Source organism: Macaca mulatta, chromosome 14, assembly GCF_049350105.2.
Source record: "Macaca mulatta isolate MMU2019108-1 chromosome 14, T2T-MMU8v2.0, whole genome shotgun sequence".
In the NCBI taxonomy this organism is placed as follows: domain Eukaryota; kingdom Metazoa; phylum Chordata; class Mammalia; order Primates; family Cercopithecidae; genus Macaca; species Macaca mulatta.
This window is the reverse complement of record NC_133419.1, coordinates 131,388,532-131,460,620: the sequence shown is the minus strand read 5'-3', so window position 1 is coordinate 131,460,620 and position 72,089 is coordinate 131,388,532. Positions and strand designations below refer to the sequence as shown.

The 72,089-nt window shown below is 44.3% G+C and overlaps 1 long non-coding RNA gene across 2 annotated transcripts; it reads left to right on the top strand.

Moving 5' to 3' along the window:
- Positions 1-24,745: 24,745 nt before the first annotated feature.
- On the top strand, positions 24,746-48,654 carry LOC144334551 (uncharacterized). Of its 2 annotated transcripts, none has more exons than XR_013404510.1 (6): positions 24,746-24,847; positions 32,955-33,025; positions 33,608-34,518; positions 44,709-44,846; positions 46,004-46,216; positions 48,417-48,654. It is a non-coding gene; the product is annotated as an uncharacterized LOC144334551 (long non-coding RNA). The 2 variants fall into 2 exon arrangements; XR_013404509.1 differs by having other exon boundaries at positions 45,972-46,216.
- The last annotated feature ends 23,435 nt before the right edge of the window (positions 48,655-72,089 follow it).

Genomic DNA, 72,089 nt, shown 5'->3' with positions numbered 1-72,089 from the left:
CATCCATGGGATTGTGTTGGTAACAACCAGTAGCCTTCAGGAGCTATGAGTTAGCCAGTGGGGTCAGAACAGAAGGTTTCCATGAAAGAGAAGTGTGAGATAGGCTGGAAGATTCCTGAACTCAGGCTGGGGAAAACTGTGAATTCCAGGTTAAAGAGCCTAAAATGTACTCAACAACCCATTGAGTGCCTCAGATTTTCAGCTAGTACTCTGAGATAGCCAAAATGTATTTTAGAAATATGAATGTCCTAAATAAGCAATGTTATTTGGGACATTAAGTTTTTTGAGGGTCAGATCTATGACTTCAAGTTAAATCATGTGAGCTTCCTGCTATCACACCAGGAACTCAAAAGTACTTAAAACAATTTAAATCAAATAAATAGATAGCTTTGCTCAGGATCATGCTGCTTTACAAGAATCTTCCATTACCAATGTGGTGTGTTGCCCATATTGGCTGGAAAATTACAGGCTTTTAGGGACTCCTGCTTGATGGATTTGTCTAAATGTGTCTAAAAGGAAGTGTACAATGTAGACCAAATCAGCACTGGGGGCTCGGCATTCATAACGCTTAAGTATCAAGGAAAGATTTTCATTTGTGCTCTCCTGCAGTGCGCCATCTTCAAAGGTCCCAGATTTATTATTTCATCAACAGATCGGAGAGGGGAGTTTGTATGAGATCAAACAAACACGAGTACTATGGGAAGGCTGGCAGGTGATAGTGTATAAATTGCACGATGGAAAATGTCAAAAGTTGACATCAGAGCAGTAGGAGGGTAGGGAACACACAGAACTGAGAACAAATGATCCTGCCTTTCTGGGAGCCAATTCCTTATACAGTCCAGCTAATGCACTGCAAGAAACTCAGGGCTCAAAAACCCACTGAAAATCCACTGTAACCCATTAACTCAAAATACATCCTTTATTTTGAGTTATATATTTTATATTTGTGTTTATTTTTTATTTATTAAATTTTTTAAAAAGCATCTCTTCATTTCTATACCTGTTCCCATCTCATTTCCATTGTTATCTTCGCTTTCTTCCTCATCCTCTCTCTCTCTCTCTCTCTCTCACACACACACACACGCTTTCTTTTTAATCTTCCCTATGTGTATCCCCTTGTTTCTTTTACATCTCATTCTTTGCATTTGCTTGTCCAATCTTTCAAGAGCCATGCCTTGATAGTTAAAGCATCTCCAAGGTAGAAAATTATTATACCTTGCGTTAATGTTAGAGGCGTGTGGACACAGAGACTTAGATACAAGAAAGACAGTTAAAAGTCTGTCCTACCAAACTCCGTGTTCCTGAACAGACACTTTGTCCTGAATCAGATTCTGTATATCCGAGGAACAGGGCAGCAGGCAGTTATGGGACATTCACTTTGTGCCGGAAAGATAGTCTGAGCTTTATGTGTATCAGCTCATTTCCGCACTGCCCCCACCACCCAGTCGCTGCCAAAAGGCCGAGACTTTCTTTTCTTAATTTTATTGTGTTATTTTTATGGGTACACAGTAGATGTGTATATTTATGGGGTACATGAGGTTACTTTTCATTACTTAACACTAGAGTAATATTTCTTTATTGATAGAAATAAATATTTCTTTCCTCCTCTATTAAAATGCAAGTGCCAGCCCGGCGTGGTGGCTCATGCCTGTAATCCCAGCACTTTGGGGGGCCGAGGTGGGCAGGTCACGAGGTCAAGAGATCCAGACCATCCTGGCCAACATGGTGAAACCCCATCTCTACTAAAAATACAAAAATTAGCCGGGCATGGTGGTGCACTCCTGTCGTCCCAGCTAGTTGGGAGGCTGAGGTAGGAGGATCGCTTGAACCCAGGAGGCAGAGGTTACAGTGAGCCAAGATCATGCCACTGTACTGGTGACAGGGGGAGACTCCATCTCAAGAAAAAAGAAAGAAAAAACAAAAGAAAAAAAGCAAGTGCCATCACATCTGGACCCTCCACTGCACTGTGAAGTAAGCACTTCTAAGAACTGCATTTCCCAGGTGGAGACAACGTGAGAGTGCAGAGCTAAGGGACTTCATCAAGATCCTTCAGCTACCAAGGTGCCGAGAAGAGATGGGAACCCAGGCACACGCCTTTCACTCCAGAGCCAGTGCTCTTCACCACAGCACTTGGCCTTCTTCATGGCAGCGAGACATGGATTCTAAGATTAGACTTTTATCTCCAACAAGAGGCAAGCTTGAATGTGGCTTCCACAAAAAAACCAAAATAGACTGAGGATCCCAAATTATGTCTGTATTCTCTCCTTTCCTAGTGAGGAAAGCTAGAGCTCAGCAACAAATTCTAAACCCCCATAAAAGCATGGACTATCACAGTTTCTCAGAGTACAAGTTTTTAGTATTATGTACAGTTGCTGGCATGACATGGAGTTTCATCAACAATCTGTTTATTTTTGCTCCCATGTTTCTATGACGCTCCAAGCCTCTCCGAGAATAAGTAGCTGGTATGCTACCAGAATCCAATAAATGTCACTTTATTTCTCAAAATCAGCCTTAATCTGCTCTAAGCTCCCAGCTACCGATCTCAATAATTCGAGGCCTCCTCTCTCTCCTCCATAGAATCAAATGATCGTCCTGATATTTATTTTTTCCATTTCTGCAGCCATCTGCAGATATCTCTGCCCAGCACTGGCCGTTGGTACTTGTCATCTGCTGTCCGTCTCTCCGGCACTCTGCTTTGGGCATGCTTGTCTATGTTCTTCCCCTCAGTCTGTCTTGTGGAATCCGGCCTTGCACCTGGGGATGCTGAAGAACGGGTATCTCCCTCAGCCGTCTCTGGGAAAGCTCCAATTCTGTCTCTGAATGTACAGCTTTTGCTTCTGCAATGCAAACAATACTATCTAATCCTTCCTCTTCAGGGACAATGCAACACCATCTTCCTCAAAAAGACCTTACAAACATTATCCTGCCCCTTCTCCCTGGACTTAAATAGGGAAAGGGGATACTAAATTCAGTTACTTTTTTTTTTTTAATGAACACAGCCCATTACCTATAGTGTGTGTTTTAGATTCATTTGTGCTACTATAAAGTTTTTATTAATTCCCTTCACATCCTGACCATTTGGACTGCCAAGTTGGTACTACATTTGGCTGACAAATGGATTGACTGTAGCCAAGAGAGAAGAAAACTCCTTTCCTTCTGCAGATGACATCAGACACATGATTTTTTCCAGGATCCCACAGCACAGGACACTTCCCCTAGGCTGTTAGCAGCACCCCCGATAACCCTCACTGACAGCGGGGTCCATGGGCATTGGGCCCAGAGGCAGTGCCCATGCCACCGTCTCTAGCTCAGTGCTCGCTGCTGCTATGCACGCTGACACAACTCACAAGTTATTAACAGCTGAACAGAATTCCGAACCTTCTGTTCCTAACACATTTCTAACACCCTTCATAATCCACAGTTGTTATCAAAAGACATTTGCAGCTGTGAAGAAAGGTGGGTGGGCAGACAAAATAAATTAATAAAGGAAGAGTTCCCATGTAGCATGCTCAGCTCGGCACAGACTGAAATCTTACCACGACCTATCTCAGGATAAGGCAACCTAATCGGGTTTCTTTTCATTCCCTGCCCTCATGCAGAAGAACCTGCTACTGATGTTAGTCAGATAGTAGGTCCACAATTATAAAGCACCTACTGCATGCAAGGAAACATCTTGCTGTCAGGAAAGAGACAAATAGCCAACCAGGAAGACAAAGACCTCATGGTATGATTGAAACCCACTATCAACATCTCTCAATCATTTTGAACCTGTAAAGTAACCATAAATGACGAACAATGCACATGTATCAGAAGCGAACTTCAAAACCAGCAAAGGTGGAAGATGCTCCCTTTTCCTTTAATCCTGAAATCTACTGTGCTTTCCAACTTCAGTCCCTCTGGCTTTTAAGCACCTGAATGGTGGAAGAGGCTGAACATGGAGGCCTAATTGATTAACACTCCACGGAAGGGTAATAAAAATAGCTGATCCTCCCCAAATAGTTTACCAGTTCTGAAGATCTGATTGACAGGGTTTTCAATAGATTTTAAAATCTGAATATTATCTAAGTTAGGGTGTCAAAAGAAGAAGGAAAATGATTGGGCTAAACCACCAATAATGAATGAATACAGCCAGCTAGCCGGCCATCTTGCAAACATTGAATATCTCTTCCATCTCGTTTATGTCAGGCATGTCCTAGGCACTGAGGATAAAATGATGATATATTCCCTGCTCCGGAGAGGCTCATAGGCAAGTGAAGGAGTAATTCTCCTGTGGTAGGACATGGGATCTCACTGTGGCTTGCATGGGGTGCTGTGGAAGGCAAATGGAGTGGACGAGGGAAGAGGGAGTTAGGGAAACTGTCTGGAAGGAAGAGATCCTTGCTAAGTCTTCAAGGACAAGAAGGAGTTAGCCAGATGGAGAAAAATGAGAAAATTATTCCAGGCAGAGTGTATAGCAGGTGCAAAGGTTTACAAAGGAATGAGGAAACCAAACGCATTTGGATAATTTCCATTAGTTCTGTGTGATTGAAATATAAGCTTGATGTGGGAGTAGCAAGGAGTAGGGCTAACCCACATTAAGGAAAGTCTTGTGAGTCATGCCAAGGAATGTGAAATTTATCTCGAGGTTTGAGAGGGAGCCTTCAGAGCATGGAAAGGGGAAAGGCATGGGTGGATTCATAATATGGGAAGCCAGTCTCACATAAATGTGAAGGGCAAAGATTGGAGAAATAGATAGGCTGGAGACTGGAGTCAGGGAGACCTGTTTAGGGACCATTCAAAATTTTCTGGCAGAAATAGATAAAGCCCTCAACTGGTAAATAAAAATACATATCAATGATGAACACTTAGAAGCATTTCAATTCTTTATGCACTGTTTCCTCCATTGAGAATACTACTAGTGATACTAATTCTACAGTAATGATAGTATTTCTGCAAAGATTAGCATAGTGAGTTATCTGGAAACCTAATGAATGCACACAGTATTTTTATTTCTAATGTTTCTAATACCAGCAAGGAGGGATGCCCCATTGTGCTTTTGCTTACAAAGTCTCCTGCTTCAGTATTATTCTGATTGAAGTGGGGGCTGGGAGGAAAGGGCACTTCCAGTTTGGGTCTAGTGAATTTATTCATACTGAGATATGAATCAGCTTAATGGATCATCCCTTCGAGGTTCTTCCCTCTCCCATCCCCTAACCTACCCCAGCAGACTTAGGTTTAACTTAAAGCTAAAATATAGACTCTCTAATCATAGACTATCTGGTGTGGTTGAAGTTAAGATGAGGGAAGAGCCCAGGTGCAGTGGCTCACACGAGTAATCCCAGCACTTTGGGAGGCCGAGGCGGGCAGATCACGAGGTCAAGAGATAAAGAGTATCCTGGCCGACATGGTGAAACCCTGTCTCTACTAAAAATACAAAAATTAGCTGGGCATGGTGGCACGCACCCGCAGTCCTAGCTACTTAGGAAGCTGAGGCAGGAGAATTGCTTGAACCCGGGAGTCAGAGGTTGCAGTGAGCTGAAATCATGCCACTGTATTCCAACCTGGTGACAAGAGCGAGATTGCGTCTTAAAAATAAAATAAAATAAAAAAGAGGAAAAGGAGGCCTTCCATATATTCCTGAAGTCACAGCCGAGGTCAAACTGGACCCAGAAGGGCTTCCCCGTTAGTGACTGTGATGTAGAGGACAGATCAGTCAGGGATAGTGGAGCAGACTCTGCTCCACTGGAGAGGCCCATAACAGAAAGACTCCAGGCCTTGGAATCAGATAGACCTGGAAACTAGTCCCAGGCGGGTTTCTTCTCTGTCAAATAGAAGGGAAAAGTCCGCCTGCAGTGAGAATTGAGCCAGATATCGCATGTCAAGTCCCAGAACAGAGTACACTCTGCTCAGGGTTCCTCAACCAGGGGTAATTCCTCCCCAACAGGGGACATTTGACTTTGGGGGACATCTGGAGGCATTTTTGGTTGCTACACCTGGTGACAGGGAACTACCAGCATCTGGTAGGTAGAGACTTTGGATGCTGCTAAACATCCACCAGTGCTCAGGACCCATAACAAAGAATGATCCAGCCCCAAATTTCCATAGTGCTGTGGTTGGGAAACTCTTGTCTAGTCCAGCAAACATATATATATATATATATATATTTTTTAGTTCCTCACTCTCACTACCCTATGATCCCCCCAGAATACATATTGAAAGGAATATTTTGAAGCAGAGCTATCCAGCCCCAGGACAGCCTCTGGCTGCTGGCTGGAAGGATTAGGCTCCCTCATTCCCTCAGCTGCCTTTTCCATCAGGAGTAGAATGGCTGATTTGCAAGGAGCTGGCTCATTCGGGCTCTAAGCTGTTTATTTTCCCCTTTATTGTATTTTTTAGTGAATTTTATTTTCCACAAAATAAAGCAAGAAGTCTGACAGTTTGCAAGGCTCACCCCTTCTCTGTGCTTTTTGGTCCACCCCAGCCGCCACCCTTGTCATTTCCTGGCTCCATTCCTTCACTGTACTGCGGCCTAAGCCTGAAGAGCAGTATTAACTGACCACGGAGCTGGTGTGTATTCTCAGCAAGTGTTCCCAGGCAGCACTGAGGATTCATGTTCATGCCTCCCAGTCAGCCTGTGGAATGGGCTGCTCTGATTAGGAGTCTGCTCTGCAGATTGCATTTAGGCCCCTCCCTGCCCTTCCTTCTCCATACACACTCAGATTGGCACCAGGAAGCTCCACACCATTCTGAGCCAGGCATCCTCCAATTGACGCTCCCTTCCACGCAAAATGAGGGCAAACATTTGAGAGAGAAGAAAGAAAACAACATGTTTTCTTCTCTATGTTCTTTATCCATATATATGCATGGACCCAGCATAGCACACATCATGCACACACTCGCTCGGAGCCATGTGCCCACAAAAGCAGAAAGGATGCTCAGAAGCGAAACCAGTGCTGACGGAAGCCTGGCTTCCAGCCAGGAGGGCCACCAAGGACTGATTATTTGCTGCATGCTGCCTGCAGGAGGAGGCTGGGAGCTCATGCCATCTCCCTCCAGGACACGAACCCCCTGGGGTGCCCCTTCTGTACAATCTGCTGTGCAGCCTGCATTTCCAACCCTTCCCAATCTAGTTCCCAAATCAAGCAAATGTGGTGATGGACACTGATCAGAGTCCCTAATTATTATCAGCTCAAGATTTTCCGGTCTAAGACCTCCCACCCCCATGTCCAAGGGCTGGCTAAATCATCTGGTGACAATGCAAAAAAACTTCAGGAGACATGAGGGATGAGAAAATGGAAATCACACATAATGGTCTATGGATCCCTCCCTCCTCTTTCTCTGGAGCTTGTTACTCCTTTGAGGGCGTGGGGGTGGGGAGACTTGCCTCTCTGTCTCCCTCCCAGGTTCCAGGACTTGCCCAAAGGGAGCCCAACCTGATTAAACCTCAGTGAAAGGAACGACCCACAGGCCCAAGTAAAGGGAGGAAACTTGATTCCCAAAGTACCAACCTTTCTTGCCGGAAGTCACTTTGGCTAACATCTTATTTCTTCATCTTTCATTTTAAGCTACTGGTATATATTATTCTGTGCTAGCAGCCTGATGGAAGCCAATCCTCGAAGGGCCTCAAATTCATCTCCACCCACTGTGCCCTCCGTGATGTCAAGGGTGGAGGGGCAGGTTTCTCCTGAAGGACTATCTCTGCCTGTCACCAGCCTGTCCTGACGACATCATAGCCTAGTCCAGCAGCCTGGCCCACTGAATGCTAAGCCCACCATGGAGCTGCCATGCAGCTCAACAGCTCTGAGAAGTTGCCATGGGAGGTGAGTCAGGGCCCAGCCCGGGGACTCAGGCAGGGCTTTCCGGGAGAAGTTATGTCTGAGGACAAGAGTTTAAGGTTGATCGGAAGTTGTCCAGGAAACAAGGGGATTGGGAGAGGAGAGCTGTTGTCTGATAAAGGTGAGAGGACACGGAAGGGCACGGGCCTGCTGGGATTGGTAAGTGATTCCGCGAAGGGAACAGAACAGAGAGGCTGGCTAGTGAGGAAGCGGGCTGGGGAGACAGGTGGCTGGGGCTGAGGCCACCCAGGACCCTACTAAGACTTGTGGCCTCAAATGTGCAGACATGCAGAGGCCCTGAAGGTTTAAGTTCGGGAGTGAAATGATGACATGCACTTCCTGGCAACTGTGGGTGAAGGTGGTGCAGGGAGAGGAATGAGGCCCTGCTCCGTTTCAACATGACATCTCAATGCCTCTCAGATTTATTGGTAATACATGGAGCTAGTGTCTGGGAATTGCAGGCCACCAATTTAGATGCATAAGATTGATAGCTTTTTTGAAACTCCCTTTAATTGTAAGTGTTTTGTCTGATCGAGTTGTTAGAAAACTTTAACCACAGATTTTGAGGCGATGCTGCCCCACAGATTCAGCCAAGGATTGGGAAGTGCTCCAGCAATTCCAGGCAATAGGGGAACCGTCTCCCACTCAGGGAACCCTGCATGCCCATAGTGCTGACCAGTGCTTCTGACTTATTGTTTTAAGGAGGAAAGAAAGTGGATAAATAAAAAAGGGGAGAAATCATCATTACTAGCTAAAGTTAGTTACTCCACCACAATGGCCATTAAAAAAACTAAATAATATACACATGGAGGGAAGAGACACCAGTACTTCATGTAAGAAATTATGAGAGCCTGAATGAACTAAGAGAGATGGGGGAATAAGAGAGGAGGATGGACTCCAGATTCAAGAAAAATGTAAGATGCTCAAAAAATTAAAAATAGAACCACCATATGATCCAGCAATCCCACTTCTGGGTATTTATCCAAAATAATTGAAAGCAGGATCTCAAAAATTATCTATTCACCCATGTTCATCACAGCACTAGTCACATGAGCCAAGATACAGAAACAACCAAATGTCCATGGACAGGCGAACGGATAAAGAACATTGACCTGGAACATTATTCAGCCTTTAAAAAGCAGGAAATCCTGCCATATGTGACAACATGAATGAACCTGGAAGATAATGTGTTAAAGGAAATAAGCCAGACACAGAAAGACAAATACTGCACGAGCTCACTTCCATGCAGTATCTAAAGTAGTCACATTCATGGAATCAAAGAGCAGAATGGCAGTCGCCAAGGGATGTGGGGAGGAAAGAAGGGTTCGCTGTTTACTGTGTGTAAGGTTTTGGTCCTACAAGATGAATAAGTTCTAGAAATCTGCCGTGCGGCATTGTCCTTAGAGTTAACAACATGCGGCACACTTAAAACATTTTTATGAGAGTAGAACTCATATTTTCTGTATCACAACCAAAAAAATAAAAAAATAAATACTCCAGATACAGCTCTTGAAGAAAGCAGTTGTGGGACTAATAATTCTTATTAAAGTTGTCTGAAAACTGGAGAGAAAAAGTAAGAGCTGTTGACTGAGGAGACGCGGAAGGGAAGACAGGAGGACACTGGGCTTCTGGACAAGGCGCGAGGCAATGGCGGCCCCACTCAGGAGCAGGAATATGGGGTGCTGGGGTGCAGAGATCCCCTGCGGGATGGAGTGCCACGTGCCAGGGCCATCCCTGATGACGGTGTCCCTAGCAGCTGAGCCACGCTGTGAGCCTGCACCCCATGACTGCTGCTCAGTGCTGGAGATGCCAAACCTGGCATCCCCAGGGCAACTCAACTCCTAGGCCCAGCAGTAACCCAGGCCATATCTTCAGGGTGTCTTTGCTGGCCTCTCCACCTCAGGGTCCCTGAGCATATTCTTGAAGACTGACTGCATCACGTTATCTCCTTCACATGCTTCATGTACATGCCGACACATTTGTTCTACATGTAAAGATTGTTCTCCTTTAGCCTGGAGGTTCCATAACAGCAGAGCTGTTCTGTCTTCAGCATATCATAGGAGCCACCCCAGTGTAGGAGACTGGGATGAAGACATGCTGGGAAAAGTGCTGGGGGTGGCCCTATCAGCTAGAGGGTCTTAATCAAGGTCCAGGCTTCCTTAACCACCATGCCCTGTTTGTAAATGAGGAACTGATACATGTTCCAGCCAGCTCCAGAGGTTGATGATCAAAGGACATAATGTCTGGAAGAGTGTTCTTCCAATGGAAGATATGCTGTTCAAATGGAGATTATGAAGGTGCCTTTCCATGACACATTCTGTTTATCTCCCACTGTTTCTTCTCCTAGCAACCCTTCACCCTGTAAAGCAAAGCTTAGAAAACCATCTTGGGAAAGGGGGACTGTGGGTGGAAATGTTTGGGGCCATGGAGGGGGGTTGGGGAGGAAAAATCAGGATCCTGCTTTCAGGAATGCATGATGCTCATCCTCTGAAGAGCTGCCTTAGGACCCTGAAATTGGCACACACAGCCAGAAGTCCCAGGTCCTGGACTGAGATCTTCACTGGGCAAAAGATTTTTTTTTTTTTTTCATTTTTCTTTTTGACTCTTGGCAATGTGGCAGAAATGGCACTTGCTCATCCCCAATCCAACCCCAGCGAAATACAGCTTTCATTGCTTGATAGTGTACATGTACAGCCCAAGCAGAGGCACAAAAATCAATGTGTATTGATTCCTAAGCTAGGAATTCATAAACTTCTTTAAGGTCATGGATTGATTTTTTACTTTCAGTAAAAAACTGTGAGGCTTCATTTCTGCCACCTTCCTCATCTGCAGGGCCACATGCTCTCTCTCACCTGCGTGTGCCCTGCCTCTCCTTCCCCAGTACCACCAGGAGGGAGAAGCACTTAAGAGGGGGAGAGAGAAATGCTTAAACACTCCTCCTGCCACATCAAAGCTTCTGCACATTGGCTTAATCCCCTGGATTAATCAAATAATGGAACAAATGGATTTGAAGGATGACACCACAAAAATGAGCAGCGATTGGAACAGACTCATCAGCATGTGCCAGGTCAAAACTGGGCAGCAAGGGGCTTGAAAGCAGAACAAAGGCCTGGGATAGATCCGTGCCCATCCCAACACTGATTCTGCCAATGGCTCCAGGTGTCCAGCGGAAAGTACACTTGAGCCAGCATCCAAAGGTGGGGGCAGGCTGTGCGACCAGGGGAGCCTCCTACTCACCTGGACCTTGGGTGTAGGCACACCTAAAAAACCTAGAAAATATGTACCTCATGAAAGTGGTTATGAGGACCAAATATGACGATAGATGTAAAAGCACACTTTACACGTTATCAGGTGAGTACAAGATAACTACTACTCTATGGTCCCCAATATTCCTTATATTTAGAATCAAACTGTTTGAAGGAAATTCATGAATGATATGCTGATGGGGTCACCATGGGTTCTTTCCTTCTTTCCTTTCTTTTTCAAAAAAATTGTATTGTGATAAGAAAATAATATGAGATGTATCCTCTGAACTGAACAGATGTTTTAAGTGGAGAATACATCGTGGTTATCTGGAAGCATGTTGTTGCACAGCAGACCTCTAGAACTTACTCATCTTGCATAACTAACATTTATACCCCCACCCCACAGCCATCATTCTATTCTTGCTTCTAGGAGTAGGACTATTTTAGATGCCTCTGTGGAATCACAGAAGCACCACATGTTTCAGCAACCCCACTTATGCCTGTTTCCCCAACAGAGTTGAGATCAGGATCTGAAGGAGTTATCTGTACCGCCATGGTCGTGGCAGCACTACTCACAACGGCCGCGATGTGGCGACAACCTAAGGGGCCAGCAACACATGAATGGGTTTTAAAATGCGGTGTATGCATACAATAGAATATTATTCAGCCTTAAAAAAGAAGGAATCCTGCCACATGTGACAACATGAATGAACATGTTGGAGGACACCATGCTTACTGAAAGAAGTCAGGCGCAGAAAGGCAAATCCTTCTTTTTTCTTTTTTTAGTCGATACTGTCTTCGAGTCTGTCAAGCATGAACTCTGCAGCCAAGTGCCCCTGTGGTCGCTTCCCAGCCTCACTGCCTGTGAGCTGTTTCCTGGCTGTCTCCCCTTCCTCAGCTCCACCCCCTTGTCCATAAAATGGGGATAACAGCATCCAGCACATGTAGGCATGGAGAGGATTTGAAGCAGGATAATGAGGCTGGGACTTCATCCTTGCTCCATCTCAGGAGACCTGTGTGCAGCCAGCTGCGGGGCTCCGTGGCACCCGAGCTGGGGAGCCAGACCTCCCTTGGCCTCCCTCGGGCCTGCAACCAGGCCCTTGCCCCTTGCTAGCTGGAGGCCCTGCCGGTCAGCTTTGGGACAGGCATGGTCATGGGTTCTGAGGCTCCCGGGGAGCCCGGGGCTGGAGGCTCTGGTCTCAGCTGCTGTGGGCCACATGGTTTGGTGGGTGTCGGCTGCTCAATTAGCAGCAAACCAAGATGTTCAGATGGTGCAGGAGCCAGTCCCTGCCTCTCAGGCGAGGGTGGCAGGCTGCACCCGCGCCCACTACCAACTTCCTGTCAGCCCTGCAGGCCTCTGTGGCATGTGCCAGTCCCTAGGAGCCAGGCTCAGCTGTGCCTGACAACAGGTCCCTCCCATTAGCAGAGGCCCCCTGCGGCTGGGCAGGCAGCATGGGCAGGAGCCCCAGGTCCTGCCCCAGAGCCACCCCATGGACTTCTCTGCCTGAGGCTGGGCCATCTGATCCCCTCTCCTGGCCACCTGCATCACACCCAGGTGTGCAGGAGGGCTTTGACAGTTATGCTGCCCAAGCGGGAGCTAAAGGACTACCTCAGGCATGACCTGAGCCCAGATTCCTAATCAGAAGATAACTCTGGCAGAGAATGGTAACTTGGCAGTGACCCAGGGAGGAGGGAGGAGATAGGCATGTCTCCAGCCAACCAGCTGATGATACTAGCAAAGCCATTGAAAGACGCATGATCATTTCTATGCAATAAGCTCCTTCATCTTTAGAGCACAGAAATAGGACTGCTGTCTTGCTGTGGGAACATCCTGTGGGTGCCCCTGTATCACTTTGTCTTTGATCTATAGACAAATGCTCAGGGTGATGGAGAGGGAGGAGCATACTGGGAAGTCGGGGGCACCAAGGAATGACTTGCCCCACCCCCTTGCTGCTTAGCCCATGTCCCTCCTCAGAGCCCTGTGCTAGCCACATGGGGTGGGGGGAGGAAGGCATGCAAAGCAGGTCCCTGAACCCGGGAGCCTGAGGTGGAGCAAGAAGGCAAGGCTGGTGCACAAAAAGAGTGCCAGACAAGTGGGATGTGTCTAGGTGCAGTGGGGCATGACCTGGTCCTAAAGTTAGGGGACCAGTGTCGGGGCAGAGGCCTCACCTCCGTTAGGCTTTAAAAAACAAGTTTCATCCTAAACTACCTTTTCCTTAGATTGTCTCCCCAAAAGTGAGTGCTCCAGAAATACCAACTTCTTCAAATGTGAGTCCTTGAGAAGGATGATCAGGAAGGGGAAGCGAGGAAATGCATAGATATGCATGACTGGGAGGCGGGGCCACCTGTGCCGTTACTGTCCTCTAGGGGCGTCAGAAATAAACACAGTGATGAAGCAGCCATTCCCCTTCTTCCCCTACTTCTCTCTCTTCATCCAGTTTCAGAGAGACCAACGGACCCAGCAGCAGCACCCACACTGCTGCTGTGTCCTGCGCCTGCGTCCCCGGCCAGCCCATCCTTCCAGGGACAGGGAGAGTCACAGGCAGCTTCATCGCTTTCTTAGTGGTTGGGATGGGACTCTGAGGCTGAAGCACTTGGGAGTAGTCCTCCAAACTCCTCTATGATACCCCGTTACCTCCTCTCTCTTCTCGCCCTTCAGCATCCAGCACAGAACTTGCTGGACCTGCTTCCTGTGAAATATTGCTGGGGTCATGCTCTTCTCTCTACTGTTGCAGTGCAAGCGTAGGTCCATAGAGATGTGATTCCTCAAAAGGTAATTCAAGTTCAGCTTTAGCCTAGAAAGTGCTGATCCCCTCCATTGACCCTATCACAAGGTATCTGGTATCTTCCTAGCTCTGAGTGAAGGCATTGTGCCCCAGCCCTGGCTATGGGCAGCACCTGAGCAACAACTCTGTTTTGGGGAGCTGACTGAAAGTGGAGAGCTGTGGGAAAAAGACCAGGACGGAGAATGTGGGTGCACACAACAAAGACTTGGAGAGTTACTTTACAATGCACAAAAGAGATCCTTCCTTAAAGAGTCGCTGAGGACTCTTTCATATTGACATAAATGTTTTAAACATTATTACCACTGGGATAGCATCTCCACACCCTGTGCATTGCCTGGCTCCCCTCTGGTCTCATCTATCCGTGCAGGTGGGGCAGCACCCACCCAATCAGTTCTTCCTGTATCCAAGGCTGTGAAACAAAGTGCAGACATACACTGCCTCTCTAGCTCCATAAAGTTGGAAGTTTGTTGCTGTTTTATTCAACTGCAATAGCAGCTAATCTCTTTCTACTTCAGTGGATTTTTCCCAGGGAGTAGCCAAGCCCATTGGAAAGTGGGAGAGACACACAGGGCAGTGGACACGAGCCATGCCTCAGGCTTTTGCAGGATCTCAGACCAAAGCAAATGAGCTGAAGTGGTCACTAGGGGCTCCAAGGCCCAGGATGTCCAGAAAGAAACCCCAAGGCATAGAAGTCAGTGAGACCAGAGCCTGGAAAGTTTTCAGAACAGGTAATGTGAAGAGAAAAAAAGGCACTGGTGACTTCTTTATGGAGCAGTGGCTTAAAGCTTTTAAGTGCAATTGTGTCCCATCCTGCATTCACCCCAAATACGTCCAGGTCTTGTTGGACTCCCCTTAAAGAGGCCATGTTGATGAGTGACATTTGACAGCAATAATGAGAATATGGGTGGGGTAAAAACCTCTTTAGCCTTTCTCTGTTTGACTAAGAATGGACAAAGTAGTATAAGCAGATTATAGACCCTTTGAAATTCTAATAAATATTTGGGTCTTCTCATCAGAAAAAAAATGCATATACATAGAACAATTTTATAATTAATTTTGGGTGATTCACTGTCCCCCAAAGGCAAATTCTCTAAAGTGTTAATGTGTGCCAGGCTCAAAATCCTGATGTGAGAAGAGAATCTGGTCTGCTCTAACATTCTGGACTTTATGCTCTTGGGCAGCCAGGGACTGTTCTGTGTATGTGTCTCCTGTGATGGCTCAGTGCTGTCCTGAGGGCAGGGCATGAGCCCTGTAGGCACAGAAGCCCCTCGGATCTCAGGTCTGGTGTTGGATTTGCAGGGAGCTGTCAGGTGGGGAGATACCAAAGATGGAGTCATCTCCCCTGCAGCAGACCAGGGCTCCCTGCTCTCCTTTCTACCCTACTGGCTTCTGGAGCTTCTCCAAAGACAGCAGCAGGCACCAATGGCTAATTGCTCCGAAATAGCTAGTCTCCATTTCAGGGTGCTGCTTGCTTTTGCTTCAGTAGCTGGCAAATGAATCCTCCTAGGGATTATAATAACCCTGTCCTGGCTGTGTTCCCTGGAATCTTGGCCTCTTTCCCTGGCACTCATCCCAAAAGGGTTGGAAATCTCTGAGTATTTATCCCCTTGAAGATTCCCCGTGCCCGCCTGGCGCCCAGCCACTCTGCACACATACGGCTGGCTTCCTCCATTTCTCTGTGGAGAAGGCTGTGCCCTGACTCTCCCCGCATGCCCACCACTCCAGACCTCTACTCAGTCCTAACCTACTACCCTGAAGGCGGCTCTCTTCATAGGGCTGCCTAACTGCCCATTTAGGACCTGCTGCTGCTCTCTTCCCTTTTATCTGTCCTCTCTGAAGATGTTTTTATTCAATTCTGGCAGATCTACACTTTTCCTCCAGTATCTGTTCTGCCAAAAAGCCCGAAGTCCTGAAGGAAGAAGCAGGATGCCTTCTCTGACTGAAGACAGAGACTAGCAACCATTGGAACTGTGAGCAAGTGAAGTGGCTCCTTCCTCAAAGAGCTGGTTTTTAGTTCATCTTTTCTGAGAATAAATATGTGATTCTGGGGGCAGGGAATGCATTGACATTTTGGTTCTGCAGCTCAGAACGTGAATGCAGACCACTTGGTAATGACCTAGCGTTAGAGTGTAGAGGGTGGTGAAGTTAAACCCTGAACACCTATTGGGTGATATTAGTGGTGTTTTGGGTTTCTGTCTACCCCCACCAGATGCTGAGCTCCATGAAGATAGGAGCTAGATCTTTAAATTCTTTGTAGCTATGACCACCTACTCCTTATCCCTAACTACGAAGGTTGAGGGGTGGGAGAGAGGAGTACCTAGCACAAGACGGGCAGGAGAGAGGAGTACCTAGAACAGGATGGGCGTTTATGAAAATTTCAATAAATCAATGGCCGATGAGTGAGCTGTGATGGCCTGGCAAATACAGCTTCTAGCAAAGCCCTTTCACAGAGTGTTGAGACTTAGTGTAAATGAACCCTGCATGCTGGTGGCCACTTATAATATGAGGCTGATGAGTGGAGAGCAATGGTACTCATGTGGGACATTTTCTTTCACTGGATCTGTGGCCCTGATTGTGGTGGGGATCCGGTGTGAAGGTATATATAGCCGGATCCCAGCACAGGCATCATTATTGCTGGCAAACACACTGAGAGCGGGCTGCTGTTATTTTTGTACGGGAAGTACAGCACATTTCACTGAAGTCCTACCGAGTGCTACACAATACTGGGGAAGATTCTCAGCTGCTTCCTTCTAGGAGCATTTACTCCAAACAAAGGCCCGATGAGCAACCCACCGCAGACTCGCAATTACACGCCAGCCACACCAGTCAGGAGGACCGTCCCTTCCCTTCGGTTACTACTTAGCTTTTCACATTGTAACCCAGGCCTACTGCCTTCCTGGTAATGATATTATAATATTGTCTTTGTGTACCCTTTGCCAAGTCACTCTTGGCAATCCATGGAAATTCAAATATAATCATAATCAATAAACAACAGTAATTAAAGCACCACATAATAGATCATATAAAACCTGTATAGGGCTGAAAAGCCAAATAAGTGGCATTTTAACAAGAGAGAAGCAGGGTGGGCCAGCTCAGAGGGACTGTGTTTGGGAAGCAAAACTGTTTTCAAGCAGCGATTGTGAATTCCCCACATTCAAAGCCAATTCGTGGAGTTTCCACTCCAGAACCAGGCGGACTTTCTCATGCGACCAATTGCAGACGCGGCCGAAAAATAGAAGACGGTGCATAATGGAGAGCCTGGGATTTGGTCAGAAATTGTGAGTTTACGTCAAAGACTTAAAAGAGGTACCCTGAAGGAAGGGAATGTACCCAATTTCCCCCACGCAGGGTCAATCAATCTCTGCAAGGTGGATGGACAAATCCCCAAGAAGCTGGAACCAAGCAGGTCTCAGAAGTGGGTGCTCCTGGCAAAGAGGAAATACTCATTTCCTGCTCAGCTCCCTGAGGAGACAGCAAAGGCTGGGAAAACACACGTCCTTTAGAGCCAGAGAAACGTGGGTTTGCATAGGAAATCTGCAGTTTATCAGCCTAAGCTACCTTAACCTCTATAAGTAATTCTGCATCTCCTAAAGATACTGAAAATGCCCATTTCACTCACTCTAGGAATTAAATGAAGGAACCGATGTAAGGGACTTATCACAGTGTTGAGCACAGAGTGGGAACTAATAGATGTCAGTCCTCTTCCCACAAACCCCTGGGACTGTGTTTAGAAAGGTCGAGGTGACCCTTGGAAAGTGCTGGCTCGCTTTGAGAGTTACGTTCACTTTGGCCTCATTCAGGACCTGCTTTGTGTCTTGGTATCACTCTTCACTAGGAATGTTAAGATAAACAGGAACCAGATCTCATAGATAAGCCTGCAAACTAGTGGAAGAATCACCCCCGGCCCCACATGCTTTGTCTATGGCTAAGGGCAACAGGGAATCACAGGAGAGAGGGACTAAGTCAGCCTCAAGATCACTAGGGAAAGCATCACAAAAGGGGTTAACCCTGAATGATCCATGAATGAGAACCAAGAATATCTCCCCACAAAAAAAAGGAGAGAAAGAAATCCCAGGCAGAGGAAAGAGCCTGAGAAAAGGCACGGAGGAGTGCGTATACTATATGTGGTGTACTTGCGAGTGCCTTAGAAGCACCTGCGGCCCAGCGAGTGGGGATTAAGCTGTGATGCACACACCTCCTTCTACACAGCCTTCTGCACAGGCTTTCCTTTCTCAGAGCTCCCTGACCCACGCAGCCAGAGCTGCAAGGTTAGGGTGCTAGTGAGATTCTGCCTGTTTCTTTAGAGCACCAACCACAGATCACGAAATTGGGGATAACTGGGCTACTTAACAGGAGAGATCTGGGGGTATGCACCGCAGAGAATGAGGGCAAGTGGGTTGGTGGAATGCTCCAGGTTTAGAACTTGAACTTGGGGCAGGGTGAGGAATGGGGGTGTCGCTGTTGGGAGAAAGCTGACTCCAGAGTTCCCTAATTGAGCTAAGATCCACGCCCCCACCTCCCTGTTTTTAACACCTCGTAATATAAAGAGTAGAAATTTTTAAAGAAAGCCAAAGATGACAGTTGTAGGGTAAAAAAGGTGTGGGAAATATGTGAAGAACAGAAGGCTTGGGATTCTGCTCTGCTGTCGGTGATGTCTGAGGTGTCCGCAGGGAAACCACAATAGCTGGGGCTCAGGACCGGAAGAAATGGGGGTCAGAGAGTCTCCAGCGAGCTTGGAAAGGGCCCTTTCATGTCAGGCCTGGGGAGGGAGGGGATGTCCCCAGCTGTCAGGATGAGTTCTGAGCCCTGTGACGTGGCTGGCTTTTGTTCTTACTTTGCCTTTTCCACTTCTCTCTCTTTAGTGTCAACTTCGCAGGCTGTGATGGTGATGCTGACAGCAAAGTACTTAACACTTTTAAAGGGGGAAGCGTTCCATAAATCTTCAGTGAAATGATGAGACACGTGAATTAGAAGGCAACCTCGTGCTGGTTCCTGGAAGAAAGATAAGTAAGTACTAGGAAATAGAGTTTGGTCTTCCTACCCAAGATGGCCTAGTATCATTAGCCAAGCCCATTTTCAACAGAATAAAGCAGGAAGTTCTCAGTCATCCAATCCATGGGCCAAGTTCCCCCTAAATCATAAAGCCTCTTTTCTCTCCTTAATTGAGAATCTAGCTGTCTTCATGTCTACAGAGAGCCCAGCTCTCCCTAACGTGTAGATGGATAGATAGCAGTCCACTTCCTGGCCATCATTCCAGACCATCGTTTCTGCCCCCAGGGGAAGCCAATCTGATTGTCCCCATGGAACTCCTTCCTTAAGTTGCCAGACACGTGCTGCCATCTTGGTCTCCTCCTTCAGGAGACCAAGCAAAAACAAGGAGAGTCTCTCTGCAGTGACATAAAGCTGTGAAAGATGAACAGTTATTTCCAGAGATGAAGATAGACATTTGAAGTCCAAGGAAGCCTTGTTCCATGCAAGAAACACCTCACCATTGGTTTCATAGGTTCTTGTGGCCATGATAAGCCAGCACCTGCTCCAGGAAGAAATGATGTGTGGGCGGGGCATCTGAAGGAATGAGTGGGGAAGGTCCCCACCCAGCTGTCTCTTCCTCCCAGCAGTTGGAGGCAGGACACCTCACAGGGCTCACACCACTGCTCCCTGCCTGACTTTCAACCAACTTTCAATTAGCTGAACAAATGTGTTTAGTGTTGTTACAGATAATCTCAAAGCCGTTTATGTTGGGCTTCATAATACATGATGGCAGGGAGGTGGGACGGGGGTGGGAGGTGGCAGTGGAGAGACCTGAATAGGAGAAAGTTGTTGAAGATTTATCTTTCTAATTATGCTTTGCTTAGGGCTAATATTAAAATTACTTTTAATTCCCTGAGCACACAGCAGCTGAGGAACATGCTGGGCATTGGGAGGCTGGCCTAAGGATTTTAAATTTGCTGAGGACAGACCCACATGGGTAATGGCAACACAGCTGTTAAGGCCAGCTCTTCTGCCACCAGGGCTGGCCTGAGACCTCCAGTATTCCCCCCTGGTCTGGCTGTTCCCATAGTTCACATAAGGAGGATGAGAGGCCAATCCCACCCACACTGCCCCGTGCCCAGCTCTGTCGCTCTGTCCTTGACTTGCAATGACAAATGGCTTCAGCAGATGGACCACACAACTCTTTCTCATTGTTCTGAGGTGAAACTACCCTCAGACAGGGTGAATAATAAGCAATTACTAAATTAATACAACATGGTCTGCCTCCTTTACCCCCCAGTGCCAGGGATGTGTTGTGTTAATGACTTTTGCACCTGCTGAGTGTAATTAGTGAGTAATTCGCATGGGTGTGTAATTACTGGGTAAACACATGATATTTACCAATAACTTCCTGCTAGGTAAGCACCAAGGAACACTAACAGGTAGCTATTAGGACTAACTTCAGGTGAAATGAGAACTGGCCCCAAATTTGGCTTAAATCTAGGCTCTAGTGAAAATGTTCTTCAAGGAATATAATTGAATTTGTGAGCAAGCTCGCTACTCTCACCATGTTTTCCCGGCTTCTAAATCAGACCATGATGCAGAAATACCAAATATCCCCAAACCTCTTATTCATAGATGAGAAATAGTGTGAGTCTCAAGACTTGATACTGGAGGAGACTCTCGAGGTTGGCCCCAGTTTCTTCATATGCAAAATAAAGATAAGCCTATTTCCAAGGGTTGTCCAATCCTAGTGAATGAAACAATTAGCATGGGAGCAGGGCTAGAAAAATAAAGTTTTACAAGTGTATGTTATTAAAACTGTGATTCCAACCTGGTTGTCACTATGCGAGCCTGGGACTCTTATGTGGGAAATTGTAGGGGGGACAGATATGGTTAGACAGGGACTAGAACCCCCTCAGTCCACTCCCATCCTCGGTGGTATCTCGAAAACTTTCAGTACTGAGAAGAGAGGCACAGCCTTCACATTCTGCATCTCCCCCACACACGCCCCACACCGGGCATGCACACACATGCACGTACACACACCCTGCATGTCACTCTGGAAACTTTCTCATGTCTAAAATATCACAAGTGCTCATCTGAGGCAGAACGCAGAGGAGGAATTAATCCCGGACCTGCTGACTCCCAAAATGTGTTCAGATACTTAGTTACAACTTCCAATAAATCTCTGTAGGCATTTTTGCAACACCTCTACCCCCATCCTAGCCCACTTAAGCACTTGCACCAACTCTAACCACAAAGTTTAAAAGTCAAGAGTGTGAACAGAAGAGGGCAGTGGGCAGAAAATGGATGGGCAGACCTATCCCTGCTGCAGGGGAGCACTGGTTTTTAAGTATCCTGTATATTCCCCCACCCTCACCCAGTTTGCCTCCACCCTTACGTAGGCGTTCCCCTGACCTCCCACTTGTCGTTCTACTCAGAGATGAATCTGTGTGGATTTCATCAGGCTTGCACCCAGGGTTGCCACTGCAGGGCCAATGGCCACGTGCACAAGTAGTTAATCAGTGTGAAAGGCACACTCTGTGCCCCCAGAACAGAGTGCAATTAACTTGTCATCTAGAGGTCAGACCCAAGACCTCAGCCTCATTAGGGCTGAGCCGTAGCCAGGGGAGTCTCACCACACACACACACACACACACACACACACACACAGAATTCACAGGGGTAATAGGACTACTCTGGGAGTTAAATCCTTGGTGAGCCAGCATAATAATGGATACAAAATAAGGGGATTTTCTCTGGGTATTAACTAGAATCGACATTGTATTTTTGAAGTACATTTGCCATGGCATAGTTTTACAAATATTTAACTTCTTAGAAATGAACAGAAAGTACATTGATTTCACAAGATATAATCTCTACTTTAAGTTTTAATTTTCTTTATTTTTACTGTGAATAGCTAATCAATATATTCACATAGTTCAAAATTCAAAAGGGCCAAAGAGCACCCAGTGAAATAGTTTCCTCTGATTCCTGATTCACACTAAATTCTTCCTGGTGTCACCCAGTTACCAATTTCTTCTGAATCATTTCAGAAATAGTGCATCACATATAAGCAAACACGTATGCCTTTCCATCCCATTATTTCACATAGACGGCAAGATATGATATATACTCCCCTAGATACAGTATCTTTAATAGGAATTTACAAAATATTTTTAAAAGAATTAAACATAATTTTCTTATTTACATAATTTTTACATCCTAAAGATTGGACCTCTGAACAGAAAACCCCTAGAAGAATTTTTCAAGTCTTTTGATGTTTTACTTGCATGAATATTCATTCACTTCCTGGGTGCCTAGTAGGTCAAATGTACTATCTTTGCTTCTTCAGTGAACATACTATCTCGGGTTGCAAGTTGGAAGTGGGGAGGCTAAAAGCAGCCATCCTCCCTTACAAGAATAAACACAAAATTAGCTTATATTGCCAGGTTACTTACTGTCTCCTTTAGCAAAAACAGTGGCATGTACCGACAACTTCTAGGGATAAGGAGCACAGGAAAAAATTAATTCAGTGCGCCCAGCATCTGCTGAGCAAAGACGTGGTCCCCTACCCTTCCACAACACAGGCAGGCGAGGATTAGTATCCTTACTTTTAGGTAAGACCCCGGGACATAGAGAAGAAAGTTTGCTTTAGGTCACATGGTTTATTGGTTGGGAAGTCAGGATGTGAAACTGAGACTCTGTTCTAAGCCCACACTCCTTCTTTCTTACCAAGCTGCACCACTATGTCTTAAAAGTGATGAAAACTCAAGGAATTTTAGAGCAACATGTTTAAATGTAAAGGCAAAGAAGAGTCCATCTATATCAATGTCTTGGTGAGGTGCCACAAATAGGTCAAAGGGCAGGTGTGTTTACCTGGTCAGGCTTTCCTGCAAAGCAGGTCAACTTAAAACCCCTAGTTTTCTCCTCTGCTGGTCGTCACCCACACTCATATTAAGTGCTCTTCGGGGGCCTAAAAGTGGAAACTACATGACAGCCAGGAGTAGGGAGATGTTTTGAACTAATGCCTACTCATTTTTGCCTTGATGTAAAATAGGATATCCTGCATCTATCTTGAATCCTGCTGTTTATTTTTATCTTCATTTCATAGAATCTCAAAATTGGCTTATACATAAAAATATGGCATTTTCAATGCTATCCCTAAATTACTGTAGGGAAGAACTCCTTTCCATTTTCTTCATTTTCATCCATCTCAATTTTATGTAGAACCAGGAAGACAAAAGTTCAGCTGCTTTGGTCTGGGTAAATGACAGGAAGAAGACAGCTCTTTAGACCTCAAATCTCAGATCCTTACTCACTTTAGCAATCAAAAAAAAAAAAAAATGTACAGCTGTACAATGGACTGAAACGTACATCTCTCCAAAATTTATATGTTGAAATTCTAATCCCCATAGTGATATTATAAAGAAGTGAAATCTTTGGGAGGTGATTAGACCATGAAGATGAAGCCTCACGAATGGCGTTAGTGTCCCTTATAACAGACAACCTAAAAAGTGCCCTTATACCATCCACCATGTGAGGACGCAGTGAGAAGAAGGTTGCCCTCACCAGACACCAAATCGCCAGTGCCTTGACCTTGGACCTCCCAGCCCCCAGAACTATGAGAAATAAATTTCTGTTGTTTACAAGCCACTTCCGGTCTAAGATATTTTGTTATAGCAGCCCAAATGAAGACAGAGAAGCTAACAATTTTTTTTCCTTTTTTTTTTTTTTTTTTTGAGACAGGATCTCACTCTGTCGCCAGGCTGGAGTGCTGTGGCACGATCTCAGCCCATTGCAACCTCTGCCTCCTGTGTTCAAGCGATTCTTCTGCCTCAGCCTTCCGAATTGCTGAGACCACAGGCGCCCGCCATCACGTCCAGCTAAGTTTTGTATTTTTCAGTAGAGATGGGGTTTCACCATATTGGCCAGGCTGGTCTCTAACTCCTGACCTTGTGATCCGCCTGCCTCAGCCTCCCAAAGGGCCAGGATTATGTGAGCCACTGCACCTGGCCTCCTATTTTTCAAATAGGAAAACTAAGGTACAAAGGGCCTATGAGAGTTGCCGGCAACCACCAGTGCCATCCTTATGAGGAATGGCTTACTAGAATTGGTCTGCATCCGGGAGCTCAATCACACTGGCACACGTGTTGAACGATGGATAGAGATACAGGGTAAGCAAAGGTGAAATGTCTCCAGTCAGTACCCATCCAATTAGTACTCAACTCAGGGCCCCTAGAAAACACTGTGCTTTCACTTTATAACAGTAGTCAGAAACAATGAAACAAAACAAAACAAAACAAAAAACACTGGGCAAATTGTCATGAGTAGCTAAGGATCCATTTCATTTAGCAAATACTATTGGTCCCAGGGAAAAGCACCAAGCCTGGGAATCCCTGCCACAATGACAGAATCACATTTCAACAGCTGCTTCTAGCCTAGGATGCAATCCCCGCCGCCAGCATCCCTCCCACCTCCAGAAACAGTAAACATCTGCCACGAGAGAGCCCCATTAGTAAAATTCCCACCGTCTAAGGGTCATTGATTGGCTTTCTTCTGAGCTTCCTGCCTGCTTCCCTCATCTCTGCAGCCTGTGAGAGGCTGCCACGACCATGTGGGCAACCCCAAGCTACAGTTTCTTTCCTCTTCTCTGCCCTAAGCACTTTCCCCTCCAGGAGCACAACTCTGAACTGTCATTCCTGTCAACCAGATGGGAGATCAGCCACAAAGCTGTTCTGCCTCTCGCGAGGACAGGAACTCTTGTGGCAGGCAGGCTTTCAGGGCAGCGCCCAGTGAGAGCGAGTGAGTTTGGGCCTCTTGGTCGCTGCGGTCATGGTAGGGGAAAGTGACCTGTTTGTCACCAGGTTTCCCTTGGAAGTCCCCCACCCCCAGGCCTGGCTCCCCCTACTTCCCCTTTTGGTCCCTTCTGCTCTCACAGCTTCATGGCAGCCAGTGTGCAGCAGGATGCTGACAGCAGAGTGGCTCCAGTGAGCTGCCATTCCAGATGTCAGGAACAAGCTCACAGGTAGGAGTCCTGTAGGATATTTATGGCTTTAATTCCTCGGTAGAGGTTTTTGTTCTGTCATGCGGCGACGTATGAATTGCTACTCATTTGCTCCTGTATTTCCACATCAGCGGCAATTATGGAAGGGCTGCTGGCTTCTTGTATGAACCCACAAGTTATGATCCCTACATATTTCAGACTGAGTGAAGCCAAGAAGGATTGCAAACACCAGTGAGAAAGGGCTGGGAGATAACAGTGATGAAGAGGAGCAGGCTTTCAGGCCATAAGGTGGCTGTGAAGTGGTGAGGAGAGGCAGGAAAGTGCCCACTGTTTTGAGGGGGTGGTCTAGGCATCCTGGGCTTCCCTGGCCAGCTTGCAGGGGAGGTTTGGGGGATGGTCGGGGTAAGACGGTTTAGGCCCAGCGGTAGAGGATTTGAGCTCTGCTCTGCCCGGCAGCTAGCACATGTGTCCATCTATGACCTTGGGAAAGTCACTTCCCTTTTCTGGCTCCTGCTTTCCCCAGCTTTGAAATGAGGACAGGCCTCCTGGGAAGAGGGAAGAATGCACCGAAGCATGCACTGATGGAAGTTTCTATCCAAAGACCCAGAGCCACGTTACTTTTCATGGAACGGGGCTGTCTCCTGGCTCAACAACCACAGCATTTTCACACTTACAAAAGAAAAGGTCTGTCAAAATCCAGTATGCCACCAACTGGGGAATATAAACCCCCTTTCTACTTTAAGTTTACAACAAATTCATAAAACAAAGAGGCTTTTTTATTTCATGTTTGTCAATAAACCTGGCAATAGAAATACCAATTTGAACAGCAATTTTCCTGCTGGTCTGAGCTGAAATTAGCTCTGGATGAATTGGTTGTCAGTTTTTACATGTAAATTCTCTCCACACCCCCTGCTCCTATAGATTGTTGTAAGACATTACCCTGTTTCATGGCCATGTCTCTGCCCAAACCTTTGGTTCTTGAAGATGACACCCATTTATGCTGCAATGACTCTGACCGATTCTAGTCTAAAACCTGGGCACAAAGGGCATATTGCTGCAACCACATGGCCCGCAGGCAGGCGAAGGTGGCAGCCCATCCAGACAGGGTGGAGCAAGGCTTGGAATATGGATGTCCTGAGGACCAAGGTAGGCTTGTCCCACTGACCTTTATCACTGTGCCTCAATGACCTTCATCTCTCCCACTTCCAGAAACACTGCTCAGATTCCAGCCAAGCCCTGAGAGGGGTTCTGGAAAACTCTAATTCATTCTAGGGCTGATATTTTCCTATACTGGCATTTCCAGATTTAGCAAATAAAAATTTAACAAATAATTGTTAGTATAAGTATATTCCAAATATTGCATGAGATACAGTAAAAAAAAAAAAAAAAAAGTATTGTTTATCTGAAATTCAAAGTTAACTGAACCCCCCCATGAAAGGCCTTTGTCTCCAAAGATATTGGTCTGTGACTTTTTCAGAAAAAAGATTTGCTCTCCCAACACTTCTACTCCTCCCTCAGATTATCAAAAATCTAACCACATGTCCTTAAGAATACCAACCAACCATTCCTTGTGATGCTAAAGTTGAAAGACCAAGGTGGTCCAAGCTTTAAAGAGACAGATGGAAATGTAAGTCCTGGCTTCATGGTGCAGCAGTTACACTGCCTTGTTTTCATTCATTAATTTTTTAAGCCCTAGTTTACTCATCTGTCAAATGTGCACAAGAATATTTTCTACTTCAAAATGATACTCCAAGGAGTAGAGAATGTATATGACATCTTTAGTGCAATGCCTAGCACAAAGCAAACAATAAGTTACTCTTACTAATTTTTAAAGTTTCTATATATGAAACAGTTTCAAACATGAAAACAAGTAAGTCAACAGTTACAAAATATTCTCAGATATCATCGTACTTTACCTGAACAACCATGAAATGTGTTAATTTTACATTTCATAGATTAAGGTTAAGTACATTTGCAGAGTATATCGCAATTAAATAGCAAAGTGCTGAGTTTGAACAAAAGTCTCAGATCAGACTCGGATTGTAATTTTCTCATTATGGTTCAGTTGTCCTGATCCCTGCCTTCAAGCAGATTATTATTCAACTGGGAGGTGGAATGAAATACAAAGTTATTTCCAAACCAAAGTGTGTGATGCTCTCTTTGTTTACTCCTTAAACTGGGCATTGGAAGTTCTTTCAATACTTTCCCTTATATCTTCTCAGTCATGGGCTAATAGACCAGGTGCAGACGGTGTGACAATCATGAGAATACTGACAAAATGTCAATCTGCAAGTTATAGGTATACATGGTAGGGGCACTGTCCAGCTTGATTCAGCTCAGCAAGAAAGTCTGGATTTTCTCCTTAGATTCATAGGAATTCAGCTGTCTCCACCAGCGAGACTCTCTTGGCTTTCATTCTGTAAGATACTCATTCTTGACAGCTTTCTACACACAATCAATGGGTTGAGACCAACATGTAAAGTAATCCCAGGCATCCCAAGCTGCTGGTTATTTGCTCTCTTCCCAGATTCTAAATCTCCTTCTACTATTGGAAATCAGATATGCTGTTTTCTCTCCTATGACTAAGAAAGCGTGGCCCAGAGGGGTGCACATGAAAGAAGGCACAATTCAGCTACCTTTTGATGGTTGTATCTTCAGCACAGTGGTGACCACTCCATTCACCAAGGCAGGAAAATGGTCCAGAATCACAGTAGATGTGCGTTTGGTGATATGACAAAAGACGCTAATACCTCCAGGAGAAATGCCTACTCTCTCTGGTTCCTAGATGTTGCTAAGGCTTTGATCACTCTATTATTCCCCACATCTTAGAACTTCCACAGCAGCAGTGATGGGCGAATGATACATTTATATACAAAAGGACAAACAGCATGGTGTGAGAAAGCCCAGCTTCCTGAAAAAATACTACACTCATTTCACATTTTAGGGAAATGCGTATCTGAAACCCAATGACCAGTTTATTTCCTAGCTTTTTAGCCCTAAGCCATTCTCAAAAATGTTCTCTACTTCCTACTTAAATAATCTAAAACCCTCCAGGTTCATCTTGTTTACTTTCCTAGCCCTACTTCTAATCATTTTTCTTTCATACTTTTCTCTTCCCTGGATAAACTAAATGCCAACTGATCTTCTCCTCTATCTTCTGACTCCTTTCATTCCCTCTCTGGCCCATCACTAATCAACCTGTGCAAGCATCCACATGTACATTCAGTGTGTACTTGAATTTCTTGTTTGCAACAAGAAGTAGTACCTCACATTCTTCAAATATCCGAACAATAAGGAAGGACACTGATAGCTACAAGGAAGCAAAGTAAAATATGTAAAGCGATTAGAGAACAACTTAAGCAAGCAATAATATGAATAACTAATAGCAACTGCATATAGCTTTACAGGGCAGGAAACCCAAAACAACCTGAATCTCATTTGGTCTTCACAATAATATGTGATCAAAGTCAACAATAGAGCATATAGAATGGGAAAGTGAAGTGGAAATGGCATTTATCTGTCATCAAATGGATGTGGGTTTGAACTGCAACTGTGCCAGCTAATGTGTTGTGTTACCTGACTATACCACACCACCTCAGTGTTCGCATCCCAAAAATACAAGAAGAATACACAAAATGCAGTAATAATGCATACAAAATGCCTGACTCATAGTCGGTGAACTATGATTAGTCTCATTTTACAAACAAGGAAATAGAGACCCAAGGAACTTTACAAGTTTAATCGAGGTTACAAAGCCAGTAAGTAGCAGAGCTGGGATTCAAACTCAGACACTTATGAATTAAAGCCTCTGCTTGGCCCATGACATCGTGACTAGAATCTTTTGTGCAATGCTTCTCAAACTTAATATGCATACCAGTAACCTAGGACCTTGTTAATATTCAGATCTTGATTAAGCCCAAGGTTTTCCAAGATTCTGCATTTCTTACAAGCTTTGATGGGATGTGTATTCTTCTGGTCCACACTTTGAAGAGCAAAGATATGAACTGTAAGTCTTAAATAGAATTTAGGATTATTCTAACATGGTACAGTTGACTTTTTAAAAAATTAGTCTTTTACGGATGAGAATAGAATGTAGAGGTCATGAAAATGTGTTCGAAGTGTTGGGTGCTTTTCCATACGCATGGCATGGAGCTAGGTCATGGAGACACACAGACGAGCTGAGGAAGGTGGGACACATGCTTGCAAGTGCAGAATCAGGACAGATAATGGAGAACCTTGAAAGATTTATAGAGGAATATAACTTAGATCCAAAATAATAAGGATCCACCATATGTTTAAAAACAAGGAATTGGAGTTTAAATCTGGATCAAAATAGAGAGACAGGAATCGAGGATACCAACCACAAGGCTGCCGTAGAAAGCAGAGATGAGATGGTATGGATTTGGACTTGTAAGAAACTGTGGAAATGAATAAAGTAAGGCCAGACATATGAGACACTGAGGAAGACTATGTTGCTTAGAACACTGGCCTTTAAACTTGGATGTGGGCTATAATACAACTCTTCTTCACACTAGCTATCTGACTTTGGTCCTCTCTGAGCTTCCATCTCTTTATCCATGAAATATAGATCATCTATTTCAAGGGCCATTGTGAGGATTAAATAAGATAATGCACGTGAATGCTCTTTGAAAACTCTAAAACACTATATAAATCAAGGAGCTATTATGATTAAGTTTCTCATGCAGTATCTGACATATTAGCACTGAATTAAGTAATGAAAGCAGAGAATTTGATGAATGCTTGGATATGAAGAATGAAAAAGAAATAATCAAAGGTGATCTGAAAATTTTCAGAGTACTTCAATGAGAAGATAGTTGCACTAAGCGGAAATGGGAGGAGCGGCGAATCCGCAGTGGAATGTGATGGGTGAAGGGCTGGTGAATCTTGTAAGACTCCACCCTGCGAAATTTAAAAGTCCCAGACGCAGGACATTTCCCTGACTTTCAAAAGGAGCAGTGGGGTTCCTAAGAGTTCCAGTGAAAAAAAACATTATTTAATTTTCATCGTCCTATGACCACCATAACCATTTGGTGGCCAGGTGTGTGGCCTTGAACAAGGCTCTGCTTAGCAGGGTCTCCTCATCCATGAAATGGGGACACAAATAAGAGCTACCTCAAAGGGAGGTCATGAAGACCACAATCAGTAATGGTTGCAAAGCCTCTCATTCAGTGCCCGCACATCCTAGGTTCTCAATAAAACCCCTCTTCCCCATCACCATTGTCTGCATTACTGTTACTGTGGCAATGTTCAACACAGAAAACAGAGGAACCTAAAAAGAACATGTGTCTGGACAAAAACACAAAACATATTAAGCTAAAGGAACACAAGAGATTTAAGTCTTTCCCATCCACAACACACCATTCCATTATTTTGCAAATGGGGAAACTGAGGTCCACAGAGGCAGCATGTGACCAACAGCATTTCTTTTGGATGGGCTGCTACAGTCTGCTTACCCACTGGTTCTCCCAGTGATGCTGGAGTTGCAAAAATCTCTGGGAAACTAAGGGAAAACAAAATACCTGCTGAAAGCACTGATTTGAGAGAGCGTGCTCCATGGATGAGACCATTCTTTTCATCAGACGGAGCAGTATATTTCTCCAAGCTGGACTATTAATTAAAATTCAGCAATGCTAATTTTACTGCCAACTTAGGAGATCCTTATTACATTTATTTTCCAGGTAATTGCTGCTTGTACAGGAGTTCAAATAGATGTCTTTTTTAGATGGTGCAATAGATCAGAATTATAATAGTTACATTCCTCACCCTTCATTTTGCTCCCCTCTCATTCTGAAGCCCGCTTCCTTAAATTATACGGAGAAGCCTCTCCCTGTCTCTCCCTGTCTCCCTCCCGTTCCTGCCTTAGTGCCCTCTGGCTCTCCAGGATGCCCTCTCTGTCAATGGTAGACTCCGCAGAGGAATGGAGGATCAAAACAGACTTTCTGGTTTGTTGTTCACAATTTCATCGTACCATTTCCCCTCGAGGAAGAGCCAAAAATAATCCCTTACTTACATATGGAAATGTATACAAAGCACACTTCCTTACATCGGCTGTTTTTTTAAATCCTAAGTTGTGTCCCCAGTTTACAGATGAATCAATTGACGCTCGGAATCATAATTTCCAGATTCTGGTTTCACCTCTTATTTTTAATCTTGACCAAGAAAAAAATTTTCAGGAAAAATTATAATATGTTGTGCTCCAAAAGAGAAAATAAATGATAGTGACAAGAAAGAAACTTCGCTCTCCAGGATCAAAGGCATGTGATGAGAGTAGTGGAGGAGGAGGAAGAAAACTCCCAAGTTCTCTTCAAAGTTAGAGAGGCTCTTTATGGAAATCTCCTCCTTGTCACCGGGCCTATGGATTTCTTACAACAGGAAGACTCTTTTCTTTGTGTCATTGAATCCCACGATGGTGACGCTGGGCAGCGGCCACACCTGAAGGCAACCAGGCAGTTTCCAGGGATCATCCTAAGAACTTGTCTGAGAGGCACTTCTCACGACCTGGAGGCCTCTGGGGAGAAGCAGCAGGCACCAGAGCCCTGCACAGCAGTGTCACAGCCCAGTAAGGGGCTTGGAAGTTTGAGTCAGTCCAGCAATAAGTACTGTGTACTGGGGAAGGAGAAGTTTTCGGGGTGGGGTCGGGGGGGCAGATTCATTTGAAAATAAATGGTAGTGGCCATTTATTATATGTTTATTATGCACCAGGATATTCCTAAGCATTTTATATGCTTTATCTCCACTGTCTCAACAATCTTGTAAGATGGGTACTGTGATTATAATTAGGCCTATTTTTACAAGTGAAAAACCTGAGGCTTAATAAGTTAAGCAGCCAATGGAAGGTCATGTGGCTAAACGAATGGAGCCAGGATTTAAACCTGGGGCTCTCTGACTCCAGAGCTCTTGTACTCTGAACAGCTCTGCACACTGCCCTCCTGGAAGTTTGGTTTTGTCAAAACCCCTTTGGTACTATAAAGCAGTATTAGGTGAAACAGGGAAAGAAAGAATTTGTACCTATAGCAGTCATATCCAAACTACAACATTTATACCTCAAGGACGGTGTGAGTTTATTCGTCAGGGACCTAGAAAAAAAGTTAGCATATGTATTTATATTTTAATGTCATCCTTTGAAAATATCTATGTATTCAGTAGTACCTTCTTATTGCAGTTTTGCTTTTCAAGGTTACAGTTTCCTGAGGTCAACTGTGGTCTGAAAATCAGTGAGCACAATGCAATAAGATATTCTGAGAGAGAGTGAGACACTATATTCATATAACTTTTATTAGAGTATACTGTAATAATTGTTCTGTTTGATTATTAGTTATTGTTAGTTTCTTATCATGCCTAATTGATAAGTTAAACTTTATCACAGGTATGTAAGTATAAGAAAAAATATAGTATAGCTGGGGCTCAGTACTGTTTGCAGATTCAGACATCCACTAGGGGTCTTGGAATGTATCCCCCTTGGATAGAGGAGGACTACTATATATGAGTTTTATCATGTAAACAATATATTAGTACTTTCTTTAATTTATTTTATGAACAGGGATCAAAAGTATTCTGTCTTGAGATTTAAAATTGCATGGTCTTAGAGTTGGGAAAGGAATTTAGAGAACATCGAATCCAACTTCCTGCTTCCCACCCACTCTGGCTAAGGTTTCTAGGATTATCCTCCAACCTCTGGTCTTCTCTTAAATGCTCTCAGTTTGCAACTTTACAAAGGTTTTTTTGTTTTGTTTTGTTTTGTTTGCCACTATTTCATGGCAACGGAGACTCAATCGCTTCTTTCTAAAGACTCAGATCTACATATTCCAGCTGTAGACCCAGCTGGCTCAGTAAGCACAGCATGTGGGCCATGCAATGGACATAGACTTTCATATGAATGGTGTCCCAGGACTAGTCAACCCAGTGACCCAGCCTGCTGGTGAAGCCAATCAAAAATAATCCTGAGACATCAGAGACACATGAATACCCTGAACCCAGAAATCCTTGCAATAGCAAAAGCTTGCTCTCTCAAGGCTGTTAACCTACTAAATTCTCTTGGAGCTCTTCTCCAACTTTCTCCTTCCTGACCTCCCCATTGGTTTTCTTTTTTTGTGCTTATGAATTGCAGACGTCTTCAATCAACACAACTGAGCTGAGACTCCTCTAGAAGAGAGCTGTCAGGGTCCTGACAGACAGCTGGTGAGGTGCAGAATGACATGAGTGAGGGGCTTGGTGCTGACGTGAAGGTTGAGGAGGCAGCCACCGGAACCCCACGCAGGCTAGAGCTGTGACCGACAGAAATGACGATGCGTGTTCCTAGAGGCTTAGGCAGTGCCAGAGAAATCACTCAGTGCCAGCTGGCTCCTGCATGAATGCTTCTCTAGACAAGCTGACCTTTGCTACTTAGTAGGGTGTACGTTGCCTCTAAACCCATTTCCAATTTACTGACACCTGGTGGATTTTTATTCACCACTGAGCTCTGACCCGAAAAGAGCTGCCAAATGTCCTAGGCCATCCGTTCACTCAGCACTTACAATCGTGATAGTCACCACCAAGGAAAGCTTTAGGACCTTTAGTTTCAGGTAAGAGCACTGACTTTTGGGACAGAGCCTGCCAGTGTTCAAATTTTGCTTTGATGGCTACTGAATAGCTACAATTTGGAAGCTCTTGAGCTTCCTCTGGTCCCCTTTCCTAGTCTACAGAAGAGGATATTGCTAAAAGGCTATTGTAGGTAAAATGAAATGGGATCAGTGTTGCAAATGCCATTTTTTACTGTTGCAGTGTTTCTGCATCGTGTCGCCTGAGGGCTTCCTTCTGTGACCAGAAACTGCTCTGCCCCCACGCAGCACTGGCCTGGAACTGGAGAATTAAAGACCTGCCTAATCCCACATGCAAACTTTGATGTGATTGGCGTATAAGTATCTTAGCACCCTAGTATCGTGGGTTAGATGGCACTGAGGCACATATTCCATGCTGGGCCCAGCACTTCCCCAGGGTGGCATCTCACTTGGTGATGTGCCTTGTGCTGGTTACCTTCCCTTCCCATGTCAGCTCACTGGTGTGCACTGGAATCACCTACCAAACCAAATACTTAAATTCTTGCTTCTGAAGAGACCCCAACTAAAATAATATGTATTGCTCTAAGCAGTTTGATTCAGAGCAGATAACGAAAAACAGGAGCTGAGGATTATAATGTGGAATTCTTGAGCAAGTAGTAGGCTCCATTTCTTAGCCTTCTACACCCTCTTCCTCACAACACCAAAGTCAAGAATTCCTGTCTCCTAAGGAAATGTCTTTTACGGCTTGGGTGGACGCTATTGTAGAGGTATGAAACAGGCCAGTTCCCTTAGTCAGTGAGTCTGCACTGGCTGTTTAGAATGTGCCCAACAGGGCACCATCCTCTGGAGAGGCCATTAATAGCCTTGGGCATGGTCCCTGCCTCAAGTTGGAGAGTCAGGGCTCATGAAGTAAGGAGCAATACATTTCCAGCCCATGCTGTTTGACAGCAGTACTTTTCTTTTTTTTTTTTTTGAGACGGAGTCTCGCTCTGTCGCCCAGGCTGGAGTGGAGTAGCCGGATCGCACCTCATGACAGCAGTACTTTTCAACACTCGGGCACATGTGCTGAAGCCTGCTGGTGTCTACCCAGGTCCCCTCGACTGGAGGGGACCCTGTGCCCTCTCTGGGGCATTGGTGAGTAACTCACAGCTATCTCTCCAGAGAATCATCTTTGGCCAAACCTTCATGTGGGCAGCTACCACCCACCACACCAGCCCCTCTTCCAGATCAGACCTCAGCAAGCCTGACTGGCCCAGGGACACAGAAGACCAACCTCTTGCCTCCACGTGGGGCCAAGTCTGCAGTGTGACTTGTGCTCCAGAACTCGCCCACAGGCTCAGCCTGAAGCCAGGCTCCAGCGGAGGCCCATTCCTGCCTGGCTTCTCTCCACGGTCCTATTCTGCTCCCCTGACTCCTCTTCCCTAAGAGCTGATCCCCAGTGAAGCCCGTGGTCTCAGCCTGGGCTTCAAAGAAACCTGACTCCATGTCAGCATCTTCTGCAGAGTTTTATAAAAACACCTACCCCTGAACTTAACCACCCAAACTTACTGAACCGGAAGCTATAGATCTTCAAGAGTGGGAACCAGACAGCTGTGTGCTTTAAAGCCTAATAGATATTTCCAATTCACCAGTTTCTCTCTCAACTTTTCGTTTTGAAAATGCCAAACTTACAGAAATAATGAAAGTACAATATAGTGATAAATACCTACATACTCAGCATCTAGATATACCAATTATTAATATTTTGCTCCATTTTCCTCTCTTTCTCTCACATATCAAAAATAATTTGCAAGTAAATTATAGACGTTATGACACTTTATTCTTCAATTCTTCAGCATGTATTATCCACAAATAAAGACATTCTCCTACATAACCCCAGTACCATAATCACCCACAGGAAATTAATACTAATTTGTTAATATCCCCAGAGCATATAGTCCATAGTTAAAAGGTACCCTCTGTTTTAGGCCAAAGGTTGCGATTTTCTCAACTTTAGAGACAAGAGAAGTTTGGAGAAGGGAAACTTCTGTATGAGTTGAATAGAAAGGAAAAGACTTCACGGAGGAAAGAGATAAGAATTGGGCTGTGAAGGATTGATATTAGAAAGGAGGGGTGGAGGAAATGCTCAAATAGAAGCAGGTAAATACCTATGCAAACATGCAGACATAGGGATTGGAATCACCTTTTGTGGGCGGTGATGACTGAGCAGAACTGGCGGACTAGGGAAGGTAGGCTGTGCAGCCGGACAGGCCTCATGCAATCTGAGTACAGAGAGATTGCCAATCCAAGCAATCAAAAAAACAACAGCCACACACCAAGAAACGTTAAAGGTGAGTGCACTTAGGAGAGTGGCATCGGATTTGTGGGACACATTCAGGTGAACTCTAGTCAGGACCATGGCAAAGCATTTGGGGTCAGAATTAAGCTGGGGAGTTAATTACTGATTGAAATTCACGTATTAATATATTTGTTCTACCAGCATTTTCTGAGTACATGTTATGGGCCAAAGTACCAATCTGAACACAGGAAATAAAGCACTGAAAAAACAGACAAGGTCCCTGCTTTCATGAAACTTAGGTAGGTGTGTGTGTGGGGGTGTGTGTGTGTATGTGTGTTGGTTGAGTGGGGGTGCAGGAATCATTCAATAGTCAAGTAAGTAAGTAAATGAAGAAGAAAATATTCTATATTAGTGATATGGTTAAGACTGAAATTTGAAACAAACAAACAAACAGGTTCAACCGTCATCGGAGCTTGCTTCAGAGGAAAAGCATCATCCAAAGCACTACTAAGCTGGAGGCAGCTAACAGCTCAGAAGAACGGATTGCTAAAATTTCCACAAGTTGGTGAGCTGATTGACATCACTCCCATATCTTTAAATAGGCCATGGTGGAATATTTACACAAACTGGCAAATGCCCCAAATCATGGCTTCCTTTTTCCTGGGACAGCTGCCTGCTAAACGTTTACCAGCAAACCACCACGTTCAAACCAAAACCTGGATGACAGGGAGTCCATGATAGAAAAACAAAGGAGAGAATATTCTGGGCAACTACTGCCTCAACCTACAACATAGAATACACTTGGCATGTTTGAGGAACACAGAGAAGGCTGGAGTGTGGTGGCAGAGGGGAGGGCACAGGAGAGGAAGGAGGTTGGCAGCAGCTGGTCATTTGTACCACATGGTCCTGGCATGGGGCACTGGGCTTTTATTTTGAACATTATGGGAAGTCATTGGAGGAGCTTAAGCACAGGAGTAGCATAGTTAGAATTATGCTTTTAAAAGATTACTTTGGTTGTTGGAAAATGAACTGGAGAAAGTGAAGAGTAAAAGAACTCCGCTAGTGCTCATGAAGCAATGGATGTACAACATGATTCACTGCAGCATTGTGTGATGGCAAAATATGAGAAATAGCCTAAATGTCCATCAATGGGAGACAAGGTGAATTAATAATGGTATAGCCATACAATAGGACTGATAAATAGTTGTTTAAAAAACAACTCTTTCCTTACTGTTAACAAAATGTCTCCAGTCTATTATTAAATGAAGAAGTTGGGACAAACCGAAATCTAAAGGATACTGGTTTTTTTGTGTAAAATAGTGGGGACATAAGTTATATTTTTATGTATTTTCACGTAGCTGAAAGGAATTATAAGAAACTAGTAGATAAAACCATATTCTACTGACATTTTTGAAGGTCAAAAATGATCAAAAATTGGCCATTACATATGTTTTGGCTTAAAAGTTGCTATTTTTAAATTTGATATTTGTTACTTAGAGAATAGATATGGTATGGTATTATGAGGTGCAGTTTTTACCATATGTCCTTTTATGTTTTATTAAGCCATGAGAAAAAGTCATTTTATTAGTATTTTAAAATTAGACAAGTGTAGATAGGTAGATAATTAGATCGATAATAGGTTGATAGCTCGATAGATAGATTAGATAGCTCGATAGCTTGATAGCTAGCTAGCTAGATGATAGATAGATAAGAACAAGAAAGAGATGAAAAGCTTTTGCAGAAATCCAAGTAAAAGTTTATGGTAATCGAGACTAAAGTAGCAGTAGAGATAGGGAAAAGACAGATCTGAGATAAATTTTTGAGATAGAAGTGTAAGGATTGGCCATTAGATTTTATCTTTGGCAGGATGCAATGAAGATAAAAGGAAGCAAGGACAGCATCCTTCATTCTTGTTTAAGCAACTCAGGGTGGTTTGCATGAGTTACTAAGTCAATGGCTCCATCATTTGTTAAGATGAGAACCAGGGAAGGTGGTAAAATCTAGATGCAGGTAAATGCTAGCTTTGAGAGGTCTGTTAGATGCCTGAATGGATATGTCACTTAGGCACTTAGGTAAACAAATCTTGAATTCAGGACAGTTTAGGGCTTTGAGCTACGAAGGTAAAAGTCATCCCAACTGTGAGGAGGGAGAAGAAGATATTTTTAAAAGGGATGCTGGCAACTTTTAGGGCTTTTTCTTCTTCCATTCTCTGAGAACACCATACAGGTTACACAATGGGTAAATCAAACAGGATATCGGGGAGAAATGAGTAAACTAAGAAAATTCTAACAAGTTTCACACACTTAAATGCTCTGGTGCCTACATAGCATGCATTATTCAGGCCACGTGATCCCACGAAAGTCATCTCGAAAGTTAGGAAGAAAGGTTTTCAAGGCTGACACCATCACCCTGGGGCCAATAGGAGCTCTCCATCGACACAAGGTCGTTCTGAATGTCAAGCACCGCAAATCCTCCTCCTGTTTCAGTGGGAGGTACGTAGGCACAAAATAAGTTCAAATAGGGGCAAAACTGAAATGATTCTATTTTCCCCCTAAAACCGGCAAATCCAACCATAAAAAATAACTCAAAGAGAAATAGAACTCAGCTATTGAAGATGGCAATACAGTGACCTGGTCATCTATAGGACTGGGAATAAAGGAGTAAGTGACAAAAACAAGATAAATGGAAACATGATCAAAATAAAAAGCTTTTGTGAGATCTAATGATTGGAATTCTCCGCCTGGGATTTGGGCTCAGTACCCAGCAGGGTTTGAAGTGAATCTGGCAGTGGGGAGAGGAGCAGATTCTCTGTGGGTTTGCAGGAGAAGCATGAAAACCCAGGCTCTGAACACACCAAGCACACTCATCTTCAGAGAAGATGGTCCCCGGGCACTTCTGGCGTGTGTGGAGCTGTTAGCCTTGCATCTTCGCTCAATGCTAAAAGTGGATAATTAAATTCTATCGCTCTAATGAAATTCCCCCTGTCATTTACACTGTAAATTGTTCATGGAGCCTTCGGGAGACTAGGGAGTACAAACCTAAGCAGGAGATCATCCACTAGCACAGAGCTAGATGGAGACCAGTCATTTACGGAGGAGTGTGAGCCCCAAGGGCAACTCAGGTGAGAGATTCAGAGAAACTCAGGAGGGAAAGTGGACAAGACTACATCAAACCAGCTCACATTCTTTAGGCCCAGGGTTGTCCCCATGGAACAAAATTCACCAGATAATTGCCAAATGTTATTTAGTTTGGTGTTATGAACATCTGGTCTCAGTTCACCCTGGAGAGAAATACACATAAATTGGTGGGTTAACAGCTCTCTTGTCTACTCAGAGATATTCCAGAAAAAGAGGACATGACTATGTATAAATGTTGTTTTTATACTCACTACTGCTATTACTGCATCCTTGACTGACGAGAGGGGAAGATGGTATAAAACTTCTGCAAAATTTCAAATATACACATATTTATTAATGTACATTTGTGGGGTCTTGTGGAAAATCAAAAGTTGGTGCATTGAAAACTACGAAAACCCCTACAACACAGGGAAGAAAATGTTAATTCATCTTCCCTCTGGATGTGAAGAGATCATCAAGGCCCTCAAGATGACCTAGTACCCTTAGACTGGTCCGTGTTGCTCAGTGGGACAGCGTAGGCTCAGGGCAAGTTTGGTTTTATAATCCGTTTTAGTTCTTATTCTCTTTGAAACAATGGAAACTTGCCACTGGCCCTTACAGGGAGTTCATAAGAAAACTTTGGGATCCAACAGACACCAAAAAATGTACATTCATTTTATAAACCTAAGACAGGAGCAAGGGGTAAATGGGGGAGGAATGAATTAAGGGAGCGATGATGACAGTGAAATGCATTATTACCTAGTTATTCATGCACTCTTGGCTTTTCAGTTGATGAACTTTTCACACCAGAAGTGGGGAAACTCATCAACTTTTCCTCTCCATATGTCTTCTTCTATCTTCTCTTCTGTCTCACCTAATTGTTATGCACTCAACATGGACAAAGACATTGTTCTCATTTTAACTTTCTCTACAAAGCTCAGGTGCCCTTATCTGACTCTGAAACACATTTTCACCTCATCCGGCATAACCTGCCTTCAGTTTCTGCAGCGATTCCTTATGTGTACATGAATGGGAAAGCTCCCGGCTTCTTTCATGATACAAGTGCAGTATCAGAGTCTAGCCTCTCCTCCCGCTTTACCGCACTAGTAAAAGCTTCTCAGTTTCCCCTGCTCTACTCAGCTCCCTCTTCCTTCTTTCCAGTCACCTAACAGAAAGCTGAAGGGTCCAAAGGTGTTGGTGACCTTGTGAAGAATCCCCCAAAAATCTAACTGCACCTAAAAAGCAAAGACGACCCTGCAGAAATGATTGCAGATGTTTCTAACTCTGTCTGCAGGCTTAAGAAAAAACCGAGGTCAGAGGGGACCTTTTTGGATGGATCAAATTTCTGAATAGTTCATGATATACAGACTTAACTTCTAGGGGCTAAACTTCGTAATTATTAACCAGGGTTTTCATATAATGTAGGTAAGCTCCTTCGTCCTGTGAAACAATCCATTTACATGCTTCCTGAATCATCCTGGGAATGTAAGACCTTCAGAACAGTAAAGCTAAGGCCCTGGACATCAACCTTCTGGTTTGACAACCATTTATTTGCAAGCTGTGTTGACATCATTCCTATGTGACAAATTTACAAAGGAAGAGACACAGCCTAGCCCGTGAAATATAAGATGATTCTATGTCTTAAGTACTTAAAGCCTATTACCAAAATAGGTGTGCCATGTTGCTGTTATAAATATCATCCTTAACACCTTTTGATTCTTTTTACTCTGAAGTGTCCAACCTATTATGGAACAAAGAAAGGCCGCCTTTTAAATCTCGCTCACTTTGGCTTCCTCAGAGATGGATGTGCCCCCTCTGAGCTCAGTCTCACATAAAAGCACGCAGTGCACTGCTGTAAATCTGTTTTACATCAGCTTTTATGTGAACCAGGCCTGAGCTTGGCTTCATTATCCTTTCTTTCTTTCTCTTTTTTTGAACAACAAAAAAATGTGGTCTCCAGCTAACTCTGATGATTTGCTTTGTAAATAACATGAACTATTCACTTTCCTTTAGAGAAATCTCTTGAGAAACCTGGGACCATGGGTCTCTTGTGCGACATGGCAGTAGGAGCCACTGGCTACTGGATGTGCCCTCCTTGGGCCACCTTCAAGGCACTTGCTCCCCGTTGACAGCAGCCAGGGTCTCTGGATCACACTGCTTTGCTCTGGTGGGGCCATTGAAGGCCATGATTCTGCAGGTCTAGACCCCCTAAAATGCCATATTGAAACCAGAGGGAAAAGTTAGTATGTCTACATCTTGCGTCTACCATGTGATCCCCACAGAAAAATACTAAAAAGTTTGAATTTTATTTTAAAGTTGCTGTTAGAAAATTATGGTGTTCTTATGTGATCGCATGAGTCTTTCTTGAGCTGTGCCCATTCAAATACGGCCTTTTAACCACCAGTTAAAGGACTGGGACTATATTTTAATCAATAGCAATTTAATTAAAATTAAGACTGGTATAGTGGAAACAACCCTGGAATGAGAATTTGAAGATTTGGCTTCATTGCTGCATGATTCAGGCAGGTCAGTGAGTGTCCCTGAGCTGGGGCTTCCTCATTCTTAAAATGAGAAGCTCTTACCAGATAACCCAAAAGGTTCCACCTGATTCTAAAATTCTCTGGAACTGTGGTTTTATGATCAGTGTGTGCCCATCATACAAGAGGTGATCCTACAATCCTTGACTAGGTTTCATTTGGCTTTGGTTAATATTGCTTGGATTTCTGACAATTGAGCCCAAAAAATACTTTTCTTTTGCCAGAGCTGTCCTACCCAGAATAGAAATTCAGAAAAATTATGGTTATACAAGAATTGAAGAACTTTTATTTAGCAATAATTTGACAAATTAAAGTACTCTGCTAAGATTAAAATGGTGGGCTAGGCACATACCCATTTACCTCCAGTCCCATCTAAAGAACAATTGAAACAAAAGCATAGAAGTGTAAAAAGAAATAAACTAGTATGTAAGCTAAGTAAAGAGGGCTGGGACATGGGGGCATCACTAAGAAATAAGAAGTTTTAATACATTTCTTGGAGACAGAAAGCAGGCTGTCTAATGAGGCTAGTACAAACCGCCATCACCTACAAGGGGCCAGCAGGTGAAGTGGGGTCTAGACTGCTCCACAGAACTCTACAAAGGTCTGGGCTGGGAGTGAGCAGGCATAGAAGAATGAAAAGTGAAACTGAGAAAAAAGGAGGAAAAAAGTTTCCTAAGGAAACTGAACAAAATGTGGAAAGTTAGAGTTTTTAGTTAAGCATGTTGGTACTCTTCTTCTGGCTCTCCTCCATTTAGAACATTTAGAGCAAAGTTCCCAATTATTCTTTCATCAGTGTTAACAACTAAACAAGGAGTGTTTGTATATAAGGAGAACTAGAAGCAGGAAAATGACAAAACCAAAGGACTATGGAAGAAAAAGACATGAGTTAAGAAACAGAATAGAACTTTCACCATTATCATCATCATCATCGCCATCTCAGAGGGACTGACAAAGACACTTTCTCCATGATGAAAAGGGAACATGGGAGCGTAAGAATGAGCTCATAAATATTAAAAATGCAACTGACAATTTAAAGTGCTATGAGTGGAAAACAATATTAAGAAAAGCTCCTAGAGGCCGGGCGCGGTGGCTCAAGCCTGTAATCCCAGCACTTTGGGAGGCCGAGACGGGCGGATCACAAGGTCAGGAGATCGAGACCATCCTGGCTAACACGGCGAAACCCCGTCTCTACTAAAAACACAAAAAACTAGCCGGGCGAGGTGGCGGCGCCTGTGGTCCCAGCTACTCGGGAGGCTGAGACAGGAGAATGGCGGGAACCCGGGAGGCGGAGCTTGCAGTGAGCTGAGATCTGGCCACTGCACTCCAGCCTGGGCGACAGAGCGAGACTCCGTCTCAAAAAAAAAAAAAAAAAAAAAAAAGAAAAGCTCCTAGAATACAAAGCAGAGAGTCAAAGAAAAGAAATTATGAGGATAACTAAGCTACAGAGGAGCAATTCAAGAGATGTAACATCCAACTAATGCACATCCTACATAGAGAGAACAAACAAATGGAAGGAAAGGAATGTCAATGAAACAAGAAATGAGAGTTTCTACAGATCAAAGACATGAGACTTTAGATTAAATGAGCTCCTAGAGTGTCCAGCATACTCAAAGAAAAATAACTGCATCTAAACATAATGTCACAGACAAACAGAAAAGCTTCCAGATGGACCAAAAATAAAAAAAAGTTACCTGCAAAGAATGAGAATCAAACATGCATCCCATCTGATTCCCGGTTAGCAACCTGGATTCAGGAAAACAATGAAGGGGTGCTTTCAATGTTCAGGAGGAATATAATTTTAATCCAGAATTCTATGCTCATCTAGACCATCAACTAAGTCTAGATAATTGCTACTCAGATGATATTCTACTATCAACAAGTAGAATAAAATTGCTTTTAGAATGTAAGGATAAAAAACGTGACTTCTCAAGCACCTTTTCTTGGGAAATTGTTTGAGAATGGACTCCATCATAGGGATGATCCCAGAACAGAAAAACTTGATCCAAAAAACAGAAAATCCCACTTAAGAGAGCAGCAGAGGCCATTCATCATGAGTGCTGTGTATGGAGCCTAAAGGTGATCCATAGAGATGTGGGGAGAAGGGTGGCGCTCCAGGACAGGAGTGGACAGCACAAATGGGGGACTCATGAGGACAAAGGGTCTCATTGAGAGTTTGAAAAATAACCGAGGGCATGATAAAGACAATGGCACAACCATAAAAAGATATTAATTTCTCACAAAAAAGTATGAAAATGCATGTTCTAAATAGGAAACAGTGTAAACTAGGCATGATGTTAAGGAAATGATGGGGTGTAAGAAAATAATCTATTTGACTTAGAATCTAGAATAGTCTCCTAGAGGGACCTCCCATAGAGAAGGAAATGTAATCCCAGCCCTCACATTGGCCAGAGATTGAATAATATATTTCATGGTCAGAATAATGTAAATGCTGTATATTAATTTTCAACTTTTAAAGAAAATATGTGCACAAAGAACAGAAGCCTTGTTAGTGGCTGCAGTGCAGCATGTGAATGATTTATCAGCCTTGCCAAAGTGAGAGAAAGAGTGTGATATAGTAGGGGAAGAAAATAAAGAATAAAAATTTACAGACATTAATACCCTCATGTCCACCAGAGAATAATCAAATGATACCATCAAAAGTTGATGTTGTAAAAATAACGACTTAAATGTATTTTTAAGTATATATATTTAGTGTCACCAAATAGGGTAATCTTTTAAAAAGCAACAATAAAAATTTCAAATATTGAGGAGGATACATATATACGTATATATAAAATAAACATATACATATATGTATAGTGTGTGTGTAGGAGGAGCATTGATAACCTAAATTCTCATCATTTATGTAAGAATTAAATTAAGATTGACTACAATTGGTAAATGAAGAGAAAGTTTTAAGCATACTTCCTAGGTTCTATGATGAGACCCTAGATTAGGACATGGTTTCAACACTGGCTACACAACACAATGATCTGGGGGCCTTAAAAAATACTGCTCTCTGTGTCCCACCCCTGAGATTCTGATTTAATTCCACTGGGATGAGGTTGGAGTGCTGAGGTTTTTTGAAAGGTCCCTGGTGAATGGAAAGTGCAACCAAGAGAGAATCACCACTCTAAAAGGACAGAACATGACTGGCAATAGAGGGAAGAGGGGTGGGACCAGGGGCTGTTTATAATGCTTGATTTATTACAATATGCATATGTTATCTGGATTAAAGCTGAATAAACAAGGTTTGAGGTGGATTTGATGTGATAATAGGAAGCATCACCAAGGTATAGAGCCCAGGTGAGGAACGTGTTGGGATTCCAGAACACAGCAGACTTTGGGGCATTGGTGTTGAGGCGTCATCTCTCCATTTCTTCCTCATTTTAGAAAAGAGGACCGGGGCCAAGAGCGACTGAGTAATAGTTGATATTTATACACAATAAGACACTGTGCAGCTGCAGATAGAAGGAGACCCTGCCATTTGGAACAGCATAGAGGAATCTGGAGGACATCGTGCTAAGTGAAGTAAGTCAGGCAAAGAAAGACAAATACCACACGCTCTCACATACATGTGGAATTTAAACAAGCCAAACTTATAAAAGCAGAGAGTAGAATGGTACTTACCAGGGGGCTGAGGGACAGAGGGGGTCGGAGAAAGGCGAGATGTAGGTCAAAGAGTGAAAAGTTTCCATTACATGGGACAAATGAGTATTAGTGATATATTGCAGAGCATAGTAACTATATTAATAATAATGTCGACCGGGTGCAGTGGCTCATGCCTGTAATCCCAGTACTTTGGGAAGCCGAGGCAGGCAGATCATGAGGTCAAGAGTTTGAGACCAGCCTGGCCAACATAGTGAAACCCCGTCTCTACTAAAAACACAGAAAAAAATTAGCTGGACGTGGTGGCGAGCACCTGTGGTCCCAGCTGCTTGAGACACTCAGGCAGGAAAATCTCCTGAACACAGGAGAAGACAGAGGCTGCATTGAGCCAAGATCGCGCCACTGCACTCCAGCCTGGGTGACAGAGTGAGACTCCGTCTCAAAATAATAATAACAACATCTTGTACATTTCAAAATTGCTAAAATAGATTTTCAATATTCTCACCACAAAAAAAAGTAGGTGAGGTGATGAATATATTAATTAGCTTGACTGAATCATTCCACCATGCATATATCTATCAAAACATCACATTGTACACCATAAACATATACAATTAATACCGTCCCATAAAACTAAGCTAAACTAAAATAATAATAATGAAAACAAACAAAACAGTCAGAGGCAGGGGCAAGACTCATACATCCCAGCATGTTTCTGTCATCGGCATCGTCCCCTATGCAACCACGTCTCTCTCTCTTCGGGCTCCATTCTGTCCTCGTCCTGCAAGTGCGCTCTCTGTCACCTTTCCTCCCCTGACACCCTCCTGCTCCCCTCATCTCAACAGCACTGGAAAGGCGCGCTGCGTCTATACATACATGTACATCTTAGAGCACACGGTGCAGTCTCACTGAACTGGACTATGCTTTCTCACTGTTAAAACGGGTATGCTTAATGAGCTTCAGGACACTTTTTGTTTCAAAATAAACTAAATTATCTTGCATTTTACTTCTGCTTGGTCTTCAGTTTCCTTTCTCTGTGGGTTGCAGAGACTTCATGGATAAATGGTTCTTTATCCTAGCTGCAAAGATACCTTCACGTCACAGAAGCAGCAAGACAAGTGAGTGACCTGCCTAGCATCATACATCGTGTTATAGAGGAGCTGAGTTTACATTTTTCTGGCAGTTTCTGCTCTTTGTTTCTTCTTCTCACTTATATCAATGAGTGAAGGACACATATATCTCCATCCTTGTCCCCACAGCCACGAAGAAATACGACAGGGCCAAAAACAAAGGTAAGAGATTTACAGACCCCACGAGATCCCAATTAATCGAAACCGTTGGGACTCGCACCGCCTTCTGCTTCTGAGGCCTCTGAACACGCAGCCATATCCTCCCATAAAGCAGAGCGTGTTGACACTAGAAATAAAATATCTGTACTGGTGCTTGGAAAATGCTTTATATGCATTCCAGAGCCATGCTCTGTGTTCAAACTCTAGCTTTTTAGTATAATTTTAGCATGAGAACTTAACATGTTTACTGCCCTTTTTCTCCAAATAATCAATATTGATTTTACTGTATCTGTTATTATCCTGACATTAAGACTTATTTTCTTGCTTTGCTTCATCTGAGACTGTGGTTTGTAGAATGCACATTTATTCTGTTCTTTCAGGAAAGCTCATGGGATAATTATCTTGCCCCGCTGGCGAATCATTCAGTTTATATTATATTGAAAAATAATCATTGGCTTTGCCCCTCATCAGGTTTGAACAGCTTTATTATTATTATGTTTACTGGTACATTGCAACAGCATCTTCGCAGGCTTTGGAACTGTTAAGAACTAAGAAACTTGAATCCACTTAAGTAAGATCCCTGCTCCTAGCTTTCTCAGGACTCTGCTGTATAAAGCACAAAGCACACTGATGTTCCACTTTTCAGCTGCAATTTCTACCATTGCCTGTAATCCATGTTTTTATAGATACAACGAACTTACGTTAGACCCAGTTGTCAGGAATCTTGGGTGGAAGTCATAAGAAATGAGCAAGGGAGGAATGGACAATCCAGAGAAAATTCACTTTTCATATCCATATAGTCACCGTGACGCATGCACTTGAGCCTTTCACAAGTCATCTAACTTTAGAAGAAGCTACAAGATGTAGTAGAGAAAGCATAAAATCAGAAGCCTAGGATCTACTCTTTATGAGCTGTATGACCCTAAACAAATTACCTAAGCTTTCTGAGCCTCAGAGTCCTGCCTTAGTGGAAATAATAACACAGGAATATGTGGATATTGTTTGGTTTTATGTAGTAAATACATGATATTACATATAGTGGTTTACAAATTATATATATATGCACACACACTCACATTTGTGTGCATATTTATATAATTTCATAATGTAGGAACTTACACAAAATATCCAGAGGGAACATATTAATAGTTGTGAGAGGATCCACCTATTTATTCACTCATTAATTTATTCACTAAACACACATTTATTTGCCCTTGCTGTGTGTCAGGCTCTGTGCTAAACGCTAGGCTTCAAGAGGGGATAAATTACATGGATCCTGTCTCTCACGAATCTTCCAGTTGGTTGGACAAACAGACATTGGTCTGATAGTCCCACAGATGAGTATCAAATGACAGTTGTGATGAGGTCTATATGAGGCACATGGAGCCATGGAAGTCCAAAGTGGAACCTGTGCTGTGACTGGAGAGAGAGAAGCGAGCTGACGGCTAAGGTTGAGGGGACAGCAAGCCAGGCCAAGGAACGGCATATTCAACAGCCCCACGGCTGGAAGGAGGAGCTCAGAGAGCATCAGGAACAGAAGAAAAGTCAGCAGCTCTGCTGGAATGAACACATTGGACAGTGCTCAGTTCAGAAGCAGGTAGACAGCTAAGGAAGTTGACAGTGATACTGATGAGCCTCAAAGGGAGGGTTAAAATGACTATGTCTGTCCTTGGTTTGTAGATTGTTTGTGCTTCAGTCTTTATAATTTATTTGTGCTAAAGAAAACCAATAAACACAATCCAGGAGGTAAAAGTGGAAATGAGCAAACACGTGGCAGGATAGTGGCCAAAAACGCCGGGAGTTCACGCGGGACGGGCTGAGGGGGAAGCCGGAGCTGAGGCTGAAAGGTCAGGGTGCCCGTAGTGTCTTTATAAATGCCCTGTGTGCATTATAGGATTTACAGGTATCATGACAGGCTGGAGTCACAAATGGACATGTTGTGTTTATGGAGAAGGAAAAGCAAAACAAATAGAAGCAAAACCAGGTATGGTGCAGTTTTAAATCATACTGGGCTGGGTATAAGGGCTTATTCCACAGTAACTCTAGTGTTTCCTAGAAATCAGTCAAATTCAGTCATTCTATAACTCTACTACTCCCATCTCCAAAGAAACCGTCAAGACGGAGAGACAACTGTCTGTCTTAAGGGATTCTTTAACTCCCCTCCTGGTGCTGGTTTTTTTATCCCAAGCCCCTCTCCTGTCAGTCTACACAGGTGGGCAGGAAGCTGGGAGAAGACCCCACGTTCCCGGAGCTTCCCCATTGCTGGGTTGATCTTGGTTCTGGAGCGGTGTTCGGTGGAGACTTTGGGAAGTTATCACGGCTCACAGGCGTGCTGCTCCTGCTGACCTGCCAGGAGACAGAGCATCTGACCCTGACACTCAATTAGCAGAACAGACGGCGTGTAACGTATGCTTGACACTGATATGATTTAACGTTAATAACTGGTTTTCAAATATTTATTACAATGGCTGTTTTAATAAATATTTCATGAACACTATTTTTTTCAAAAACCCTCTGTTGTCAGCTTTGCTGCCTTAATTTGCCTTAATGAGGATTTTTTAAAATGCAGTGATAAATTGCTTCTCTGCCAATGTACGGGAGGCAAAGAGAGCTCTTCTGGAATATCCGTCATCTGGGGTAGCAAACCAGGAAAGGACGAAGACCCAGCACAAAAAGAGCCCAAAAAAGGGACAGGCAGCTGTTCCACTGCTCGACAGCTCCTTGGATACCAGGAAGTGTGTCAGTGACAGATAGTGGCACAAAGCCCTTGGAGAGGAAACTGAGGAGTATAGGACCTTCTTGGGAAATCCTGGAAAACGTAGAAGCAAAGGGAGAGTCCAGGCCCAGCCCTGCTTGGAAGGTGGAGGAGAGCAGAGCCACTCTGGGGCCTTGCAGCAGCCTGACAAGTCAATGCTTCAGAACATGAGCCGAGCAGGGAGGGGTGAGGGTCTCTGTAGGGATGGTGTTCTCTGCCTTCCCACCAGGATCCTCTGCAGTCCTGGGCATGCACAGCTGGCTGAGGGCTGCCACCTCTGCCTTCCCCTAAGTGCCTGCCTGAGGGATTCGCCTTGCCCCACTTCCTGAACTACTCATTTGAATATTTCTGAAACAAGGACACCTCTCGTGATCCATGTGTACATTCCATGTCGAAGGGGTCTTGTTTTCCCTGGAAAATCCTTCTAAAATGACACTGCATCCTCTCACTGAGGGTGTGAGGTGCAGAATGAGCTGCCTTCCCCAGCCAGCATCCCAGTGCCCAGACCCAGCTGCCTGAGGACGGCTTCTAGCTTCCACCCCCTCCTGGGAGAAAGCACCTGAGCATGGCTGGGCTCCCATGGCCACTGTGACAATGCCTCCCTCACCTCACTGTGGCCCCACAGTGTTCACATGATCAAGAGGTGCCCACATCAGCCCTCCTTGGTTCTGGTGGGCCATCCTTCTTGGCAGGACTTGAGTCCAGCCCTCTACACCCCAGAGAGCCACAGAGAGTCACTGCTGCCCAGCACTGCTCAATTTCCTGTTCTTTCTTGGACTGCAAGGCTTATCCCTTATGACTGCCCAGGGGCAGAAGCAAGCAACCCAGATGAAGTCCCTGCATCCCCTACCATCTACCCAGAGTGAGGACCCTTGTGGACCTGTGCCCATCCCTTGCAGTTGTGCCTCTGGAGGCCACCTCCACAGACGCTCTAGTCCCAAGCCCTGTCTCCTTCCAGTGTTTCAGTCTTCTGCCCTCTGGTCCCAGCATTTTACCACCTGGACGCTTTTGCCTGAACTGACCATAAATGTTTTGTGTTAATGGTGTTCAGAGCAATTGCTTCCTAATGACAGTGTTCACATTGCCGTGGCCTCTCCAGGAGGGACACTGTACCACCGAGTTCCAGGAGCTGCCAAACACACTATCGACCTGTGTGGAAAGCCCCGGAGTTGCACAGTGCTCAGCATGCGTGGTGGGGCATGGCAGGCCTGCTCTCTGGCTTTCCCGTTCATCAAAGCGCAAAGCTGTGGCTTCTATGAACCCACTCTGGAATTTTGGCTAATCCTAGACAGAGGAGACAATTAAGCAGAGCAAGCATTTTGGAAACATTCACTATGTCCCATGCCACACACTGGGATCCAAAGCAGAAAAAGATGTAGAGGAGATAAACATAATTCCCTATGCAGCTGGTTATATTCTATGTCAGTATGCTCAGGGCTGTAAGTTAGGGGCACTTGGCCCCGTATCTAAAGATGGTGAGAAAGGGTACAAGGGGCACATGAACTAAGTCCCAAACTGACAAGGGTTAGCCACTGGAAGAAAGGTGTGGGGTGAAGGTGGGGTGGGGCACATCAGAAAAAGAGCTTGTGAGCACAGGCACCTACCTGCTCCCCCACGGTTAAGTGACTTTTCACATGGTTTAGTGCAGATGGAACATAAAATGTGCCAGAAAATGCTGGGTTGAAGCTGAGGAGTTAAGCAGTAGTCATGTCACAGAGGGGTTCATTTACCTTGTTAGGAAACTCTCTTATGCTGTAAGTAATGGGGAAACCATTGAACAGGTTTTTAAAAGGGATGATATGATTAGATTTGTGTGTTAAATCATCAATCACTCTGATAGCTCTGGAAAGAATAGATTCGAACAGGACAAAATAAGGCAGAAGGCCCAATCCACTGTCAATAACCCAGTAGTTTAATATATAGAAGATGATAAAGACTTTAATATAATACCACTAATATTTATGGAGTGTTTGTTACGTGCCAGACACCATTCAAAGCTCTTAAAAGTTTTACATATTTAATGTTTACAGTAACTCTACCAGGAAGCCACTGTGAAGATTTCTATTTCATAGAAGAGAAAGTGAGTTATAGGGAGATGGAGAACTTGACCGAGGCATATGGCTAAGGGAGCTGCAGCACTGAAGGGCAGGGGCAAGATTTAAGAAGTCTGCAGAAAGGACCCCGGAATGCTAGAATAGGGGTAAGGAGAGAGGGAGGAGTCAAGAGCGGTTCCCTAGGGTCCAGCATCAGCCACTAGTGGAGGGGGTTGCTGACTAATAAGGTAAGTAATTTAGGAAAACATTTTAAATAGAGGGGAAGAAACAGAATTCATTTAGTTTGCAACCTGAGCCTGAGGAGTATGCAGGGTATCAAGGCAGGAACGACTTTAGGCTGGAGTTCAGAGGAGTTGCCTAGGCTGGAAGTAAAGATCTGCTAGTTGCGCACGTGATTATAGCTGATAGCTCGTCCTAGTCCGGGAAGGCTGTCTGAATGCTGAAAATACCTACATCCTGTTTTTGGCCTAAGTAAGTATAATCAGAGAAATGATTCTGATTCCCAGCTTTAAGAGTTGATAGAAGGTGACTAAAAATATAAAGGCCGGGCCTAGCCTGTTATAGAAAACAGCACTTCCCAGGCTCTGGTTGCAGCTGTGCCATTCCTTCCACCCGTTACTGAGTTACGAAGCCGCCAGTCCCAGGCTCACCCCTTACTGGCTCCACTCACAGCATGTTGCTGCTCCTTTCTTACTTGTTAGCAACAGGCAGCGTGAATAGTGAGGGCATGTTGTGCTCAGGCGAGCCAGTGGCCAGGGGGCTGGTCTCCTGCTGAAGGAGTGGCCTGCATTTTTTCAGGAGCCATTGCATAAGCACTGGAATAACCTGGCAGAAAGTCTGAGTGAGGCTTATATGACCCCCAGGGGCAAAGAACCCTTTTCTGGTCCCGGCTCTGGCTGTGTCCCCACAGTGTAAGACAAAGAATGTTTGGAAAGCCAGGACAGCAGCCAATGAGGGCCTTGATTAAAGGCCTGCACAGGAGCCCCGCTGTGTCAGTGGCCTCTACTGATATATTTAATGTGCTTCTTGGTTTAGTGGCTGTGGGTGATTGCTACTTTTGATTCTAACAAAACCAAAAGAGGTGGAGTCAGCTTAGGTTGTGGGAGTTGAGAACAGAAGAGGAGGAGGAGAGATTGAGCACAGCCCTCACCAATGACCATGGGTCTTAGTGCACTTGTCTATTTGCATTGCTATAAAGCAATACCTGAAGCTGAATAATTTATCAAGAAAAGTGGTTTAATTGGCTCAAGGTTCTGCAGGCTGTACAAGAAGTATGGTGCCAGCATCTCCTTCTGGCGAGGACCTCAGGCAGTTCCCAGTCATGGCAGAAGGGGAAGGGGAGCCAGCATGTTGCATGGCGAGACAGGGAGTGAGAGAGAGAAGGGAGGATGGTGCCAGGCTCTTTTTAACAATCAGGTCTCCTGGGAACTAAGAGTGATAACCCACTTATCACTGCAAGGATGGCAGCAAGCTGTTCAGGAGAGCTCCATGTCTGTGACCCAAACACCTCCCACCAGGCCCCAACTCCAACCCTCGAGATCACATTTTAACATGACATTTGGAAGGGATGAACATCTGAACCACATCAATGGGCCTTCTAGCTAAATCTTACGAGTAGGCAAAGTGGACGTAGAGGACAGTGGGTCAACAAGGGGAATCCAGATGACAGCCAGTGCTTCAAAGATTGACAGAGAAATGGAAGTCCACAAGAAAGGAACAGTTACACAGAAAAGATGGGCAAAATTAGAAGTAACATCAGAGAGGAAGGAAGCTGCATGGAATGCCACAGGCCTGGCCTAGACATTAGACAGTTAAGAGGTTGCAGCTGGCCTCATCAGGGCAGTTGAAACCACATTTCAGGGCAGAGAGATGATACGGGTATGAAAGAAATGCAGCCGCAGCAGGAGAGAGCCGCGGCTCGAGGAGGAGGTGCATTCACCCGCTAAGGCTGCCATAACAAACTGCCAAAAACCGGCATCATCAAACAACAGAAATTCCTTCTTCCAAGGTTCTAGAAGTCATAAGCCCAAAATCAAGATGTTGGCAGGCCATATGCCCTCTGTAGCTTCCAGAAGAAAGTCTGTTCCTTGCCTCCTCCAGCTTCTGGTGGCTGTGGGCACTCTGCGACTTGTGGCTGCATCACTCCAATGCCAGTCCCTATCTTCACTTTCTCAGCATGCCACTCTCAAAACTCCCTCTGCTTCTCTCCATAAGGTCACTTATGATTGGATTTAGGACCACCCTGATGATACAGGACACGTTCCTCCTTCTGACAAATTTAACTGAATCACATCTTTTGCCAACGAAGATGATATTCACTCCTCTGCCTTGTAAGGCAATATTCACAAGTCCCAGGGATCAGGACACGAATACATCTTTAGGGGGACATTTTTTCCCCACCTACCGTGGGAAGAACGTAAAATTCTGGGCAGAAGAGAAGAAATCAAAGGAAATAAATTGTTAAAGAAATGGGAAGAGATGATATATCGGAGCAAAATTCTGGGGAGTTGAGAACATCAGGAGAAGCAGCCGACCAAAAGCAAGTCAAAGGACGGATTGATGAGTGGCGTGAAGCACGGAGAGCATGAATCTTTATTGCTGCTGGGCGAAGAGCATGATGTGCACCAGCTTGTTGGCCTGGGTAGGAGCAGGAGCTGTGTGTCACTAACTCAGGAACTAGGGCTTTGCTGATTCTTGTATTGCCTGCGTCATGTTTGCTAAGTGCCCTCTTGCCAGGGAAGAGGGGTGCCGTCAGGTTGCTGGAGCCAGTCCACACTCAGCAGTGCAGCAGCGTGGACTGGTTTTATCAGCCTTTCTCCCTATCACTCTTGTCACAGACAAGAGGCAACGAAAGGGGGACATGCAGCTTCTGATGGCTAAAGGTGGGGAGCTATTCCGAAGGGGAAAGAACTGGCGATAGGAACCAATACTTGGTGGGGTGGAAGAGGCTCTAGGGTGGGGAGGAAAGCACCCACACACAGGGCAGCAGAAGTCCCCTCAGTGCCCAGAGAGGGGCAGGCTGATGTTGCCAGGAGGAAGGCCTGCCAAAGAAGAGGAGACCTGCTCACCCCATCCCTGTGGCTTCCGGCGCCCGTTCCTGTGGCTTCCCAATCTGCAAACACTTGCATTCCCAGGATACTGCCGAGTCTCTTCAGTTATCATGGGCTCCAGTTACCAGCTGTGTGTTCTTGGGCAATTCACTTCACCTCTCTAGGCCTCAATTTCTTCACCAGTAAAATGGGGCTAGAAAAGCATCTAACTTACTTCAAATAATTGCTCTGAGGATGAATGGAGTAATGCGAGTAAGAACCAGGCACAGCCCCCGGCACTTCAATGCTCTTGGCAGGGGACAGCCTTTAGTTATTGTCACCAGTGTCTGGAGCTCAGCATGGTGGCTCACGCTTGGAATCCAGTACCCTAGGAGGCCGAGGTGGAAGGATTGCTTGAACCCAGCAGTTTGCGACCAGCCTGAGCAATAGAGCCAGACCCTGTCTCTGCAAATAGCTGAGAGTGCGTGGGAAGCTGGGGTGGGAGGATCGCTTGAGCCCGGGGAATTCGAGGCTGTAGTAAGCTATGATGGTGCCACTGCACTCAAGCCTGGGCAACAGAGCGAGAACCTGTCTCTAAAAAATAAATAAATAATGAAATGAAATCGTGACTACTGTCTGGGACTTGGAGCCACAGTGTGATTCCCATGCTCTGCAGTCCATAGTGAGCCCCACTTCCCTCTTCAGAGTGAACATTTTTCCATTTTCCCTGCAAAACTCTGCTTCTGGGTTTCTAGCAAGGGGGCTTCTCCTCCCAACACTACTAGGGGAATGCTGCTCCCCACCACTGAACAGGGAAGCCCCACAGCATCCCAGGATCCTGCGGCTGCCCTTCCCTCGCCTGCGAGTCAGAATGCTGTTTATTTTTATTTTTTCAAAGAATAGCAGCCTTTTCTCACCTGATCCTCCACAGCCCAGGTACCCATACAACAATTTGTTCCAGATGCTGGGCAATTTACATAGTCCTGCTCAGCATGAAAAGCATTTCCCCGATGCTTACCAACCTCTGGAAAAGTGGCTGTTTTCAAGCCTGCCAGCCAATCATCAACACTTCACCGGAAACACATGGGCCTTTAATCATTGTTGTCCAAACACGGGAAGAGCCGCAGCCAGCAGAGACAGAATTCTTGCTGGTGCAATCCAAGGAAGTCGTGCAATCTCTCACCTGCTGAGCTCCAAATAGAAGCCCCTAAGGAGTCATTGTTCAGTTGTCTCTCTGGGAGATGTGTTTCTAGGAGGTTGGAGAGAGTTTACCTGATGAGTCAAGTGAGGTTTTTAGCTGAAGCAGGGCCAATGGGATAGAAAAAGTAGTCCAAGAAGGAAGTTTCATGAATCACACCCCCCTTTCTGCTGACAGAGGGGCAATGCTCCCTCACTGCAGGGGTAGACACAGCTACCGAAAAGCTCTGTTTATTACCTTGTTGCTCAAAGTGCGGTCCCAGGACCAGCGGCACCGGCAGCACCCGGGGACTTTAGAAATTCTGGCTCTTAAGCCCCCCCTCAGACCAACTATAAAATTTGCATTTTAACAAGATTCCTGAGTGCTGTCTCTTCACGGTTCAGTTTCAGAAGCACGGATTTATGGGACACTCATAAAGTCTCCATTCCCTTTCCCACCCCAAAATATCTTCTTCCATTAAGCTCTGCTACAGATGCCTGAAATGTATGTATCACTCCTCAATTAAGACTGAAGAATTCTTTTAAGAAATTACAATGTAGAGTCATTATTACACCAAAGTCCTACTTCTTCTGCAGTCCTTCAAGGAATGACAAGATGAGATTTTCCTTAAAACCTTTTGCTTGAAAATGCCGCCGGCTTCTTGTGCTATACAACCACCTCAGGCATAGCTGATGCCTTTGCAAAAATCATGGTGTAGTCTGTTGTGTCTATATGTAGGAGATTAAAAATAATGTTAGATTCCCAGTTTCTTCATAGGATGCATATATTTTTTTTCTACCTCAATACCTAGCTCAGTGCCAGCTCAGAGTTGGCACTGTGTTTGCAGGCAGGCTGACACTACCACCTGTTCTCAGTGTCAGTTATGTGACCAGCACTGAGCTGGTCCCTCTTGTTTGCTCTCTCTTTCCATTTCTCTATTAATGTCTGACATGGTTTCGCTGTGTCCCCACCCAAATCTCATCTTGAATTATATTTCCCATAATTCCCATGTGTTGTGGGAGGGATCTGGTGGGAGATAATTGAATCATGGGGGCGGTTTCCTCCACACTGTTCTCGTGGTAGTGAGTAAGTCTCATGAGATCTGATGGGAAATCCCCTATCATCTGGCTCTGATTCTCTCATCTGCTGCCATCTGAGATGTGCCTTTTCTCTTCCGCCATGATTGTGAGGCCTCCACAGCCATATGGAACTGTGAGTCCATTAAACCACTGTTTCTTTATAAATTACCCAGTCTTGGATATGTCTTTATCAGCAATGTGAAGACGACTCTAATACAATGTGTCTGCTTATCCCCACAGATGCACATCCTCACAACAACCCCACTGAGTACGTAGTAACTCTTTCTTTCCCAAGGCCACATAGCTAGCAGGTAACTGGGCAGGTCATTTGGCTCCAGAGCGCACACTTTTCACCAGGTTATTTTGCCTCCAGGTAAAGGGCTGAATGGCTAGGTGGTGAATGAATAGTGAGAGATCATGTTGGGGCTTCTTAGCAACCTTTACTTTTCAGGAGTGACTCCCAAATGCATCTGAAGGTGAAGGCTTATTTAGAGGAGAGAGCCACAGCAGCTGCTGCTTAGTCCTGAGATGGAGCAGAGACCCTCCTCCTAGTCCTATACCCCCTACCAGCCAGCACGAACACAAAGGAAAATCTTGAATTTCTTCAAAGGAAACTCCAGGCACCTGGCTTGCCTTAAAAAGTAAATGAGTAACTTGATAAGCAAGAAGGTAATAGTAACTTAAAACAACAGCCAAGGAAGGTAGCGTCAGGAGATGTTTGGTTGTCTATAGAAGCTACAGATACCGTCTTAACCTATGTTCCTGATTGTTTCTCAGAAACCCAGACCTCCACCAAACAGATCCACTGGTACATAGACCTCAAATAAAGGTGAACTGACGGCTGAACCCTGACCTCCATTCTTTGTTCTAAATTTCTTCCTGAAGGGCCTGAGGAAGTCACAACCATGAGCCAGAGCTCACATGCTTTTCTGCTGACCCCAATTTTTAAGCAAAGCTTCTCTTCCTTAACCAATTGCAAATCAGAAAATCTTTGAATTCACCTTTGACCTATAAGCCCCTACCCCTTCAAGATATCCCACCCATTTAGGCCAAAACCAATGTGAAACATCTCGTATGGATTGAACAATTTTTGCCTATAATTTCTGCTTTCCTGAAATTTACCCCTGCCTTTAAAAACCCTTTTCTACAAGCCATCAGAGAGGTCAGGATTTAAGTGTTAGATGCCTGGTCCTCTTTGCCTGGTGCCCTGCAAATTAACACCTTCCTTTCGCCTGCTGTGGACTCAGTGTGGATACCTGGTGTTACTGCACTGGGCAGGCAGATGCCCCGCCAAGCTTCAGGAGCGGGTCACTCTTGTTTGAAGGTCATCCCTCATGCTTTTTAACAAAACTTTGCTGGAGGAACTTCATGAGGAAACAAGCAGATTAGGATTCAGCACAGGTTCCTAAACAAGTGCCCAAATCCTTCTGGGGGAATCAAGCTATAAAAATTAAAAACAAAAGCAAAGATCAAAAATCAGTTTCATTAAGTGTCAAGTTAAAAACTAGGATTTGTACAGCTCCCCCATCATCAGTTTTCCCACCCGCATGGTTTGAGAAGTTCAGAATGCCCCATGGTACATGATTAAAATTCCCTCTTTTGGTGGCTCCCCCGTCTTGCCTTCATCTTTTTTGGTCTGAGCCGACACCAGAGACAATTAGGGACTGTATAATCATTGCTGCTGGGGCTGAGCTTCTACTCACATGCTCCTCAGAAGGGACTGATTACCATATTAAGCATCTTTCACTTGACAAAAATCAGTGAGAATGTTTTCCTCCGTTTTCCCCAGAATGCAGACAAGATGTCAAAAGGGAGAGGCGATGGGAGCCACCAACGAGGACTAAATAGTCAGAATCTTCTCTTTATCTTTCGTAGCATTTATTGCCTTTGATGTTGAAATCTCCTTTCTCTTCTTGTGTTTTATTTATTTGTTTTTGATTTATTCTTCTTCTTGTTCTGCTTCTTCTCCTTTTTTAAGTGCCATTCAGAGCTGCATCCCCTTCTGCAAAGCCCTGAACCTGCCAATGTCAATTGGAAAGGTCAGCCCAGCTCTGGCAGTTTGAAGCATCATGTAGCTGCAGCCCCAGAGGCTGACCTGCACACCACCTCAAATCTAGCCAATGGGACCAGAGGATCTAACTCATGATTGGCAGCTGGCTTGAGAATATCAAGTCTTATTCACCATTTTCAATCAACAACCTAGAAAAGAAAGGCAACCCACAGAAGCCAAATTTGCAACAGGTCCTGCAGTGCTTTCTCACTTTAAGGCAAGTGAAGTGGCCACTCACCAATTATCCAAATAATTCAAGCCCTAAACACCATTTTCCCTAGAAATAATAAAATAATTGAAGCAAAAGGAGCTTTAGGAGTGCTCTGCATCAATGACTTCCTTCATCTGCCACATCAATTTATCAACCTAACCCAGGATGGTGTCAGTAAGACCACTGGGTGTGGGGACAATGGGGTTAATGTATTAAGTGTCTTCCATGTTCCAGGCAATGCCCAAGGGGCTTTGCATACATTATCTTATGTAGTTTACACCTACTAAGATCTGGGCATCTCCCTACCCAATTCTGGAGTAGTCCATTCATTCAAATGATCACAGTCTGCAAGTCACAAACAAGGGTCATGAGGATTGCAATTTTAACTCCTTTAACTATATAAAAGGGAATCCAATTTCCCAAAAACAAACAATCAAACCACCTTGACTCCCAATTCCAGCTTGCCCCTGCCCTGCAGCTACCTTGGAGCCCTCCTTTAGACCCTCTCCTTCCAGTGTCCTTGGGTTCCTCCTGAAGCCCCTGACACCAGGCCCTAATCTTTTGTTCCTTTCTCTGCTACCTCCTACCTTTCTAGTCAAGTCTCTCTCTACTCATTCAGTGGCTTCTACATCACAAAAACTGCAGAACCAGCTGTCAAAGACAGAATTCTCATTTGGATGAAGGAGGAAGAAAAGCTGTACTGGCTGCCAACAAAGACATTTTCTTTGATGGGGTGGTTGGGGCTATATGGAGTAGGAAAAGGAAAGGCTGAGAACATTCACAGGGTAATGGAAGGTGTGCCTGTCTCACAAGCTAGGTGACAACCTCAAGAAGAAGATATTATTATCTCTATTCCATAGTGAGCAATCTGAAGCCCGGGTGAATTGTCTGAGGTCACAGACCCAACAAATGACAAGAATTGTCTGAGGTCACAGACCCAACAAGTGACAACAATTGTCTGAGGTTACAGACCCAACAGGTGACAAGAATGGCCTGAGGTTACAGACCCAAAAAGTGACAAGAATTGTCTGAAATCACAGACCCGACAAATGACAAGAATTAGAACCAAGATTTGTATGACAACAAAACCCACCATTTTTTCACCACACCACAGGTTTTCTGTGAAGATAAAATGAAACTGAGATGAGCACAATAAGAACAATAAGATTCTTAAGATCTATTTCTCGTCACCCTTCAGTGAAACAGATGTATTACAGGGGGAAGATACAACCAAAGGACGTCGCAACTGACTCCCAGTTAGCTCGTGATCCATCCGTTAATATCCTTTCAACCCTTGCCTAACATTACCTGGGTCAGTTCTTCCTGATGATTTATAGGTATGGTCTGGCTTTCCTTAATAAGTACAAATTCATTCATTCAACAACTACTAGTTAAATGCCCACCATGTTAGAAGTCATATGAAGAGGTGGACAGGCACGATTCTTGCCCTAAGAGGCAAAGGTCAGAGTCAACTAGGGGAGATAGTCATTTAAATAATCAGAGTGTACAAGACAGTTGAGGGAAAGAGCAGGAGACACCCAACTGGACCCGAGTGGACTGGGAAAGACGTCACCAAAGCCATAGTATTTGACCCTACTTTTGGAGACATATGTCCTCCTACCTTTTCATTTTAATCTTCGAGGTTATCTTGAACTGTCTTCAATTTTCACACTTAATCATTGTTTTTCATACTTAATCATTGTGTTTCATACTTAATCAATCACTGTGTTCTAAAGAAATTATTAAATTGACCAGGCCGGGAGCCACATCCCCCCATGATGAATCACATAGGAAAATTATATTTACTGGGCCCCTGCAGAGCTCAATTTTACTCACTGGCACAAATACTTTTCATGCATCTATTGAGATAAAATTACAAACAAATAAAGACATAGCCCCTGGCCTCATGGAGCTTAAGGTCTATTAGAGGAGATGCATACTAATCAAACATGTGTGCGATGTATGTAATATTTCATCCAATGAAGGTGAAATTTCTACTGTGTCCTGAGATCATAGAAGAGAGGGATCTGCCCTGTGTTGGAGGGGAAGATAGAGATTTTTTGAAAAAGAATCAATGCTTGAGCCAATACTGGAAGGCAGTAAGGGGAAGAAAAGATCATCTCATACAGAGAGAACAAAAAGCCCAAGGTGGGAGGGGGCAGAGCAGACCACGCTGCTGAAAGAACAGTGATGTGCTGAAGTGCAGAGAAAGAAGGGGGGGAGCAAGGGGCAGGTCTGAGAGGCAGGCACCCGGGTGGAGCCATACGGAGCCTGCAGGTGGGTTAAATATGTTGGTCTTTATCCATGAGTGATGTGAAGGCTTTTAGGCCAAGGTAGGGCAACACCAGATCCGCATCTTAAAAAGGCCACTTGGGCTTCTACTTTGAGAACACATTGCAGAAATACAAAAGTAAAAGTGGGAGACAGGTTAGGAGATTACTGCACAATTCCCCAGGAGTTGGAAGGGTGGAAAGGGCCACAAGCTTGAAATGTTAAATCATGGCTCCAGTTATGAGGTCTTCCGCTCACATGGAAAGGAAGCCTGAGCTGTGAAGTCATCTTTGAGTTTCCCCAGCTACGAAACAGGGGGAGATACTTCTACCTCCCTCCCAGTGTGCTTTTGAAGGTCAAATTAAATAATGGAAAGAAAAATATAAAATGCATCATAATAGAACCTTCATAGCAATAAAACAAATTAAAATATATTAAATGGGTACCTACTGCTATGAGCCTGAGCATTCAAACCAGTAAGCCCACCCAAAAGAGAAATAAGGCCTGAAGAAAATAACGTAATTTTAGGTTGATTAGATAAAGAAAATGTGGTCTATATACACCATGGAATACTATGCAGCCATAAAAATGAATGAAATCATGTCTTTGCAGCAATGTGGAAGCAGTTGGAAGCCATTATCCTAAGAGAATTAATGCAGAAACAGAAAACCAAGTATCGCATGTTGTCACTTATAAGTGGGAGCTAACAGTGGGTACACACAAACATAAAGATGGGAACAAAAGACACTGGTGACTCCAAATGCAGCAAGGAAAGTGGGACAGGGGCTGAAAAACTTCCTGCTGGGTACTGTGCTCACTACCTGGGTAACCGAGTCAATAGAAACCCAAACCCCAGTACCATGCAGTATACCCTTATGACGCACCTGCACATGTACCCTCTGAATCTAAAATAAAAATTAAAAAACAAACCAAAATCAAATAAAAAAAATAAAAATAAGTATGTATTCTGGGAGATACCTGAGAGCAATTATGAAAGAACACTGAACAAGGGAGAGAAGAACAATGGAGAAGAAAGAGAAAGAAAAATACATGGAAGAAAGAGAAGGGAGAGAAAGGAAAAGAGAGGGAGAGAGAGAAAGGACGCTAGGGCAGTTTGCATTTAGCTGTTTAAAAAGAGAATAAGAAAAGAGAAAAAGACTGGTGTAAACACAGAGAAAATAGATAAAGTCCATTTCTATCCTCAGAATGCTCGCTCTGCCTCCAGCCTCATCATTTCTCATGATGTATTTATAAATCAGAAGGCCTCCTTTTTAAATATGCCACGATGCTATATGTGTTTCCTTTTTAGAGAGTTTTGTTCATTTTCTGCATTTTCCCCGTGCAAACCTTTGCATAATTACCCAATTGATAACATTCTCCTGATTCTTCAAAAAATAAATAAATAAAGCCAAGAAAAGAAAGGCTTATCCTGAATTTTCAGAAATGCTGATTCCAGAAAGAACAGAAACGATTTTTTATTTTGTTTCTCTTCTGCATTTGTATAGCAACAACTTAGCTTTTTAAGTGATGAATAAGTTAATCCTATTATTCATCTTTAAAAAATTCTACTGAAACCTTTTTAAGTTTTTATGACAAACGGAGTATCTTGCATTCACAATGTACTTGGAATTTAGAGCACAAATTTCCCACAAATATCCAAAGAAGTGTTTTCAGAAAACTGCAATTCTCCTGAATATTACCTTTGATATCTCTCGGCCAGCTCTCTCCCATCTTTTTCTCTCGTTGGCCCTTTCCCACTGACGGCTTTGTTCCTAGAACCTTCACTCCATACAGCGTGTCAAATGCTTCCCAGAGCTTGGAGAGATGGGCTTTTGGCTCCCTACACCAAGCCCGGCCATGCCAACTGTACAGAAATCCAGGGCAATGGGGTGAACGCCACCTGCCTGTTGGATTCCTTTCCTTTTCTGCCTGTGCTAGCTTCTCCCAAGCTGTGACAGTCTCTCTCGGAGAGTGACCGAGTCACCTTGAAGCGGAAACACATCCGCGTGTGAGTTCTGCAACAATGTGATTGAAATTATCCTGCTAGCCTAGCAGATAATTATCTTAATAAGAATTTTTCTTTGAAAACACAGATTCTACAAACTGCCTCTTGATCTCCCAACCTGAACCAAGCAAACAGCTCCATCTCAAAATATGATCTTAGAATGAAATTAATATTGATTATGAGGGGAAAAAAGTGCTGCATGGAAGATAGTAAAAAATTATTTCAGATTAGGGGGTAGGGAAATAAAACGAGAATAAAAATGAAGGATTAGCAAAGCACTATAAAATGACAATAAAGTCCAGTGTTGTTAAATCACTAAGTTAATTAATAGAAGATTCTGGAAGGATATATTAAGGTACCACTAAGTTATGTGACCTGATTTTAAAAGTGTTCAACAGATTAAAAAATTGAGAGAGGGGAACATGAGGGCAGGAGGCTGGATGCTAAACAGGACTGACCTACATTAATTTTACTCATGCCCTCACTCATTCATCTAACACTTACTTCGTATGAGCCCAGCGTGTGCAAATATGCATTAAATGAAATAGAAACAGAGGACAGATCACTGTTCTCTAGGCACTTATGAACTATCCAGAGGAGATTGAAACAGGCACCATGGTTCAGCCAAGAAAACATTACAAGAACCCCCCTCCCTCACCCCCACCAAAAAAAAGAAAGACAGTGGAAAGTTTTACTAGAGGAATCAGGGAATTACCAGCCCGACCCCCCAACAGGTGGGCAATCCCTGCAAGTATTTTGCATTTGCTCTCTGGATGGAATTACAGAGCTGGGACCTGCTCCTTCACGGAGGTAGGCTCAACACAGAAAAAGAACATAATTCCTGTCGACAATCTCCCAGACAGAACAGATGCCTCGGGCATGACTCCAGAATGTGGAAAGTAGGTGACGGGTGTTGAACTGATATCCAGAACAAGGGACGAGTCTAGGAGCAAAAAGGGAGGAATTACTCCCCACATGTCATGGACTCTTCGTGGAAAGGGATCTGTGAACTTGAGAGGCCAGGCTGTAGGTTGTATAATCCCTTAGATATATGTTATACTCTGTTTATTACTAGAAGGCTGTGTATCAGAGTAACAGAGCAAGAGACCGGGAGGCAAACTGTTTTCATTCATAACCCGACTCCACCACTAATTAGATGAATAATCTTGGCACAGTTATTTACTCTTTCTCTACCTTCCTTCATTACCCTTAAGATGGGAGTCATCACAGGACTTACCTTGCGGGGTTGTTATAAAGGCTAAGTGATTGCGTGTAATGTACTCAAGATAATTCCCTGCTTCAAGTGAACATTCAATAATTATTTGCTATAAAATAATTGTCATTAAAAAATCTAAATTTTGGCCAGGCATGGTGGCTCACACCCATAATCCCAGCACTTTGGGAGGCTGAGGTGGATTGCTTGAGGTCAGGAGTTCAAGACCAGTCTGGGCAACCTGGTGAAACCCTGTCTCTGTAAAAAATACAAAAAATTAGCCAGGCATTGTGGCATGCACCTGTGGTCCCAGCTGCTTGGGAGGCTGAGGTAGGAGGATCTCTTGAGCCTGGGAGGCAGAGGTTGCAGTAAGCCAAGATTACACCACTGCACTCCAGCCTGGGTGACAGAAAGAGACCCTGCCTCAAAAACAAAACAAAACAAAACAAACAAACCCTAAATCTTAACAAAGTTGTATTTGAGTTACTGAGTGTTCATAACACTCAGTAACTAATGGGTGAGAAAATAATGGGTGAGAAGACTGGACCTTGTCTCAGGGGCATATTGAGAACATATAAGGGAAAGGGTCTGAGGAAAAAATGATTTGGCCAATACAGTAGAAGTCAGAAAGAAACTCACAAAAAAGGGTTTCTAGAGGCAGAATTCGAGCTCTAGGTTCCAGGACCCCTATCCTACTATGAGATTATCCTTTCAAAGATACTCTTGAGGGGTCTGGCTTTCGTTTTGATGATGAGATTTTGATTATGCCAATACTCCAAAAGAAATTTTAAAACCATGTCATTCCCTTGCATAAAATCCTGCAGTAATTTCCGACTGGAATGAATTACATGCTCCTAATCTTTCAAACTAGTTCCCAGTGAGGTTCCTGGGTATATTAGCGAGGACCTTGCCATTTCATTCATTGGCCAAGCCTATCCCCCAAAATCAAGTAAGAATTTATGTCATGCAAAAAGGGCACAGACACACTCATGTGCACACACACACACTTCCACCAACACCACCACCACCGCCAATGTCATGCATTGAAAATGCATAAAAGAGTTCCTGAGGAAAAACCAATGAGATAAGAGTAGCAAAGTGCGTACAGCCTCGGTTCTTATCCACGAAGAGCTCAGTGCAGGCTCAACATGGCTGCATGGAGTCCATGGCTACCACCATGGAAAGGACTCCAGGAGAGAGACCCTGTCACTTTGTATAAATTTGTATTGCATTGCACATTTACAGGAGAGTGGAGAAGTTGGCAGGGAACACCTAGATGACAACATAGCACTGGAAACCTCCTTTTTTCAAGAAATGACACTATTAGAAAGACTGGGATTTAGCGCTGGTGTCCACCTGATCTAAGGAGCTCACCCTGAGCTGCTGAGTCCGCGTCTGGCTGAGTTGTCTGAATAGGGAGGGAATGAATGGTTCTCTGATGCCGTGAACACCCAACACCATAGGGCCCATGTGTTCTGGGCCATATACACTTAAGGCTTCCCCTTAGCTCCACTTCATTATCTTCATTGCCACCCATGTGTTAATATATCCTAAATCCAAATCTCCAGTCTTGACCTGCTACGAGAACTTCAGGTGGGTACCTTTTCTGACTTGTCTCACAATACCTCATATTTAGATATGTCTCAGCATATCTAAAAATGGGTGCCCATATTTACCCAAAACCTTCTCCCTTGCCTAATTTCCCTAATATAATTGATTGTTTCAACCTTTGCTGTGATGGACCCACCACCTAATCCAGAAGCCTGGCAGTCATCTTCGTCTTCTCCCGCTCACACACTTGTCACAGTCACGCATTTCCAGCTCAGGCCAATTTTTCTTCCTAGTTTTTTAATCTTTCTCATCATCTCCACACCTGCACTCAAGGCCTCAGGTCAGATATTCAGCCTCTCTTGTCTGTTTCATTTCATAGACCTTCTGTCCTCAAGCCTTCTACCATTGTTAGCTGCCTGAACTCCAAATCTGAGCATGTCACTGCGTTCTCTAATTTAAAACTCATTAAAGGTCTTCATTGCTTACATTCTTTAAAATGACCTACAAGGATTTCCATGAACCTGTTTCTCATGATTCCTCACCCTTTACCGTGTCATGTTGAAACACCTTCCACTGGTGAAGGTGATACACTCCTTCTTACTCCTGAGCTTTACAGCATAGTGTTTTCTTTCTGGGGCATGTTAGGGTTTCCTCCTTTTCACCACCTATCCCTCTTCTCACTAGTTCCAATCTACCCTTCATATTTCAGAGACAGGGACTTTGTGATCATTTATCAAGATGCAAAAATACCAAGCTATTTGTGAAGGTCCGTTTGTACCAAAAGAAAATCTAGAAAACCTGAAAATCTCCTTTCATCTTTGCCAAGCCTGAATTGGCCCTGTTCCATGGCTGGTGTCTTCTATTACTGACACCACCCATATTGGGGTAACAATTTCAGCTTTATAGTCAGTGGTATGACTCATAACAGGTCTTACTTTCTTCCGACCAAGGGACTTTCCACCTCCGTAACCTTACCCCAGCAGATCATCTTTGAGCACCCAGGTGTATTTCATAGTTTTGACAGAAATTCATCTTCACTTTGCTGCTTCAACTGCCCTTGTCCCTTCCTCATCATCCTAGGCAAACAGCCAGAAAGAAAGGACTAATCACCTCTGAGAACTCTCTAGTGTTCTTCCACTGCCACCAAGTCCATCTTGCCATGAACTTGGAACAACCCTAGAGCTTCTTATGCAAGATGAACTTGGTGGTGGTGGAAGAACACTTGGTGTTGGTAGATTGAGAGGCCTGGAAGTGTTCTTCCACCACCACCAAGTCCATCTCACAGAAGAGGCTTCTTAGGGGTAATCTGATGCAAGATAAACTTGGAGGTGATAGAAGAACACTGGAGGCATCTTATGCGAGATGAACTTGGTGGTAGTAGAAAAACACTAGAGCTTCCAATGAGAGATGAACTTGAGGTGGTGGAAGAACACTTCCAGGCCTCTCAATAAGAGAACAGAGTTTTGCATTAAGTCTTCTCCTTCATTTCTTCACCCCTGGGCCAGCCGTGAGCAAACTCTTTCTAGAAACATGAAATCTCACAGGCTCCAGAGGCCAAGGAATTGTACTGTACTCAAGTTAAAAAGCATCAGTTGCCAGGCAAATAAAGGGCAAAGTTTGATTCCTTATATAATGGTTTCTTTTTATCCAGATTTTCAGAAATGAGACTGACTGTTCCCATCACCAAGAACTGCTACACTGCCAAATTCTGTTTTTGTTAATTTCTACTCTGAATCTCCAAATTCAGGTATTTGAGAATCTTCTATGTCTGTGCATCATGGGCACACTAGGCACTCCACCCTGTTCTGCCTGGGACATGATCTGCCCAGTGGATGATGAAATGGGCCCAGCCTCGAGAGAGATAAATTATATACCTAGCCCACAGGTGCTTTGGATTCAGCTTCTCTGCCATCCACCATCCATGCTCTCCTTCCTGACCTATCCACTTCCTTGCTTATTCACCCTCAGTGACCCTCAGTGCCCACAGTCTGAAGCTAGGGCAGTGGGCTCGACCTTTTGGTCTAATTTCTGCCCATCCACCTATCCTCATCTATCTCAGAGAGGGGTCAAATGTGCCTGAAGGACATGTCCATCATAACCAGCTGTTTGAGCAACATATTAGAGGAAAGTATGGCTTCCCAGAGAACTCAACTAATAATGGTCCAGGCGTTAAAACTGTCCTTGGGGAAAAGTGTGTTGGCAGATAAGCTCCTTCAGCAAGAAATATTTATCTTAGCCCAGATATTGAGTCAAAGGCAACATGGGTAACACTCAAGAGAGATCCAGACTATGTCAGGACTAAGTGGATTAAACCACAATAAGGATTATCAAGAATTCCTTGGTGAAAAGAAGCTGAACGCCTATCTCAGCATTCACAGCACTGCCTTTGCTCTATGCTGCAATGAAAAATGAACTGTGGACAGTTCTCATTACACATTGTGAGCTTGTCACAGTTAAATCCTTTTGTCTCCTTCACAGAGCTCCATGTTGAGGAATCTCTCTGGCCACCGTTATATCTAAATGTCAGGTCCACAAGGTCAAATCCTCCCTGATGATTGGAATCAGAATTCCAGCATGCAGAAACAAGAGGCCTGGGTGTGCACTTCCCTTCTGCAAAGAAGGTTGTGTTAATGAGACTCAGCCCTGTCTAGATTGATCCTACAATGAAATGGCATTGGGTGGCAAGCTCTTTGGGGGAAACTCCTTTCTCTGGGGGTAAATCCTATGACTTCATGGCCTCTGCGCTGGCTGATACCCCAGGTCCAGCCTCTGAGCCTCGTTTCCTGACCTCAAACTAATCACCATATATGTCCTATCTCGTTCTCTCTACCATCATGGATTCGGCCATGACATTGCCAGGATCTTGCTGTTAGGATAGACATTTCTATGAGACTTCTACCCCTGCTCACCTGGCCAGATGCAGAGCTGATTATTGACTCTAACTCTGACGACATAACCAAATCCAGTCTGGCCTTTGTTTTGACTTTATCCTGCCTGTTCAGCCAAAACCACTTTCAAGGGAGGAAGGCACTCCCTGCCCCGCCCTGGCAGGTCCGCTGGCTTGAACTCTTCTTCATGGCCTTCCTGGGCAGGCTGAGTAGATGGTTTGGCTGAGGCATGTGCTTCATGGAGGACAGTTACGGGAAATGGAGCTATAAAAGCAGATTGGGGTCAGCCTGGGGAGGACTGGGAGTGAGAGAGAAAGGAGCCTGCCTGCTCCGCTCTTGCAGCACCACACCACCGTCTCAGAACAACACCAGATTTCATTTACTGGATAGGGAGCAACTCCATTAAACTTCAAAGCATCACTTGAGAGCGGATTATTTTCTTACCAAGGTGACTGGAGGTATTTCGCTTCTAAGACTTTATGATCACATTGTCTCACAGGCAGCTTGACAACGTCTTATGTCTCTGACACTGGAGGGATTTATTCACTTGAAGCGCGGCACTAAATCCTTGGCGGGCACTGTATGTAAAATCTGGCTTTATAAATAAACACTACTTTGCCCTTCTGCCTTCCTTTCTTCTGAGAATCTGCAAGCCCCCGCCATCTCATAATGAAATAAGCCTCATGCTCCTACCTTGATGAAAGGTAGATGTTACCCTTGCTGTGTTTTAGAGGCTTCCTCCTCTGGAGGATTGGAATGATAATATCCATACCTCTTTCCCTCCTGAGGCCTAAAGAAGTGTGAGTAGATAATGACATACAATTATTCCACTTGGAGATCTCAAGGAAGAAGCAAGAACCCTTTGTCCTAAATGCCACCACTGCGCCCTCGTCTCACCCTTTCTCCCAAATATCCTTCTGCTCCCAAATCCAGCACAAATGCATGTTTCCAATGAAAAGCCCATTGGGTTTTTCCTACAGACATGGTCCTCTAGCTGGTCTTGAATCTTCCTGATGATGGAGAGCTCACTGCCCACAAGGGAGCTGGGCATGGGAGATAAGTTCTTTTGCTCACATGAAGCTAGAATCTACTTACTTGTCAGTGTTGCTCCTGCGTCCCAGCCATGATGCTCTGGAGCACCTCTGAGCAAGCGTTACTCTTTCCCCACGTGACACACCGCCGATATTTGAAGGCGGCCATCACAGCTACTTTTTATGATTTACTTCTTCCACGTGAGCTAGAGGGAGACTTTGGCAAACAGGAAAAACTGTTCATGGTGGCTTATAATATTTCCATTTTTAAAGAAATAAACATGGAGCAATTTGTCACCTGTTTAGTGTCCTTTTTTTTTTTTTTGGCAGAATAAATGCTATTTTCAGCTCAATCTACCTCGGTTAACTCTGTTTCTCAGGAAGATGCTGAATTTGGTTGTGCTCTGAGGCCTTTTCTGACTGTCCTCCTAGAAAACGTTGGCTGTGTTCCTCTCCGTGCTCCCAAGATACTCTACTTAAATTATTGCACTGTTTTGTTTCAGTTCCTTTATACCCAGGCCTGCCTCTCAAGACCTTAGCAGTCTCAAGCACAGCCCATATTTTACTCATGGTGGAATCCCCAGTGCCTAGCAGAGGGCCTAGAACTTAGTAATGACAAAATAAATGTTTGCTGCTGAATGAATGCTGTCTATACATCATAATAAACAGGGTTGCCAAGATTTCTTCAATGCCTTAAACTATTGGGAATATGTTACTTTACAAAGTTGGTTTATTATTTCTCCTGTCAGCTTCAGGTTCCAAAAATATGGAGCACGTGTACAAATGCAGAAGCAACTTTGTGTATATATACCCCATAAAGAAGATCTATGCCAGCACTCTGCTGTATTTATCTGGCGACTAGCATCAGTGGTGACACATAAAACTATACAGTTAAAAGACATTAAAGTGCAGCTTAGATGAAAACAGATGAAAAAGATAGAAACTGCTCAAAAGGCTGCTGAGAGGAAAAATATCTTTAGGCCCATTCTTTAAAGCATTTACATAAATAATCTCCACTAGATATGCACTTCTTATTTTTTTTTAAATTTTGGGGTGTGTGTGTGTTAGGAATAGTGTTGTTAATTTAAAGCTAGCATTAGCCATGATGTTTACTTTCCTCTCCTGCTTCTTCAATGTTTTAGAACATCGTTAGGTTGTCTTCAAATATCTTACATCACTTGTGAGGGGCTTGGCAGAAAGGGGATTGTTAATGACATGGACAGCCAGGCGACCCCCAGACAGCACAAATCCATGAACAAATCCAATAGAGTCCGAGGAAAGAGGCAGTCCAGAGTTTAATTGCTCTGTTTACCTTCCTGTCAACTTAGATCAAGAAATTCCACCTTATGCCAAGAAAACAATCCGTTAAGGATTGTTACAATCCTAACCAGCCAAATTTGACATAAGAAAACTGCTGTGTAAGGGTGTTCGACAAATGCTTTTCTTTACTCAAATTCCATTTTCAATGCTCAGAAGATTTAAAGGAGAGAAACAGAAAGCCTAACCCTAGCTCTTTAATACAATTAACGGAAGAATCTAAAGGATGATTCCTAATATTTTATGCAAAAAATAATCAGGTTAATTCACTCTGTCAGCTGAGAGGAAGGCCCTCATAGATCATGACACTGGTTGCTATGTTGTAACCTTAGCCTTACTGGACAGAGATGCTCAGTGCATGTCATATTGGAACCATCTCCACAGGTACCTCTCAGGTCATTTCAGACTGGAGGAAGGGCCTGGGGTGCAGACGTAGCTGAACAGAAGTTGAGATGCCCAGAGATGGTGCAGGGAGGAAGGTGGCTCCTTTTGACAAGGGAGGCACTAGCATGCGAGGGACAGTGCACAGGTGCCACCCCATGCAGATTGGGTCAGGCAAGCAAATAACGAGCCACAGGGGCAACCAGTTTTCTCCAAGGCGACTAAGTCTCTCAGGCCTTAAGCAGCTAGAGCAGCTGCTTCTCTTTCAAAACGAAGCCTGCAGGATGAGATGCCCAAGGTCAAATCCCAATCATTCCACCTTCCAGCTTTGTGACCACCAGAAAAAACAGTGTAATCTCTCTAAGGCTTCCTGAACACAGAAACACGGTAGAATGTTATAAACTCAGAAATTTGTAGTGAAGTCTAAACAACATAATCCCATAAAGAACTCAACATAACGTCTGAAACATACTGAAAATACTCAATAAATGCTTTTAAAAATATTATGAATTAGCTTGAGAAAATAAAGGCAACAGAAAATAAAGATTTTCTTAAAAGAAAAAGTAGGGTTACTGTACTAATTTCCAGTGGCTGCCATGACAAATTAGCACAAACTAGATGGCTTTAAACAACAGAATTTTATTCTTTCTCAGTTCTGGAAGTCAGAAGCTCAACTTCAAGGTGTTGGCAGATCTGAGCTCCCCCGAAGGCTCTGGGGGAAATTCCTTCCCTGCCTCTCCTGCTTCTGGTGGCTCCAGGTGCTGCGTGGTGTGGGGCTACCCTCCAATCTCTGCTTCCGTCTTCACCTCTCTGTGCCTCTGACTTCTCTTCTCTCTTACCAGGACACTAGCCTTGGATGTAGGG